Below are 61,873 nucleotides of genomic sequence, written 5' to 3'. Positions count from 1 at the left end.
TTGACTATTTTGCTCCTATTTATAGAAATTTTTTATCACTTTGACCCCTTTCAAAACTATATATTAATCCACCCTTGTTTGACTGGTTGACCAACACTTACTCGAGTAAATTGGGTCACTTACTCGAGTAAATGATCTCATTCACTCGAATAAGTATCGTGCAAGGGGTTATATTTCAAAACCCATCTTACTCGAGTATCGTCTACATTTATCCCGGTTGTTCTTTTATCCCTCCTCATCTGAAGTTTGAAAATTGCTTTACCAACCATAAAAAAGCTCCAAATCATTTGGCAAGGTTGATTTCCATCATCAATCCCTCACTTTCCTCTGGTTTTATAGCAAATTCAATGGGTATTTGTGTGAATTCCAAAATCCAAACCTTAACCCTCATTTAATCGATTTTTCAAATTTTGTACTCAATTTGGTATGTTTTTGTAGCTTTCCATTATTATTAATGACTGAATATTCCTCTCTAATGGTTGATAGAAGATCGCATAAATGTCCCGCCGAGAATAGACGTACTTAGAATCACCACGATGGGTCCAGTGATATATCATCTAGGTCGGTTCATCCTAACCCTGTGGATATGTGATACGAGTATTTGTTCCAGAATGATCAGAATTAGACATGTCAGTTTGTATCTGAGTATCTTCCCAGAGCATAGTCAAACTAAAGTCTTTGTATTTGACATTTTTATTACGAATGACATTGAATAGTCACCTTCTTGTTCCCTTGATGTGATCTGACTTAAAATTGGTGGAGGTGCACATGAATGGAAAAATCTATCTTCATGGCCATTATACAATTTTGTGTCCATATGCATAGATTGGATGAGTAAAAAAGACAGTTGATCATTGTCACTTCAACATATATCTCAATAAATTTTTGTGTAAACTGACCAAGATATGCATCGATCATACAACCCACATCTTCATTATCATTGATATTATTACCAAGGTAGCACCCATTAGAAGACTCATACTTGTTAAACCCTAAAAGCTTGAATTGACAAAGATCTTAAGTTTTGAAGATAACAAAGCACAAGCAAGCACAACCTGCAAGCACAATGAGGAGATCAGTGCTACAAGTCCCAAATGATGTAAGAAGACCATAGCAACCTCAAAATAAAAAAAAGAGGTCAAAGAGACAAAGTCAACTTTAAAGTCAAAGTTTCAAGTGATTTAATGATCCTAGAAGGTGAAAACTTGAAGCAGGAGAAATTAAAGCCAAGTCAAAATCTCAATAAGTTAGAAATGTTATATTAGGTATAGAAACCAAGGGGATGGAGTTTAGTAAGCTCTCTCACCAAGGAATCTATACTAACTTCAATAATATATGCATTTAAGGAACATAAATTGTCTAATTATGCATATATGATCACACACATGATAATATGCTATACAAAGGTTACATATATTCATTTATCTGTTAGAAGTCATTAGAAATTGTTTGTAGTTGAGTTGGATAAAAAGTTGCATAAATAAGCACTTATGTTATGTGTTACTCGAGTAACTCAGAAATAGTTATCTAAGTACATGACTTACTCCAGTAACCTATGTCACTTACTCGAGTAAATGCTCAAGAACAATTGTTCGAGTACATGTTGGATACTTACTTGAGTAACTTATAATAGAAAGCTAAAAACTAGGGATTTCGATTTCCAATGGCTATAAACAGATAGTATCTCCATTAGACTCCTATATAAACATGTATTAAAAGTTTCTAGGCACGAATTTCAAAGAGTTTACATCAGATTACATAGAATTCACATTGATAATCATTTAAAGGCTATTTTGCATACTTGATAAAGAAGGCTTCTCAAGTCTTCGTTATAAAAAAGGCTTCTCAATTCTTCGTTCTTCTTTGTTTTTATTAGATTGAGAAGTTGTTTTGATATGTTTTAGATAGGTTTGTTGTTGGAAGTGAAATTGAGTGATTGGAAAGATCCTATAGGTGTATAGGTTGAGAGAGTGACCAAGATTAGTCAAGATTCTTGTATATCTCCATTTTAACTTTATTTTTCAAACACTGGTTGGAAATTCTGAATTTAGTGGATATGCGACAACAGTCTGGACGTAGCCTTTGTGTGGTTTGAAGGTCAACCAAGGTAAATCATTGTGTTTAATCTTCTAACCCTTAAACTCCTTGATTTTCATTTTTGATTTTGTTATTGATGTGTTTTAGACTTGGATTCAATTTTCTTTAAGGGTATATAAGGTTTAGAATATGTTCTTGATTGAATTCCATTCACTCCTCATAATTTGGATTAAGTTTAATAGTACCTAATTGTCATACGAGAAATATATTGATTGCCTTGGAGCCCCAATTTTTCATGAACTCTCCTTTTGAAATTGTTATATCTTGTGCCACATTTTATTTGCATCATTTTTGTTTGACTTTCAAAAGTTAGACCATTGGACCTTGAATTTATTTACCATTGTGGTAGACAATCGCAACAAATATTTGGGAACTTGAACTCATATTTGCCTAGAATAGGGGTTTGGAGATGGGTTCAGATTTTTTCATAAAAATTCAAAAAAATAATGATAATAACAATGATTAGATTAGGGAAAAGATTTAGGGTGGTGGATGTGAGATTTAAAAATATTGGGTTGCAAAGAAGATGAAAAATGAGTAGTAGAAAGTGATAAAAATTGTAAGAAAAGAAGATGTGGGCGTCGCCCCTGTTAATAGCCTCTGACTGACATTTACTTAAGTAAATGAATGTCAAACATGGACAGATTGATATATAGTTTGAAAGTGGGGCACAAGTTTGTATATAATTTTGAAACGGGATAAAATGGTAATTTATTTATTTTTTTATGAACAAGGGCAAAATGATCAATTAGCCTATTTGTTAAGAGTTAATTCAACCAAAAGTTCCTTTACCAAAAAAAAAAAAAAAAAATTCAACCAAAAGTTTAAGCGCTTATGTGAATGCCACATTAATGATTTTCTATTGTATTTATCTAATATGCTCTCTCACATAAGAGCACATTGGACTTGAAAGGTGGACAATGCATAACCCTACTTACATGTGCTAAAAAATTCTATGATATTTAATATTTATTATTAAATGGGAGCGGACAAGGTCAAACTCGCAACCAAGCTTAAATACTATATGAAACAACCAATTTTCCCAAAAGTTTAAGGTCACATTAATATTTTTATATTATATATTTCTAACAATATTTAAGATTTTTATTATTGGTATGTCGTTGATTAGGGATTATATATATATATATATATATATATATATATATATATATATATATGCTTGGATTGACCATTAATTATTTATGACATTGAGCTAAACACAGATTTTGAATTGTAGGCCATTGTTCTACAGTTATTCCTTATTGAATGAGTATGTAAAATTCTGAACCTTTACTATATTATGCTTCTTTCTGCAAAATTTTATGGTCAAATGAAAAGCGTAGCTATACCAAATGAAAATTCTAAAGATATATGGACATATATTGGGTAATAACATAATTTGGTCGGAAGAACTCTTGGATTGGAGTCCATTTGAAGCTCTAAATTGATGATTGAACTTAAATCACAAGTTTTATTTATAAGAGGTATATAAGATAGTCAAACATGTCTATGTTATTTGATGGAAAACAAACTAGTCCAAGTGATCTAGATCCATATTAAGCAGGATGAAGGGTCTAGTCTAATAATAGCCCAAAAGGCCCAAAGACAAAAACTTAGTAAGTAAGGAAACCCATAGATTATGCGTACATGCAATCCCGCGAATGCACAACTGGATTGACAACAACTCAAGACTCATGAATCTCCTTAATAATCAATGGCTAAGGAACATACAAGAGATTCCATCTAAGCATACATATCATGGTTTGCCAAAGGCATCCCACGAACAAGATAGGCTAACAAAGCCATCACAATCCACCAATAAAAATATATGACGTCGTACTAAGGTGGCATAAGCAGATGGCATGCTGTTATTATGAAAGAGAGACTCAAAGCCCAATTATGATCATTTTCTTTTCTTTTAGTTAAGCTTATAACTCATATACTAACTTGAGTGTCAGTGTATATTGCAGGTACTCACTCCTATTTGTACTAGACAAATAAACTTCTCCAGCATCAAAGTCATTATCCTATGGATACCATCCCTCGTAGAAGAAGAACGGATCTCGTCGCAATTATCATTCAATCATCACTTGAACCAAGCTCAACTATGTATGATTAGGACCAATTCCTCTTGGACTGATGACCAAGTATGAGTATTTATTTGGGAAAGCTATTGTTTTAGATTTTGAATGTTTGAAAAGTTTGGGTTTAGTTTAGGTATCAACCATCCTCTTAGGATTTGAATTTTTGCTAAGATCTAATTTAGAACCCTAGTATTATACAAGAAATTTGTAGGAATTTGAAAAATCCCCAACTACTTAAATTTATTTTTGATTGACGATTCTAGTTAGCATATGGTCTGTTTCTTCGTCAATTTGAATGGTTTTCAAAAGTAAGTCGGTAAAGATAGTTTTGGGAAGAAACTTCATACATGAGGGTTAATATATGGTTTGTTAGTACTAGAAAGTTTGAGGTTTAGAAACCATTAGTAAGTACTAGGTCAAATGAATGGTTTAAGTTCAAATTGGAGTTATTATAATCTAAGTAGGAAGGTCAATGTCTTTATAGTGTACCTACTGCGTAATTTATCATATATTCAGTTTCAAAACTCATTCAGACTATTCTAATCGTAAATCATTGCCGGTTTGACCATTCAACCAGTTGAGTTCATAACGCTTTCATGCAAAACTTGTATGATTGTCTTAGCCACTTAAGGTCAGGCTAGATTATGGTCGAAAGATGTGCAACACAATGGTAGCATTGACTTTTGACTCATTCACATTTGCGTTGCATAATTAGTAATGTTTTATAGCAAAGTTTACTGTCTTTGCTAATGCATTAAGTAGATTAAATAAATTAAAAGCCCATGAAGGCATATTTTTTTTTTTTTTGGTGAATGCCATGAAGGCATACTTTATTATGGGGTGTAAATGTTATATTAAGTTATTTATGGGTTTTATAAGAGCTATATTGTAGGAAAAATGATTATATAATGTTATAAAGATTCGTTTAGCGTGCCATAGTTTTTTTTTTTTTTGCTTTAAAAACTGTGGACCCCACAGAATATTGTGTGTGTAGAAAAGTTTTTCGTGTCATGTTAAAGGACAAACTAAAACCCCTTTATTTGGGGCTTCGCCCCTTAATGTTATCAAAAAAAAAAAAAAAAAAAAAACCCTTTATTTAACCAAAAAATAGAAACGGAGTTTATGCTTGGGTTCTTCAATAATTAACAATTGCCTCCATTTAATTCACAAACTTTACTGATCAATTGGTGTGTTGATAGGTGGCAATTGCATTTTTTCCTTGGGTGTGATAATTTGGTTTGAAAAAATACAACCCAACATGAATTTAATACGAATACGAAATTTAAAAAAGATAAAACCTTCAACAAGATTAACATGAATAACTTATTAACTTCAAAATGTGTTTTGTATTGTACGGATTGACATAACCTATCAACTACAAAATATATTGCTTCTTATGCTTGTTGACACGACAAAAGAATATTAACAAGGTCAATTTTATATTTCCATGTTAACACACAACACGACACAAATTTTTTCATGTTAATTTTAACCAACACAAATACAACAAGCATTTAAAAATCAATCAACCCGAACACAAATTTTTTATATTATGTTCATAACTTCATATCGTGTTAGCGGATTGTGTTTAAAATTATCACCCCCTACTTTTCCTCAACTGAATATTTGGGTTCTGCAGAGCCACCGCATTGAAAAATATAACTGAAAATTAAGTATTCCAGAAAAACTGTCCCAACTTGTACTACACAAATCATAATAATAATAATAATAACAATAATGCATCTATTTCAAATTAACAAAAATCTTGTATTGCCGGACGAGTAAAATCAATAAAAATTTACAAACTTCAGAAGATATTGATAAATAAATTATAAAACTGAGTTTTTACAACAATGAAGGAGATACCAAACTTGGTCAAGGAGAAACTTCATACTGCATGGCTGTGTCTATATACTGAAGGTAGGATCCATTTCATACAGGTGAATAAGATGAACAACCCAAAAGCATATTCTCTAACTCAATAATCATTGGAAATGGATCCTCTAATGTGCCAAAAAAACATGATACGGTCATGTGGGAAGATCACAACCATACAAAGGTAAATCAACGGTTATAATTTCGTAACTACCTATTTTATCATTTTTTTCTCTCCTCCTTTTTTTACTATTGATCCACCTTTGTATGGTTATGATTCACATTACCTGTTCATGTGAATTTTCACATTAGAGGATCCAGATCCATAATCATTAGAGGTAAAAATCATGCTCAGAACATAAATGGGAGGATATTCCTTCATGAACTTCAAGGAATGCAGATCCAAGATAAAACTGGCAACGAAAAATGGAGCCCTTAGCTGAAATCCATATTATGGCAAGTGGGATTGCATGGATAAGGGCAGTCAATACGCTTTACCACTTCTCGGTCAAAGAACCAATCAGCAACAGATTCAGCAATTGTCTGCTCCAGAGGCAACAACAGTAAAGGATAGCTAAAAGAACAGTTAGGTATGAAAACTAGAATATAAACCAGACCGGGACTGGAATTTGCTGAAGCTATGTTGTTGTTTTTTTCTAAAAGTTCAAGTCACAACAAATACTTGACTGTAAGGATTTCATAAAAGTTACAGAGTTCATAAATGGAAACATAATCACCCTGAAGTGCTTCATTTCTCAATTACACATCCTTTCTAATGCACCAATATTATGTTTTCTCAACTATATGAATCTCAAGTGTCAAAATATATATTACAAAATCACTTGTGGATAATTGTAAGGAATAGTAAATAAGTCAAAATTCACTGCAATTAACAATCATTAGTAAAACGCCACAATAATTCAAACCAATCACAAAAGACTATGCATATAAACAATCTTGGGACTGCAATTTCATAGAACTTAATTATTTTTAGATGACTATTATGACTTATGAGGCAAACACAACTAAGAAATTGGGTGAATGCCATTACTTGAATAGTAGTTATATGATCTCTGCAGCATATATGAGAACTAAGAAGCCAAAACTATGGTTACCTTATCGTTTATTTTAGGAGAATTGGGTGAATGCCATGTCTCTCCCATCCAAGTCTGGCAATGGATAAAGCATGAATTTATAAACATTCCAATCTCCTTTCGTTGCTCAAATTCATTTACAGCCTTCAGCAAAGAACTACGGAAACCTGACCATGATAATTTAGCAAGTTATTCATGCATCACTAGTTCTCAGGTCAGATCATCATTATTATCCTACGCCACAGTTTAATCCAACATCTGTGGTACTCTGAATCTAAACCCATTGAAGGTTTACAAAAGTTAAAAAAAAAATAAAAAAAAAATAAAAAAAATAAAAAAAATTTAAAAAGAAAGTTTTTCTGTTTGAAGGTTGATATCAATATGATCAGGACTGCAACAACATATCAGAAACTATGTGGTAGCTATGGTGTTTACTTACGGTGAAGTATATCAATCAGGTTAGCATCACAATTGTGAATGTTCAACCTGCAGCTTTTCCAGTGACCGCGTGGATCTGATCCTTCAGGTACCAAAATATTGTGTATCTAAATATAGTTTAATTTGCATCAGTGTCATAGAAAATAACATTTTATGACAATGAATCATGCCTACTGAGTGAGCTTACCTGCCAGAAATCATAAGCTGGGTGAACAAGGAACACTGGAGTTTTTATGTTTTTAATAATTTCTGATGGAAAGAAACACTGCATTACAGATCAACAGTTGGTTGTTCTTAGCTGAAACATATGAACCAAATTTTACAGTTACAAATTATACCAATTGGTGTGGCGAGGAGTTTTGAGAAACTAAAAACCTGCCTTATATGGTTCCATTTTAGCAATGCACTCTTTTTGCAAGCTTTTTGCAACACCCTGACAACAATATATGTCAGAATTAGATAATTTAGTGGGAAAACCATATTTTTTCTGTTTTAGGTTTACATAACAGATAAATATAATTAGCTAACTCAATAGACAATGTTATATATAAGGCATAAGCAAGCACAGTATTACCTGAAGCTGGACAACATCATGATAGAAAGATCTCATTGTGCTATTTCCGAGAATATCCTTCCTGAAATTTATGAAATAAAGATTACACTAATTTATTATACTTGGTAACATATAGCAAATATGGTGAACATGCAACATACAGGTAGAAAGCAGAAGTTAATGCACCAGATGAACGGATTTTCAAATCCCAATAGCTGTTAATGAAACACAAATCTTCTAGTTACAAATATTTTATTTTTTTTTGTAAACTAGTTACAAATTTTTTTCTCAAGAAATACCATGCTAGGATCACCCATCATGTAATAAAATAAAACTACTTTTGGAAACATTCAGTTTAAATATTACTAGAAAATATCATGATAGGAAAAGGCAATTGTATGTTGAGAGAAACTTACTCATCTAGGAAGAAGCCTGCATCAGCAAGACACTTGACAGTTGCCTCCTTTGGAAGCACTTGTCGGAAGTCATCACAATGTACAAGAGTTGCCAACCCTCCAGCAGAGCATCCTGAAAGCAGAGCCTGCAAAAGTAGCCTTATATATCATCACATCTTAACAGGTTTTGGGTCAAGGCTAACGCTTCATAATTCATAAACAGTTGATTGTGTCAAAAAATATTCTGTAGATTTAATTACATTTGACCATTTAGAATTCACCTCATGTCAAACAGAAGATAAAATAACCAAAGTTATCAAATGCAGATTGCGGCATGTCACGGCCAACCCCGAAAAAAGTTATAGCGCTGTAGCGGATTGCGGTTGTGGAAATAACGGAATAGATATATAACATAAATAATGACAACAAGAAACAATTTTTAAAGGCAGAGATAGCAGAAGTGATAGAAAGAGACGCAGATAGACTAAAAAACCCTTAAAAATTTTCTGTTATACATTTAAATTTAGGACAAAACTGAAATTTTGCCTTATGACAGCAATATGGTCGCTATTTGGCGGCAAATGCGATTGTAATGGCCGCTACTGCGTTACGGTGTGGCGCGGTTTCTTGCGGCAAGGCACCACAACGCCCATATGGTGCAGCTCGCGGCGCTATTGCAGCGCAATTAACTACTATGATAGTAACTAATAAAATGCATTAATTTCATTCACCTGAAATTGCACTTGTTCAAATTCATAAACTAAACCTTTCATATTACCATATGTGGGACTGCATGTAAGGATAATTAGCTAGTCAAATTGTAAATTGATTTAAGAGAATAAAAATATGGAAAATATTTTTGCTTATTCTTCAAGTCGATATCACAAGGATAATGATGCAATTCGGCCGAAGATGTATAAGAGAGATAAGGCTAGGCAAATATGTAACCAAACCCAACAAGGCCCAAATGAAACAGAGGAGCATTCCTCAGACACTGCCACGTAACCAGTAGGAATTCCCAAAGTACCCCGTAACAGAATGGTGTGCGAAGTGGCATGAAGTTGGTTATATTCAGTTTGGGGGGGGGGGGGGGGGGGGGGGGGGGGGGGGAGATGACGGAGAGTGGAGTCCTTGGGAGAGCGTGAGACCTCTACAATTGTCTCACAATTATCTTTTCTTTTACTGCTTAGTCTTTTCCTTTCGGTTGAACTTGTGTAATTTCCCTTTCGTATGGATTATATTTCTGAGTTGTAATATCCATAATGAATATTAAATCAATGAAGTATTCCGATCTAATTTTCCCTGTCATTTGTTGTTAATTTTGGGATTCTCTGGTTGGATTGTAACAGATAACCACTCTCTTATCTTAAGCAATAATTAAAGTAAAGAAAAGTTCTTCCATTTTAAACTGATATAAAGATTAATAACAAAATATGACTTTCGCAATTTCAAGTGCATCATTACCTAAGGATAAAAAAGTGCAGAACAAATGAAATATACACCAAATTGGCCCATTCTTTTAATGTTCAAAATGCAAGTGATAAAATTTAAGTAGGGGGCTGACAGTCAAATATTATTGAATCTATTTTAATAAACATAATAATTATTATTATTTACTAGTAAAAATCTCAGAAAACATAAAAAGAAAAGACATGATGAATTGTGGTGAGTATAACCTGTTTTGCTTTAGACATGCCAATTGATAAGAGTTCATCCATAATGGTTTCCCATATGATCTGCCCTCTGAAGAACAATCCACTTCCTTTCTGCAGTGTATAATAATTAAGAAAAGAAAAACTCATCAAAATAAACCTAAAAGTGAAAAGGAAGAATTTATTATCTTAATATGCAGGACAAAGAGCAACTAACAACCAGTACCAAATAATCAACAAACTCCTATACTCAAAGTTGCAAAGGTAAAACCAAGCTTACCTCACTTTCTGGGTGACCAGCAAAAGATGCACCGTCACAATACCGTATCTTCACCTTGTTCCAGTTAAAGAAATCTGAATAAGTTTGACACATCCAGCTAAGTAACATCACTTATTCAACATACATATGTATACATATACTTTCATGCAGCACAAACCATGCCACTGCCAGATACGTAACTAAGGGTGAGCTCGAAACATATCTGGTCAGGTTTGAGTGAAAATCTTACCAGACCAATCGATATTACAAGAGTGGTAATCTAATATCACAATGTCATAACAAGAATACAGGTAAAAATATAATGACACGGTTTAGAACAGGGATTTAGCTCTGATCCTATGCCACTGTAAAAATTTTCACATCATTCCATTATAATGACATGGCATCACATTATTGGATGATATTATACAAATAAGATATTCAAAGATTTCTCTATCAGTACATGGATTAATTAATCGAATAATCTGATCGAGTCAGGCAAGACCAAAGGACTCGGCAAAGCTCTCACTACCAAATTTTTAACACAATTGCATATCCAAGACTCAAACTCGAGATCACTAGTTAAACATCGTGCTTGGTGGTTTAAAAATATTTTATATGGGTTCATCAAACTTAAACTCTTAAATAAAAATATTGCAAATTCCTACATTATAGACCAAGATATTGTTAACAAGGGTGGTAATATAAGTGTAACTACAACAATAATATAAGCATGTTGTAGATAACATACCGGGATTTTGAGAAGGGTCAGAGCTTAATATTCCTGAAAAAGGAACTGGTGTCTGCATATACTTTGATGACCCCAAAGCTGACATTTTTCGCTGAGAACACGAAGATATTGAATTGCACCACCCTCCTCCCTGGACCCACATTTTTAAATCATATCAATATTATTTAAACAAACCCAATTTCAACCCAAAATTAAAAAAAAAAAAAAAAAAATAGAATACCTCGACGTGAAGCAACCAATTGCGAGATCCGGATCCGAACCCCTTTTGAAAATGGTAGCCGGGGGAGCTCCCATCCAAGCAAACTGCACAGAAAAAATTGGAATGGCGTCACAAAGTGACAAACTTGCACGCGTTTTGAGCGATGGGTATTACGTACGCGCTCCTCTTTGGTTGGCGTTACGGAGAAGGGTTAAGGGAACGAGATGGGTATCGGAACGGGGTTGCAATTGGGAGATGAGAGCGAAAGAGAAGAGGATGATGAAGGCGAATGCGGCGATTGTGTAGTCCTTTGTGGTCCATTTTCTGAAGAAGGAGAGGAGAGTGCGAAGACGAGGATTCGTTACGGAGGAGGAAGACGATGGCATCGCGTGATGGGAAATGGTCCAAGTGAAACCGAGTTTGAGCAAGAGTCAACGCACAGGAACACAATATCTTTGTAAGAAAAATAATTATCTATGTTAGGTGAGAATGTGGGATAATTATCTAAGGGAGTGGATCCTCTCACCTAATTATCTCATGAGCTAATTAATTAACATGATCATGTCATATGGGTGAGTTAATTATCTCATGTATTAATTATTTCATGCATTCATATAAGGGAGGAGCGATAAAAATATAAGGATAAGAAGTTAGACGACCATGTTAAATTACACATGAGAGGATCCATTTCTATTATCTCATGTAACAGAGACAAAACAGTGGAGTTCACTATTTTTTATTTCTTATTTTTGAAAAAGTAGTGGACCTCACTATTTTGTCTCTGTTGCATGAGATATAAATTCCATTTTGTAATGCTCTAATAAATTATAAGGGATATGTTTTTCTCATGTTGCATGAGACAAATTATCTCATGCAACACACAAAAAATAAGTAGGATCCACTTTTTTCCTTTCTCTCTTCTTCTTCTTAGTGGATCTCATCCACTTTTTGTGTGTTGCATGTAGGGATGTGCATGGGTCGAACCGAACCGCTTTTTTTGAAAAACCGAACCGAATTGGTTTAAATGGTTCGGTTCGGAAGCGGTTCGGTTCGGAAGCAGTTCGGTTCAGTTCAAAACTGGTTCGTTTCAGAAGTGGTTCGGTTCAGTTCGGAACCGGTTCGGGTCGACCCTCTTTTGAAAAGAAAAAAATTAAAATTTTAAAAAATAAAGTTATAAAAATCAATTTGGTTCGGTTTGAAACGGTTCGGAAACGGTTTGGTTCGGTTCTTAAACTAGTTCTAAAAATCGGTTCGGTTCTTAAACTGGTTCTAAAAACCGATTCGGATCATGAACTGATTCTTTAAAAACCGGTTCGATTCATGAACTGGTTTTTAAAAATCGATTATTTTAAGGGGCGTTCGGTTCGGTTCGGTTCATGGTTCGGTTCTGTTTTTTGGTTATTTTGCACACCCCTAGTTGCATTAGACAATTTGTCTCATGCAACATAAGAAAAATATTTCCCAAATTATAAATACATAAAATCATTTATGCGTGTTTTTTTTTATCTATCACATATTATGGACTATCGATAATATATAGTATAATTTCTAAAAGTAACTCTATTGTAGGGAGATCCACTCCTTTTTTGGTGGGACCACTGCTTTTTTGTGAGAGTGGCATGGGGACTTTTTCTACATAAGCGGTAGAAAAGTAACCCCTTATAAATATGGAAAATGCATTTGTCATGTTACATGACAAATGAATAGTTGTTATGTTAAGAAAAAGATAAATTATATAATATCAAAAAAGTGAGAGGACGCATTATTCAATGAATTTATCTTGTCTTTTTCTTAACATAACAACTATTCATTTGTCATGTAACATGACAAATGCATTTCCTTATAAATATATAGGGAAAAATGTATTTCATATGATTTTGTATTCTTTTTAAGCTAAATTGATTATTGTTTGAAGGTCAAAAAGAGAAGTCTATTAGAGAGAGTTCAGAATAGACTCAATGGGTGGAAAAAGAATTATCTTTCATTTGCTGGTCGTGTCACACTTGCCAAGTCTGTCATTTTAGCAATTTTAATGTTCCACATGCAAAATGGCATTATTCCACTAGGATAGCTCACTTAGTAGCTTGGGAAAAGGTTTGCATGCCTGAGGATCTTGGGGGGCTAGGCATTCTGTCTTTATGTAAACAAAATGAGGCTTTCATGCACAAATTGGCATGGAATGTTTTGACCTCAACTGATGATCTTTGGTTCCAATTCCTCCGAGCAAAGTATGCGAAAGGTGTAGACCCGAGGATGGATATCATTGCCAAAGCCTATGATTTGAGCCTTTGGAAAAACCTCAGCCAAGTCTGACTTGAATTCTTGCAAAGTTTAAGGTGGGAGGTTGGAAATGGGCAAGTGGTTTGCTTCTGGACAGATTCTTGGATTGGGTCGCAAGGCATATTCCTTCAGTCTGTTATTCAGCCGTTGTCACAGGAGATGACAAATATGAAAGTGGCTGATTGTATTTCTAATGATGATACTTCTTGAAAAAAAAATTTGCAGGAATACCTTGATGGTAATATGATTAATAGGTTTACGGCTATCCTAACCCTTTCTATGGCTAACAAGAATGATCAATTAAATTAAAGGAATTAAAATGAATACAAATCCATAGTCAGCACTGCCTATAAGGCTATTATGTGATTCTCTAATCAAGACTCTTCCTTTTCCTGGTATGAAATTTGGAATTTGAATGGTCCAGAGAGGATCAAGACCTTCATTTGGTCTAGTGCTCATGGAAACTCCCTTACCAAGGATCATACGAGTAAATGAGGGAGTGACACTAATAGATGTCATGTGTGTTCTGATAAAGTGGAGTCCTTACTTCATGTGTTACGTGATTGCTTAGATGCAAGATCAATTTGGCAAACCGAGGAGATGCAACCCTTATGTTGGGCAAATGGCTTCTTACACAGGACGCTTACGGAACACCTAGAGGGGGGGTGAATAGGTGTTCTAAACTTTTTCAAAATCTTTTTGAATTCAGTAAACAATTACACAATTTTTCTTCAATCCCTAAATGCCCAAAATAGTTTTTTTTCGCAATGCTAAGAACAATGTAGTAATAGAAAGCGTACCTTAGCAATTATAGAGTATAAACGCAGCAATTATAATAGAACTAGTGTAACTGTCAGTCTCTAAACAAAATATTCAGAAATTAAATGAGAGACAAGAGACACACGATATATCCTGGTTCACACCCACTAAGCCTAAGTAGGGTGCTACGTCCAGACTGAAGTAGATGCAGATATTTTATTATTATTATTATTTTCCAAAAGTTAAACTCACGTAACATTTTTGAAACCTGTAACTTCTTCTCTCTCTTTTTATTGTTATATTTACGTAATCAAAACTTAAAACTCACGTGATACTATATGCTTTGTTTTAAAGTACTGAACCTGATTGTTTATCAAATTGTAAAATCTATTTTTCATTTTATTTTAAAAACTATTTTTAACAAAATATTAATCATTTGTATTTATTATAAAATTAGCATGATATGCAATGGAGCTTAGGAAGATATTATATGATATAATATTGTGTGTAACAAAATATCTAAAAATACCTAACCACTTGTATCTTCAAACTCCAACTTCAATTTGAGACTTTTTGTAAACCCTTTGTCATCATCAAAATATATATTCCATAATCCATTATGCATATGAGGTCTTCAATCTCCCCCTTTTTGATGATGACAATTTAAACTCAAATTGAAACAAGTAAGGGTTAGTAGCATAAGATATTTAAATCATGTAATCACATACTCCCCCTAAACATATGCATACTAAGAATTATTATGCTAATCAAAAGTAAGGCATACATATGTTCTCAAGACTTCTCTAAAAATCTCCCCCTCAAAATATGCATAAGCTCATAAGCTCAATTTGATGATATTCATATTTTCTCCCCCTTTGACATCATCAAAATCAATTATAGCATATAATAAGGATTAAAGATGGATAAGGTATATAGCAAACATATTAAATATCCAAAGATTAACCATTTCTTGTACCAAGTTTGATTCTTTGTAACTCTTTGGCTTAGTCTAAGAGGTTCTTCAATCTGCCAATTTCTTCAATGTGATCTTCATGTTTTCATTCATTTCCAATTTCTTTCAAATACCTACAACATCATCTTTCACACTTGCCTTTCTTGGCATATTAGCAAGATCAAGCATTTATCAAATAGTACAAGTATGAATAATAGGCATTATATGAAAGATAACTCATTCATGATTGCTAATAGGCATTATTTGTGAAAGATACATTGAAGTAGGCTTGCTGTCCTATTTTGATATAATTGAATATAAGAGTAAAATGATGGACTATTCAAGTACATAGGCATGTAGTGCATGAAGTAAGCTTTCTATCCACATATGGATCATTTATATTGAACATGTATAACATAAGATGAGTTAAAAATAGTTTATGCATGTCATATTAAACACCAAACAACAACTAGACATCATGTGCAAAAAGATTTATCAAATAAAATAGTCCATGGCACATGATACATACATGCTCACTAAGTTTTCTTAGGAACATATATCATGTTCTTAACCTTGGGGCTAAAGAACATGCTAGAGGTGTTAGGTTGAGGTCCATAAGATGTTGAAGCAATGTTGCTCACATTTATAGTCCTCTTAGGAACCCACTTAAGATTAGTTCCTTTTAGGCCATATTTCTTAATATTGCATTGATATACAAGATGACCACTCATGCAACAATATGTACATTTCTTAAATGGTAATTTAGACATGAATCTAGGAGGATATTGGTTTGTCTTTCTTGGTTGAGCAAAGGGAGGTTTTTGAAAACCAAGTCCATGTTTAGTAGTCTCAACCCTTTGTCTACCAAGGAGAACATTCAAGTTATCTCTCCCACTAGTCATTCTATCAACCATTACCTTCAAATATCCACTTCATTAGATAATTCAACACATTTAGTACATAAAATAGTGGAAGGGGGGTTCACATCATCACATGATCCAACAAGACAATTCATGAAAAGATTTTCATTTTTAAGATCTTCATTGTCTTTCATTAGATCATTTACAATGGTTGTCAAACTATCAACTTTGTCTTGCAAGCAATTTTTCTCATTTTTTATTTTCTTAACCTTAGAGGTTAATTTTTCATTTTCAACTTGCAAACATTTATAAGCATATAACAAATCATCATATGATGGACCAACCATAGAAGAAGTATCACAAGAGGAACTAGAATTACATATTGAATTAGAATCACATATCGAATCGGAATCCCACATAGAACTAGAAGAGTGGCTAGAATATACCTCAATTTGATCTTTTTCAATTTGTGTCATTAAGCAAAGGTTAGCTTGTTCACTTGATGAGGAGCTTGTAGAACTTGAAGTGTCATCCGAAAATGCCATGTAAGCTCTCTTCTTTTTGCTCTTACCTTTCTTGAACTTGCCATTATCATATTTATTCTTTTTGTTTGGGCAGTCCTTTTGGAAGTGACCTTCCTTTCCACACTCAAAACAAACATTGTTTGAGTTGCTTTCTTTTCTACTTGGGTTGTTGGCCCTTCTTCTCCTTTTGTTGAACTTCTTGTTGAAGAACTTGGTGAACGACTTGTTAAACTTTTTCACGAACATTGTCATTTCATCGTCTTCACCGGTGCTTGATTCACTTGAAGAAGTATTGGTACTTTTCTTACTTTGCTTGGATTGGGAAGAAGAAACTTTTAGAGCTATACTCTTTGAATTTTTCTTGCTAAGCTCACGGTTAGCCCTTCTATTTAATTCCAACTCGTACTCCTGAAGCTTTCCAAATAAGGTGGCAATTGACATTGTGGAGAGATCTTTAGCTTCATAGATAGCCGAAGCTTTTGCATCCCATTCCTTAGTAAGACATCTCAGAATTTTGTTAACTAACGGTTCATCATCATGAAAAATATTTAAAGCATTCATTGAAGTAACTATATGCATAAAACGTTTTTGCATGTCAAATATAGACTCACCCTCATACATCTCAAAGAGCTCAAACTCTCTAGATAATGCATTTTGTTTAGAACGCTTTACTTCACTAGTACCTTCATGGGTTGTTTCTAAAATAAGCCACATCTCACGTGCAGTCTTACATGAAGATACTCGGTAGTATTCATCCTTACCAAGTGCATTAACTATTAAGTTCTTTGCTTTTGAGTTGTATTGGGCACTATCTAATTCTGCTCTAGTAAACTCTGTGTAATTTTTAAGCACACTTTTACCATTGTCATCTAATCTAGTTGGAGGCTGATATCCTTCCTCTACATTATACCAAATTTTAAGATCTACCGACTCAAGGAAAATCTGCATCCTTGTTTTCCAGTAGGGATAGTCAATCCCATTGAAAAACGGAGGGCGATAGGTGGAACCACCCTCAAGAAGAATATCCTGATGGAAAGAAGCCATAGGATCTTTAACTTTTTGGTAATGGCCAATCACTCAGAGCACGAAGCTCTGATACCACTTGTTGGGCAAATGGCTTCTTACATAGGACGCTTACGGAACACCTAGAGGGGGGTGAATAGGTGTTCTAAACTTTTTCAAAATCTTTTTGAATTCAGTAAACAATTTCACAATTTTTCTTCAATCCCTAAATGCCCAAAATAGTTTTTTTCGCAATGCTAAGAACAATGTAGTAATAGAAAGCGTACCTTAGCAATTATAGAGTATAAACGCAGCAATTATAATAGAACTAGTGTAACTGTCAGTCTCTAAACAAAATATTCAGAAGTTAAATGAGAGACAAGAGACACACGATATATCCTGGTTCACACCCACTAAGCCTAAGTAGGGTGCTACGTCCAGACTGAAATAGATGCATATATTTTATTATTATTATTATTTTCCAAAAGTTAAACTCACGTAACATTTTTGAAACCTGTAACTTCTTCTCTCTCTTTTTATTGTTATATTTACGTAATCAAAACTTAAAACTCACGTGATACTATATGCTTTGTTTTAAAGTACTGAACCTGATTGTTTATCAAATTGTAAAATCTATTTTTCATTTTATTTTAAAAACTATTTTTAACAAAATATTAATCATTTGTATTTATTATAAAATTAGCATGATATGCAATGGAGCTTAGGAAGATATTATATGATATAATATTGTGTGTAACAAAATATCTAAAAATACCTAACCACTTGTATCTTCAAACTCCAACTTCAATTTGAGACTTTTTGTAAACCCTTTGTCATCATCAAAATATATATTCCATAATCCATTATGCATAGGAGGTCTTCACCTTACCTTTGGAGTTCTATTCCATTCATAATATAAAAACCTACCTTTCTTATAATCTGTGCGTGGACAAGACCTCTGGTGCTGTTTGGAAAACTCGTTTTTGTATTACAACATAATGCCTCTGGACTTGGAGAAATAATACTATTCATGACCTAGACCGAATGAATTTGCTACAACTTACCTTTCTAAACTGAATCATGATTTTCCTTCTAATTTCAGAGCTCTACAACTTGGTTGGGGCAAACCTCCACTGGGTTAGATGAAATTAATTATGGAAGGAGTTGTTTGAGCTAATTTAGATGGTTGCGGTGGTCTTATGAGAGATTGTGGTGGTGACTAGCAAGGGGGATTTCCCCACTTCAATTGCATTTGTAATCCCCTACAGGCAGAACTTTGGGCTATTCTAAAGGGGCTGAAATATGTATGGCAGATTGGTTGGAGGAATGTGATAGTGGAAAGTGATTCAAAACAGGCTCTTACCTTGCTTACCCCGGGGGGTAATGCTGCTCGTGAGCAAGCTGTGCTTGCTAAGATTCGAGCTCTCCTCAATTACAATTGGTCAATTCAGTTTGCACACACTGTCAGGGAAAACAACTCTTGTGCAGATTGGTTGGCAGGTGCAGTGATTCGTAGAAAATAGGGATCACATAACTTCCACTTTATGTCAGAAGAAATAAGATCCTTAATTGTTGATGATTGCATTTGAGCTGCAGACACCCCTCCTCCCTGCTAGAGGTGTTTGTTGATTTCTTTTTGCATTATTTGCTTTGTGCTTGTTTTTGTTTTTCTTTGCGTTGTTGGGGATTTTTCCTTTTGATTACCAAAAAAAAAATTTATATTTATGGAATAATTATAGAGATAACTAATAAGATACGGTCTACCATTTGTAGCCAAAAATCTAATAAGCAATAATCAAGAGTATGCATATCACCGATAGATCATGAATGTTTTGGATGATAGTATTAGCAAAGCTCAAAGTAGTAGATACTCATTTGGAGATGATCAATGCTTTGGACGATGGTATTAGCAAGGCTCAGAGTAGTAGATACTGATTTGGCACCCACTGGCCTGTGTTAAGCCTCTAGTGATTGTTATTAAGGTGGAAATCAGCCTAGAACTATAATCTTGCATGTGGTGAACAAGGGTGAGATAGTGTGTTCAGGAGATTCTGGGTCTACGTATCCCAGGTTGGTGGGCTCGGCAAGCTTATTACCTAACCAACAGGTGGTTTGGCTACCAGAGTAATACCTCGAGATCTCCGAGTTAAGTGGTCCTCAAGTCCAAGCTCGAAGGCTCTAACATCCTTACAGGAACAATTATATTAGATAGAAGGGTTAGGTTATATTTATAAATTTTTTATTTACAAACTACACTATGTATTTTCAGTAATACATTCATAGCCGAATCTATTCTCGGGAGTACATAGTTGATTTTTTAAATAAAAAATTTGTAAATATAACATTTTCTTATATAAAATTGAGTTTGTGATATAATGGCCAAGTAGAACCTCATATTCAATTCAACACAAGATAAATAAAAATTGGGTTTATGCATTTTTCACATTTCAAGCCCAATGGCTCTTATATAAGGGATTCTCTTAAATGTATTAATATGAAATTATTAATATAATCATCACTTATTTTGTGATCATTACTTATTGGAATAATGTTGTTATAGTTTTCCTCAAAATATCTTCGAAAAATTTAATCATATGACTTGAATCAAACATTTCCTTTAATAATTAAACAAATTTAATGCTAACAAAATAATATATATGCAATTTAATGATTATATTTTTTTAAGAAACATTATATGATATTTATTGTGCAACATACGCCATGTTGTTATTATGTATTGTAGAACATGATAAAAAGAACCAACCGTTAAATTATTTCATACAATAAATAAGATAGTAATAAAAAATGGTTTTCAATGAAACAGTTTCGCCACATCAGCCTTTGTAACGTGTCTTATAAAATGGTTTCTAAATTTATTGTCAACTGTTTGAAGAGATTCATGCCCGATCTTGTTGCTCCAAGTCAGTGCAGTTTTGTTCATGGAAGGAACAACTCTGATAATGTGATAATAGCACAGGAAATTATCCACTCAATGAGAAATAAATGTGGAGTGAAAGGATGGATGGCCATCAAAATTGATTTAGAGAAAGCCTATGATAGGCTTGAATGAAGTTTTGTGCATGATACTTTAAAGGATGTTGGATACTTGGATTACCCGATTCCCTTATAAAGCTTATTGATCACTGTGTGTCTTCCCCAACCATGAATCTTATATAGAATGGGCAAACCACTAAAACCTTTTTCCCCTCTCGTGGGATTAGACAAGGAGACCCCCTCTCCCCGTACTTGTTCGTTTTATGTATGGAGAGGATGGCCCACATGATCCAAACTGCTATTCAAGTAAAAGGGTGGAAACCGATCATTCTTCGCAGAAATGGATCCCCCATCTCACACCTTTTCTTTGCAGATGATATTCTGCTCTTTGCTGAGGCATCTCTTGACCAAGCTAGGCTGATTAATTAGGTCTTGAAGTCCTTTTGTCAAGCTTCTGGTCAGTTGGTTAGCCAGGAAAAAATGAAGGTCCTCTTTTCCAAGAATGTTAACCTCTCCAAGGCACTTGAAATCAACAACTGCATAGGCTTTTTTCTTACTGCGGACCTTGGGAATTACCTTGGGATCCCCCTCCATAGCAGGAGAGTTACCAGGAGCTCTTTCATGCATATCCTCCAACGAGTCAAGTCGCGTCTATCCAATTGGAACCAATCTTCTCTTTCTTTTGCAGGTAGAGTGGCCTTATCCCTGACGCAAGGCAGATGAAAACCTCCTCCAACCTTTGGAAGGGTATCATGAAAGCTTGGCCAAATACTCTGCAGGGGTTGCGTATTCAGTAGGGGAATGGTAAAAATACTCGATTCTGGTTGGACAAATGGATCCCTAAAATGGATAGACTGCTGGGCGTAGCTATAGAGTCTATCCCAGACTCGCAGTTGAATAACACGGTTGACATGTTTGTGATGTAGGATGGCTGCTGGGATTGGAAAAACTTAATAGCTTGCTCCCTCGGATGTCATCGCTTGGATTGCAGGCATGATTCCCCTTATAGCAGAGGATGGGGAAGACTGTGTTATCTGGGATTTGTCTAACGATGGGGCCTTTTCTGTTAATTCAGCCTATAGATTTCTCAACCCATACTTCCGTCTTTGAGTCTAGGAGGAATTAGCTTCTTGCTTGGGATTGGGATGATCCCCAGAGAATTAGGAACTTCCTTTGGCTCATTATTGGGGAGAATCTGCTCACCAACGAAGCTAGAAGGAGAAGGCACATGGGAGATGAAAGTTGTTGTCGCCGTTGCCAATTCCCTGTGGAGGATTGCTTACATATTTTTAGGAACTGTACCTGGTCTAAAGCTCTTTGGCTTGAATTGGTGGACGGGAATTTGAGGCCTCAGTTCTTTTCTTCTAATTTATGGACTGGTTGGAAGATAATCTTAGCAGGAGGAAGGGAAGACAGATTAATACTCACTGGATTACCCTTTTGGTGTCACTTGTTGGATGATATGGAAAGAGAGGAACAACTTCATATTTAATGGGCACAACAAAACCCAAGAGTATGTTTTAGCTAGAGCGAAATCCTTCACGGTAAATATAGGCTTGGCTGAGCAAACTTTGGCTACTGCAGGGATTAGTCCAAGTTGGAAACAAGAAATCTTTGTTAAATGGATTTTCCCTCTTGTAGGTTGGGTTAAGGTAAATACGGATGGGGCTTGCAAATGGAACACCAGGAAGATGGGTTGTGGTGGCGTCATTAGGGACTGTAGTGGCCACTGGATTTTGGGATTCTCCAAAAATCTGGGTAAAGGGAATTCTTTGGCTGCAGAATTATGGGGGGCTCTTATTGGCCTGGATTTTGCTTGGAGAAAAGGCTTCAAGTATGTTATTATAGAGGGGGACTCATATACCATGATGAACCTCATAAAGAGAGGTTGTGAGCCTCACATACCTTGCTTCAATTTGGTTCTGAAAATCCAGAACCTTATTAATCGATCCCGAAATGTCGTCATCTCCCACTATCTTAGAGAAAGTAATCCGGTTGCTAACTGGATGGAAAACAATTCTCTTGCCAAGGACTGGAATACTGTCATGTATGAAGACCTTCCCCAGGGATGTGCTTCTTTGGTGCATAATGATGTAATGGGTGTTTCTACACCTAGGCTTGTTAGCTTGTAATCGTAGTTCTTTTCCTAGATTTTTCAAAAAAAAAAGAGTGACATTGTCCAAAACAGTTCTCAATTCTATTCCGACGTATTCAATGCAAACCTCAGTCTTCCCCGTCACCCTTTGTAATGATATAGAAAAATGCACAAGGGGTTTTGTGTGGGGTACTACCAATTCTCAGAAGAAAATGCATTTGACCGGCTGGGATGTTGTTTGCAGAACGCACAAAGATGGTGGACTTGGCTTGAAGAACCTTCACACTTTCAACATCTCCATGATCATGAAATTAGGACATGACATTTTATCTAATCCTGACAACTTATGGGCGAGGGTACTAAGAAATAAATATAAAGTGGGTCATGATCTTATCCCCTCTAACAACGGTTCCGGCAATGGGTCAAACCTTTGGAAATGAGTGGTGAAACTTTGGGGAGAAGTTGAGAAGGGGTCAAGGATTCTGCTGGGGGAAGGAACTCTGACTAAGTTCTGGACAAATTGGTGGATTCCCCCTCCAAGTAACCTACTGAATTTTGTGGTAGGCCAAGTACTGATTGATGTTGTGGACTGCAAGGTGGCTGATTATGTTAATGAGGATGAGAGTTGGAGGTGGGAGCTCTTCCAACACCTTCTATCGGATGAATGGATTAACTACATTGCAGGCATACTCCCTCCTTCATCTCAGGGGGGTAGAGACGGACATTTGGAGCTATGAGAATGATGGTAGATTCTCTACCAAGTCCGCATATGGGAAGCTAACTACTCTTAATCACCAATCAAATACGGTGGATTGGAAATTGGTGTGGTCTTGGGAGGGCCCCAAAGGATCAGATCGTTCTTGTGGATCCTTTTGAGCCAAAAACTAATGACTAATAATACCAGATTCAGGAGGAATATGGGTATATCTCCTCTCTGCCAGAGATGCAATTCTCAGGTAGAGGATTCTTTGCACCTTCTACGGGATTGTCTTTGGTCCAAAGATGTGTGGTTCTTTTAAGTGCATGGTAGCGACCTCCTCAGCTTTTCTCAAAGAAATTTGGTGAATTGGCTTTCAACAAACCTTAGGAAAACCAACTTTGAAGCTTATCAGGTCAATTCTATTTGGGGTGCTTTGTTGGTTTATTTGGAAGGAAAGGAATAATGTGGTTTTCAACAACCTCACTGCAACTCCTTATAGAACTAGCATCAGTGCCTATCATTTTACCCTCAATGCTCATCAGGCCAATAATACTCTTGTCTAGGCGGGTCTGACAACGAGACCAATGAGAGAAATTCACATTAGGTGGATCTTCCCAGAAGCTGGTTAGGTTAAGATCAACATTGACGGTGCCTGTAGAGACCATGGTACAAAGTCTGGATGCGGAGGAGTCCTTAGAGGCAGCAATGGGGACTGGATATTTGGTTTCAACAAAAATATCGACTTCAATAACTCTTTCATGGCGGAACTTTAGGGTATTCTTTTAGGTTTGGAGCTGACTTGGGAGAAGGGGTTCAAAAAAGTTTGGTTGGAGTCAAACTCCCTCTCAGCAGTTGATGTCTTGAAAAAAGGGAGTACGAGCCATCAAGGTCTCACCAGTATGGCTGTCAAGATACTGAGAATTATCAGTACGAATTGGACAGTGAGAATCACTCATGCTCACAGGGAAGCAAATAGTGTAGCTAACTGGCTCGCATCTAACTTTGCCACAGATGATTGGGACATGAAGGTTTTTGATGTTCCACCACAGGAATGCAGTTATTTGTTGCGAAACGATAGGATGGGGACTTTGTACCGCAGATTTACTAGCAGCTAGGCTGTTGCGTTGTTTTTCTTTTTTACTTTCCTGATTCTATCCACACAAAAAAGTGCTTTTCAAATTTTGTCTTTGCTCACGCCCTTGGCCAAATTAATACTTGTACTTGAAACTCCGCTTATCGATTTTATGATTTAAACAACAAACCATTCGATATGTTAAGAGTTTGATTGGACTACTGATGGATTGAGTGTGTTTGGATGGGCTTTTGCATTTTGAAAAGCTACTTTTTTATTAAAAAAAGTGCTTTTGAAATTTTTGGATTGTTTGGATGTGGACTTCTAAAAAAAGCAAAAGCTAATAAAAAAAGTTAAAATTTAACTTTTTTCAAAAGCTAAAAATTTTAGCTTTTGAAAAAAAGAGAAGCAAGAGCCAAAAATTGAAACCTCGTGGACGCCCATTATCCCTTCTTCTCCTTCGTTACCATAAACGGAGTTGTTGATAGAAAGGAAAGATGAACAATGAAATCACTGCCTTGACAAAGCCAGAGTACCCTGTGATTGATCATAACCCTCCATTCACCAAAGTGGTCGCTAACTTCAACACCCTCGATTATCTCCGATTAGTGACCATCTCTGGCATTTATTGAATTTTTGAAAATTGGAAATTTTGTGTTGTTAGGGATTGAGCCTGGGATCAAGCGACCTACGATGGTGACCGGGGGTTTGGTTGGAGTCATGGGTAGCTTCATGTACGCTTACCAGAACTCCGCTAGTAGACTCATGGGTTTCTTCCGTAACAACAGTGAAGTAGCTTGCTTCAACAAGAAATGATCATTTTCTCAATCAAGTTTTCATCTTTGGAAAAAAAAACTCTTTTCAAAGAAGCTGAATTATCTCTTCAACTTTACTTTCTTTTGGATTTTCTCCAGAAAAAAGTTAAAAAAAAAAATCTCCCAAACACAGGAAAAGAAGATGAATGCATAAAGAGAAAAGGGTAGAACTGTCATTGTATATTTAAAAAGTGTTTTTTTATTTTAACATTCAAATGACATTTTTATTTAAAAGCACTTTTCAAATATTACATCCAAACTCAAAAAAAATTTGACTTTTAAAAAAAATTCTTTTAAGAAAAGCAACTCTTTAAAAGTTCTTTTTTTCTAAAGTACATCCAAACGAGTCCCTATAAACTCCTTTTGTTTTGGTCTAACCCAATTTTTGAATCCATGATCATATGGGTAGAAACTTTAGCTTATCATCCAATCTTGATTTGATTTGATTTTACTCCCCTTAGATAGTATTGACCTTAGATTTCCTTAGTTCAGTTTTTTAAAGAAAGATAAAATCAATTTCGTGTAAATTTCTAAATTCGTTCATAAGCAATTGTGTTGCGCGCACTAGTTCATGAGAATACGAAAATCTCACCCTGGTTTTTAAGAAAGTGCATATCTCTGCCATATTAGACCTTATTAGTAACTAACGTGTCCAATGTGTAAGGACTACTATGATTGATATTTGTGTTTCTTAGATGTAATAATAGAATTTTTTACATTATCAACAATGAATTTTGATGTTTCTTCATTAAATTTCTCAATAATAAGAAATGCCATTAAATTAATTCGTCAATTATATAAGTGACACCGATTTAGTTATTTAATCAGAGATTGAATTGATTATTTTATCATAGTTTATCTAAGAATAATTTTAATGACATCTTTATGATTAAAAAAATGATTAAACTAATGTTAACTTTATTTAAATGATGTTATTCAAAAAAAAAAAAAACTTTATTTAAATGATTAAACTGATTTCATCAACAATTTTAAGAACTAAAATAAGATAAGTATTTACCTCTCAAAAAGTACGTGAATTAACTTATCAGAAATTATTTCAACTTAATCAATCTTCTCGAATTCGAGTTCTAAATATACAATTGGTTAAAATTTAGTAGGAAAGATTTTGTTGTTCTTATGATCCTACTCGCCTCAAATTCAGTTGAATTAGTGCTTGTTGGGAACCGAAAATTGAATAAGTTATACCAAAAATAAAATAAAATAAATACTTAATTGTATTACGTCATTAAATAAGTAGAATAAAGTTTAAGCCTCAAACAAAGCTTATAAGTTACGAGGTGAGTCTATTTATTTATTTATCACTTACATATAATTAAAAATTTATAATACTTACATAATTTACTAATTATATATTAAAATTAGTATTTTACAAAAAAAAAAATTATTAGAGATTATATCTATTTTTTAATTAGAAAGCCTAAATTTTTTTAGATTATTTAAAGTCCTTCGTGTACTTTTTTAAACAAACTTTTAAGTGATGCTTAGCATTAATTTTTTTCAGCAAACAGCCAAGCCAATATCCAAAACTAAACGCTTATGAAAATGTCAAGGTTAGCAGTTATTGTTAAATATTTTTACAATAAAATATTGATTCGTCTACCCAAAAAAACATATTGATTCTAAGCATTTTAACCAAATACTAATCGAAGCAATTTTAGACTGAACAATACTCAGCTCTAGCAAAATTCAGCACGAGTAAAGACAAAAGTTCTTGTGTAATTAACTTTTTTTTTAACACATCTTGTTTAATTAACTTAAAGTCCCCCTAAACTTAAACAGAAAATATTAAAGGGAAAAGTTCAAATAATCCACGTGGGTTGCCTTTGAATCACTTATCCCATATGTTTTATTTTTTTTTTATCATTTTTCCCTCTATGTTTTTTTCCATTCAAGTCCCTCCTTAACAATGTTAGAATTTTTAATTATTATGACTATTCTACCTTTCTCACGAAAGTAAACTTCACCTCTCGTGTCATTTTCTTTTCCAAACTTTGCAAGGATTTTTTGCCATATAAAATTTATCCAATTTCAGATAAATTTGTGAAGTTCTTGTAACAAGGAATATATTTTCTTTTGAGGTTTTTAAAAAAGCAAGTAAAATTTAAAACTTTATTTTATTTTGAAAAACAATTGTAAAATGTTAACAAGATAAATAACATTAATACAAGACAAGATGTCAAAGTAGGTACTATAATTGTACTGATAAATTCTCAAGAGTAATTATTAGAATAATTTTTGTTAGGTATATATTTTATTCATGAATAATTTTTGCTAATTATACATCATGTGAATCCAAATTTATTATTTTACCTGCTTCTTAGAAACATCAAAAGAAAATTTATTCCCTTATTACATGAACTTCACAAATTTTATCTAAAACTAGATAAATTTTATATTATAAAAAACCCTTGCAAAGTTTGGAAAAGAAAACGACACAAGCGAGCTCAAGTGTGTTTTGTAAGAAGGATAGAGTAGTCATAATAATTAAAAACTCAAACACTGTTAAGGAGAGATTTGGATAGAAAAAAGCACAATGAGATAAATGATAAAAAATAAAGTATAGGGGGAATAAGTGCGTTAGAAATATATAAAACTAGTAATATAACCTCACTTAAAAGCTTAAACTTCTCACTTAAAAGCTTAAACTTTTTGGGTTAAATTGATTCTTTACATAATATCAAAGTCTCGATGTCACTGGTTCGATCCTTATTCATTAAGGAGATTTAAAATTTTACTCTAGTAACTGGTAGTAACCGCCTAAAAAGTGCAGTTAGGCTGTGTTACAATGTTGCATTTCTGATGAATTAAGTCACCATATAAACCTTTGAATTCCAGGCTCATGATCCCAGTGAAATGGCCGAAACAGAAAAATCATCATTGTAAAGATATTGACACCAATATATAGCGTCCCTGTGAGAAGTCAACTTTGATCATCCTTATTGTTATGGTGATGCATCATGATATAGAATGGTATGGTGTAGTATCTGAACCCGATACAAAGAGTTTGTTTCCCCATGACTAGAATTCGAGGCTTGGGAAAATAATCTTGGAAGAACTGTCCCTTATACGAGTCCAAAGGAGTTCAAACAGGATTAATTAGATAATCGATAACCCACCAAAAAAGTAAAAATAAAATAATGAAATATATCAATAAAATGCGTTTGGAAAAAATGAGCTTCAAATTTTACAGTATCTGATGAAAATGAGTCCATGAATTCACCAGAAGATGCATTTAGTTGTTGACAACCAAGATTCTGCTTGCTAGTCTAATTAGTGATCTGAGTCTGACCTAACCTGAAAAAGTGTACAGAGAGAAGGCCAACAATAGAAGCCAGGAAATCTGAAAGAAACGAAGGGGCCTACGTTCCCAAAACAATTGGAACAGGTCCACAGCCTGGGTGATAGTGAAATGCATGGGAGCCTGAGCCAATACAGAAAACAAACTAAAATAAAGTATCTGAGCAAAATGATCTAGAATAGTTTCCATAACTAATTCTCAGGCCGATGACCCATCACATTCCAATAGACAAATAAAAGAAAAGCCACCACAACCATGAGAAAGGGACTAAACGAAGTTAAAAGCTCCCACTTCATCTGCCATAATGTTAAAAGGATTGCAAAGATCCTTTTGAACTATGAACAGCTATGAAAATAACTGTAGGTCCATTACAAACTAAATTATGTATTACAAAATAAGTCTATAAAATTGTTCTTTTCTGCAATCAGGCAATGATAAGAAATTTATTAAGTAATATTTTGAACATATTGGGTCCTCCCTAATGATAAGAATACATTTTTTTCCTAGTTATAAGTACAAAGGATCATAGTGAGAAACAAACCAGGTCTTTGCCATAAATATGTTCAATACAAGAAAAAGTTATAACCGGTGGCCATCTATATATATAATCACTATGATACGACACCAAGGGAAGGGTTACTCAAAACATTGGGGAATATTCTAGATAACAGCACACATACCTGAAGGGTGCAAATCTGTTAGAAGGGAGAATATAATCATTGCTGATGTGGCATGGTGGTTAGGTTTGTTAAATAGAGCCAGAGACATTTGGAGATGGGGATTTTTGGACAGACTTGGGCTGGAAAACCAGACTTGGGAGAGATCTCGGGAGCCTCTCGAATAGCTCCAGAAAACCTGTATTTTCCTTTTTGCATATTTACCTTTTTTTGTATTTCTCAGTTTTTCACCATAACCTGTACTGCTGTTGCTGAATTTCCAGCATTCATCAATACACGCATTTCATATTTTTCTTTCATTTCTTATTTGTACAATTTGGTCCCTATCACCCTATGTTAAAAGACATAGGTTCAATTTTTCTAGAAGTGCCGCAGGAAATTAAAATTGAGCAACTTGGATAAAAATAACATATACATAAAAAAAACACTCATCAATTTAAATATATGTTTGCAACATAAAAAGTTTAAAAATACCTTACCAATGCCCTAAACCAGTAATTCTTCTTCAAACTTGCAAGATACATAGCCAGAACTGCAGTAACAGATGCAACATCTGTATAATAGAGAAAAAAAGTAAAGAACCAGTGAAGGGGGTACAAGGATGGGACTACTGCACGAAGCATCGCCTTTCTTTCGTCAAGTGTTGGCTTCAAGTGAGTAATTATGTCATATAAAACTACGCTGCATATGATTGCTAAGACACCATTAATTGATCGAAGAATTGCAGCAGAGCACATATCAGAAAATGATGAAGCAGCTTCCACAAAGTAAAAGCCTGGAAACAAAGAAGCAACATGGGCAAGTGAAAGATAGTACCCACAAAAGCCTTTATATTGCAAAGATCAACCTTGGTATTTCATACAACATTATACACTAGATAATTTATATTGAGTTGCTGATAGTATTTATCTAGGTAGAATTGTTTAAGATCGCTCAATCTCCAGATCTGAGAATTAAGCAGCATTTCAAATATTATCTTCTAGCAGAACCAGATAGTTACATTTTTTTAATTTTTTAATTATTCAAAGTGGCCTAATTGGTTTTTTACATAGTATCAAAGCCTCGGTGTCACGAGTTCGATTCTCACCGCCCCCATTTAATTAATAATTAATCAAATCTTATGGAGTTTTTCAACACAGGTAGGTGGGCTTGTCCATTGTCCGCCTTTCAAGCCCAGTGGCCTCTCGTGTGAGGAGGCATGTTAAAGATATATAAAACCATTAATGTAGTCTCACCTAACAAGGTTCTTTCCCATATATGTATTTAGTATTTACTCTTTCATTTAAATAGTAAAAGCATTGTGAAACCTTATGTTTGCTTCCATTAGTATGATTCTCATTTCTTAATCATACTAAGGTTAGATTAAACAGAACAAGGATCCAGATGTAAATTGCTATATCAGGAATTTCCAGTCACTTGAATACATGGTTAATGCTTCAAGAGTGCTTAATCATAATCATTAAGAACAACACCAAAAGCAACCCTTCTCAATATATCAGGTTCAGATTCCATAACCTATCTCATTCTTCAAGCACACCACATAACTACAAGATATTTATCCATTCCCTTTGTCCTAGGAATTAATACGCAGCCTTGGGCAGACAACAAGAAAAACCTACAACGCAATGCAAACAGCTGAATTGAAGATACCCATGCCATGATTCATAAATAGACAGTAGTAACTGAATAAATGACAGGGTACTCACTCACCTCACCATATTTGCATAATCAACCATCAATAAGTTGAAGGGGTTGATGATTAAATTTCGTAATGAGCAAACTTGGTGTTGGTGTTTGGCTATAATGGTCTTCCATTTTAATCAGACCAATTATGAACAAATTTCCAGCAAAGAAGTGGTTCCCAGTCAATTGGTTAACACTTTCAAGTTCACTAACCGGGGAGTATACAAGCTATACCTCCACATTGGATAAAAAGTTCCCCCAGTGTTCAATCACCATTTGTCATCGCCTAGAAATGATCAGATACAACATCATACCTTAAAAATGCTTACATTATCACACTGCATTCTCTATTAATATCCTATCAAGCTCAGCTGCATTTCCATCTAAATTACCCACAACATGTTTTAAGAAAAGATCCCACAAGTCACCATCAACTGCTTACATTATCACACTGCATTCTCTATTAATATCCTATCAAGCTCAGCTGCATTTCCATCTAAATTACCCACAACATGTTTTAAGAAAAGATCCCACAAGTCACCATCAACTCCAGTGGACACGGCCAGTGAAACTACCTTGTTGATTTCTTTTTTCATTCCTTCTGTAAGAGAAATCCCATCAATCAATATTGAGTAAGTTGATTTGTTGGGCAAACATCCATTTTCCACCATCTCCTCGAGAATTCTGATACCCTCCTTAGCATTGCCAACCTTACAAAATCCTTTAATCAACATGTTATACGTAAAAGCATTAGGAGAACGACCCTTTTCCACCATGTCATCCCACAGCCTAGCCGCCTCGCAAAGCTCTCCTCTCTCACACATTCCAGCTATCAACGTGTTATACGTCAAGAGACCAGCAACCGAGCCACTCTCAAATTCATCAAACACCTTCCTAGCTTCCATCACCTCCCCCTTCTTGCAAAGCCAATGTATAAGCGTGCCCGGGATGGCATCGTCAAGGCTACAATTCTTCCTCAAAACCATCCTCCACACCTCACAAGCTCTCTCAACATTCCCTTCCTCACACAACAGATCAACAACCTTACAACACAACCCCGAACTCGGTACATAACCCTTCACAAGCATATCCTCAAGCAAGTTAACTGCTTCCCCAGATTTCTTCCCCTTGCAATAAGCCTCAATCATAACACCATAAGTAACACCATTAGGCTCAACACCATTCTCCTCCATATCATCCATCACCTTAATAGCATCAACCAACATCCCTAACCTACAAAACCCATTCATCAAAACAGTGTAAGCATTCACATCAGGCACCCACCCTCTATCCAAAATCACACTAAAAACCCTCTTAGCATTACCCATATCACCTCTCCAAACATAACCACCCAAAACAGTGGTGTAACTCACCACATTTGGCACTACACCCATTTCAACCATCTCATCCAAAACCCTAACTGCAACATCAACCTCATTAATCTTACAAAGCGCCTTGAGCAAAATATTGCAACTAACCACATTAGGCGCAACACCAAACCGTGTTCTACCACTCTTAAACACCAAATGCGCTAAACGGTGACGTTTGTTCTGAACCAAAGCATTGAGCAAGGCGTTGAGGGACCTAACCGAGGGTCGAATCCCGAAGGATTCGATTCTCACGAAGGTCTTGAGGGCCTGCTCGGGCAGACCCGCGAGTCCGTAACCGCGGATAACGGTTACGAACAGTTCCTCGCTGCAGCGATCCCGCTGCGGCGAGTGGCGAAGGCGCGTGAGGAGGGACTCGATTTTGTGGAAGTGGCGAGCGCGTGATAGTTTGAGGATGATGGCTTGGTAGGTTTGGGGATCGTGGGAGAAGCCAGGGTGGTGGTTTTCAGCGTAATCGAAGATCTCGAGAGAGAGATTGGGGTTGTGTTGGCGTGAGATGAGGGATGCAACCAGCTTCGGGTGGAGGCGGTAAGGCCAGGGTTTGATTGGGGGCTGGACAGTGTAGGATTCCAGGTGGGTGGGCGCCGCTACGGTGGCGGCGGCGATGGCGGCGGAGGTGGCGGTGGAGAATGGGAGGAGGTGTTGTTGCCGGGTAAGGATGCTTCTAGTGCAGAACATGGTGGACTGGTGCACAGGCAACAACAGTGAAGGTAAATTTTATAGATTTAAATTTATTAAAGGAAAATGATACTGTAACAATAAATTAGTATTATTATTATTAATGTTAGTATCAATTAATTTTATTGTTAGGGATCTAATGATTATATTTATTTATTATGATTGTAATTTCTCATATTTAATATTTTATATTTATTTTTATCCGTCATAATTTTTCATGTTTAAAGGAAAAAAAAAATACAATTTTTGACCTAAAATTAATATTCATGTTTTAGGCTTACATAATAATGTGATGTGATAATTAATAATAGATTATGTGTTAGAACTCATAGTCTATGAATACATACCAAAAGCCACTTATCATGAATGGGTTTTGAGTTTAGTTTTTAAAATGTTATAGCATATAATTTTGGGTTTTATAAGAGTTATGTTGTAGAAAAAATAATTGTATAATGTTATAGAGATTCGTTTTGCGTGTCATAATTTTTTTTTTTTTCTTTTTCTTCAAAAAGTGTGGACTCCACAAAATATTGTGTGTGTAAGAAAATTTATTGTGTCATGTTAAATGACAAATACAAATTCCTATAACTTTATCTAATACATACACCTAAATTGTTAAAAGTGTGCAGAATTTATGTTTTCTTTTTCTCTCTTTTCTTTTTATATGATCTCATATGGTCCCACACACTTTTATGTGTGAATAAGAGACAAAATTATCTGCTACAATATAAGAAACATTAATCTCATTACTTGTTTATTGTTTTCCAGGTTATAGGAGATAAATTTATCTCCTACACACATAAACTGATAAAAGTATGTGAGACTCATATTTTCTCTTTCTCTCTGTTCTCCTCGCATGGGCCCTATATATTTTTTATTTTTTATAACATAAAATTTATTAAACCTTTAAATAAATGACTAAACTAATGTTAATATATTTGGGTTTAGTATTTCTCATGTTGCAAGGATAATTTTATCTCTTCTATCCACATAAAAATGTGTAGGATTCATGTTTTATTTTCTCTCTCTTCTATTTACATGGATCCCACATACTTTTATATGTTTGTAAGAGATAAAATTATCTCCTACAACATGAGAAATATTAATCTCATATATATATATATATATATATATATATATGAGTTCGCTTTTTCTACAGTCAGTGTAGATAACTTATCTACATTGAGTCTAAAACGACGTCGTTTTGAGGCGGAAATTAAAATATTTTTGTAATTATAAATTATTTCAGGATTATAATAGTCTTTTTCATAATAATTTTTTAATTTTTCATCCTAAAACGACGTCGTTTTGGGAGCGAATGTAGATAACTTATCTACATTCACTGTAGAAACATTAAAGCATATATATATATATATATATATATATATATATATATATATATATATATGGCAAGTTATTATTACACCAGCTTACAAATAAAGAGTATTACATATAATCTGGGTCATTGATTTATTTGTATCTAATGACTCTAATATTTAATAAATCAGAGTCGTTAGATAATAATAGGATCAACGACCAAGATTGAGAATGTAACTTATGTCAGTATAAAATGATCCTAACTCTCTCTCTCTCCCCCCTCTCTCTCTCTTTCCCCCTCTCTCTATATATAATATATATATAGGGATTTATATTTCTACAGCTGCTGTATGTGCAGTAATCAAATACTTGTCATATATATATTTGAAAGCATTAAATGCGAGAAATCATAACCATACAAAGAATGAAAACATTAAATGTGGGGAATCATAACCATACACATGTCGTTACTGTACATACAACGGCTGTAGAAATGATTTTACCATATATATATATATGTATATATATATATATATAGGGTGAGGATCATTTTACACCAGTGTAAGTTACACTCTTAATCTTGTCCATTGATCCCACTTATATCTAAGGGCTCTAATTTTTTAGTAATATGAGTCATTTGATACAAGTAGATCAATGGTCAAAATTGAGTGTAAAACTTCTAATTCTTACACCGGTGTAAGAATATCCTGCCTCATATATATATATATATATATATATATATATATATATATATGATGCAGGATCCTTTGACACCGGTGTCAAATTTGAAGTTTGACACCTCATCTGAGAGCTGTTAGATCAAAAAAGATCAACGACTTTGATTTGTGAGCATGTGACACCATTGATCTTTTTTGATCTAACGGCTCTCAGATGAGGTGTCAAACTTCAAATTTGACACCGGTATCAAAGGATTCTACCTCTATATATATATATATATATATATATATATATATATATATATATATATATAATGATAACCGCCAATCCTATCCCATGATATTATATATATATATATATATATATATATATATATATATATATATATGAGAACGGATCCATTTACCACCAGAAAAGTTTATCACTCTTACAACTAACTTAATCATCGTTAATTTCTGTCAATCTAACGGTTATAATTTATTGAAAATTAATAACATTTAATGAGTCACACTTATTATTTAATTATTAATTATCAATAAATTATAATCATTAGATTGACGAAAATCAACGGTGATTAAATTGGTTATAAAAGTGGTAAACTTGTTTGGCCGCAAGGGGATATATATATATATATATATATATATATATATATATATATATATATATATATAGGCTTTTTGACCCTATTGCCCTTCATTAATTAATTAATAATTACTTTGTCCCTTATTCAAAATTATCTACCAATCTGCCTCTCTTTAATAGATTAACTTAAAGATATTTAATCGATTAAATATGTTTTAATCGATTAAATCAATTAAGATGGATATTTAATCGATTAACTTGAAGATTTAATCGATTAAAGCTTCAAGTCAACTATTTTTGCCAGTTTTGATCATTTAATCGATTAAATATTCAAGTTAATCGATTAAAGAGAGACATATTAATATATCGTTTTGAATAAGGAGCAAAATAATTATTAATTAATTAATGAAAGACAAAAGGGTCAAAAAGCCCTACACACACACACACATATATATATATATATATATATATATGGGTTAGGATCATTTTACACCAGTGTAAGTTACACTCTTAATCTTGTCCACTGATCCCATTTATATCTAACGGCTCAAATTTTTTAGTAATGTGAGCCATTGGATACAAGTGGATCAATGGTCAAGATTGAGTGTAAGACTTCTAACTCTTACACCGGTGTAAGAGTATCTTGCCCATATATATATATATATCTATATATATATATATATATATATATATAAACCTTGAAGTTAGCTCTCCATTAAAATAAAGGGTGGATTAAAACAGAGATAAGATAAGAATAACCATCCACTTACGCTGAAAGTTGAAAGATTTCACGAATCGAATTTTGAGACTCAATCCTTTGAGTATACTCAGTTAAATAAATGTGTCATTTCTTAGTTTAAACTAAGGGAGATATGTCTCTCGTGTTCGATAAGATACTTTTATCTTATGCAAAAATAAAAAGTGAGTGAAATTCACTTTTTATTTTTCTTAGTGGTTTCACCTACTTTTTTTTGTGTTACATAAAATAAAATTATTTTGTACAACTTAAGAACATATTCCCCTTAAACTAATGTCAACTTCATTTAAATGATCAAACTAAAACGTAAACTAGAATAATCTAATCGCCTTAGACCTTAGTTTTATATAATTTCAAAAAAATTCAATACAAATTTCAAACAATTTCTTTTTAATATTTTAATTTAAAACATAATTCGGTAAAAAGAAATTAAAGAAATATAAAAAAAAAAACCAACCCATCTATGATAATGTTGAAAATTACATTTTAACCAAATGTTGTTCTATGCAATTTTAGCCTGAACAATACTCGGCTCTTGCAAAATTCGAACGAGTAAATACAAATCCTCTTGTAATCAACTTAAAATCCTCCCAATTACTTACACAGAAAATATTAAATGGAAGATGGTAACTATTAGATTTTGAAAATTAGTAAAGAGAAAAGTATTTCTCTAGTGGAGATAAAGTTATCTCTAGTGAGCTCAAAACGACATCATTTTAAGATTATAAGATTAAAAAATTATAATGATAAATATTAATATAATCCTGCAATATATTAAAATTACAAAAATATCTTGATTTCCGTCTCAAAACGACGTCATTTTAGATTCACCGGAGATAACTTATCTCTATTGACCGGAGAAATTCCTTACCCATTAATAAAACCTTTAATACTATTAAAAGATAATTATATTAACATGTGTTAATCCGAATGGGAAAAAAAAAAAGATCCTTTAAGCATATGGTCCTGATGTCAATTTCCCAATTCGTGTGTATGGAAAAAATACTATTAAAAGGGATCCCTGCTTTTAACACCTCTGAAAAATAAAAATAAAAAAATAAAAAAGATTATTATACTTATTCATTAAGGAGATTTAAAATTTTACTCTAGTAACTGGTAGTAACCGCCTAAAAAGTGCAGTTAGGCTGTGTTACAATGTTGCATTTCTGATGAATTAAGTCACCATATAAACCTTTGAATTCCAGGCTCATGATCCCAATGAAATGGCCGAAACAGAAAATTCATCATTGTAAAGATATTGACACCAATATATAGCATCCCTGTGAGAAGCCAACTTTGATCATCCCTATTGTTATAGTGAAGCATCATGATATAGAATGGTATGGTGTAGTATCTGAACTCTATTAGTGGAGTTGGTACAAGAACAGCTGCTGTAGCCAAGAAGTATGCCAATATCCATATTTTATTTCTACACTTTCCTATTTGACAAAAGATAATAGTTATAATCCCATAAGAAATTGAATATAACAAGAATGCTTAGAATGGCTATGTACTAACCCAACATATGGATGATGGAAAGCCATGAAAACACATAAATTGGGACCAGAATATATTTAATTGACCAGTGAGCCATGATAACTTTCCTCCACAGATAGAAAGGGTAATGCCGATTATCAGCAAGAAGGTACGGATGAGCTACACTGCAAAAATCAATTGAAAGACACAGTGAGCAAAAATATTGAGATTTAACAAGTCCTAGAATACTTCAGAAGTAATAAAAGCTGAGTTAATTTTCTTGTATTAGAGATTTAGAATCCGAGAAACTACTTTTTTGTGACCGAAAGGTCACAAGTTCAAATCCGGGAAACAATCTTTTTGCAAATACGAAAAAGTAAGATTGCGCGTAAGGATTACCCTCATTCTACCCTTGCTAGTCAGGGTTTAATGGGGAGTGGGAAGGCAAGGGTGGGATGAGGACAATCTTTGTATGCAGTTTTACCCTTACATATTTGTAAAGAGACTATTTCCCTGATTTGAACCCATGACCTTTCAGTCACAAAGGAGAAACTTCAAGACCTAGGCTCACCCTCTTTTTTTGTTGGAAAAACTGTATTAAGTGACAATGAATAATGGAAGATATTACCAATAACATTAGTTCAGGTGGCAAGGAGTTTGTTCTCTTCAACTGAGATCTCGAATTCAAGCATTGGGAATGGAAAAAATAGTCTTGGGAGAGCCGTCCCCATATAGGTCAGATTTCAAACTGAATTAGTTAAATAATTGATAAACCAGTGAAAAAATCTAAAAAAGTAAAAATAAAACAATGAAAGATATCAATAAAATACGTTTGGAAAAAAATAAGCCTCAAATTTTACAGCATCTGAGCAAAATGAGTTCTTGAATTCACCAGAACATGCATTTAATTGTTGACAACCAAGATACAGATTCTTCTTGCTAGTCTAATTAGTGATCTGAGTCTGACCTAACCTGAAAAAGTGTACAGAGAGAAGGCCAACAATAGAAGCCAGGAAAATCTGAAAGAAACGAAGGGGCCTACGTTTCCAAAACAATTCGAACAGGTCCACAGCCTGGGTGATAGTGAAATGCATGGGAGCCTGAGCCAATAGAGAAACCAAACTAAAATAAAGTATCTGAGCAAAATGTGGGGTAACAGCGTGTGCTTCTTTTGCACCTGCAGTGTCAGTAGGATATGTGAGAAAGAGGATCTCAGTGGCCCAAAAGATCACAAGGGATAATAACAAGAAAATGAATGTTACCAAGAACAACACTTCCATTCCAATAGACAAATGAAAGAAAGGCCACCACAACCATGAGAAAGGGGCTAAATGAAATCAAAAGCTCCCACTTCATATGCCATAATGTTAAAAGGATTGCCCAAATTTCATCTACCAAACCTGCAAAATAATAATATTATGTATTCTATGTAATGCACAAAATAGTGGAAGTGTGATGGGATTCACTTTTTGTTATAACTTTATAAAGTTATTTTATTTTGTTACGAGTACAAAATAGACCTTGTGGTTTTCTTAAACATGTAGAAGCAAACCTGAAGAAACGGAAGGAGAAGATGCATCTGTACCAGGCAATGAGTGTTCAACGGTATCCACAGATTTAACAAATTTTCGCTTTCTCAGATTTAAGCCCACTGTACTCGTACCAGTAGCATATGCCAAACCATCCTTGATAGAGACATCTGATTCAGCTGTTCTTGCATTACCCTTTCCATGCGTCAGAGAAATATCTATGATCCCAGTGCATGCAACAAAAAGCACCCATATAATATTTGTTTGACGAATAACAACTGCAAAGGCTCCAATCTATACAAATAATATTGGATACGTTACTGCCACTCTATACAATAGAATTACAGATAAAGTTATCTAAATATGGTGCTAAAAGTAAAGTTATCCACATATACAAAGAATCTATACATCTACTCATCAACATTTGTAAACTAGGGAAAGAAAAAGGGAAAATTGATTCAAAAGACCCCTCCCATCCCTCTATAAAGTTGTCAGCATAAACAATGATTTAATATCATTACAATCTCAATGCTAATGGTCCAGGAAGGAAAAATTCCTCCTTTGAGCTTCCTCATTTGGTAGATTCTGTCAGGATTTACAAGTTCCAAGAGTTGTACGAACCAGAAGCAAGCATACAAGAGAAAAAACAAAGATCGATTTCAACTAAGAATAGCTATGAAAATAATTGTAGGTCCATTACAAACTATTATACATATTACAAACTAATTCTATAATTTTTTTTCCTGCAATCAGACAATGATAAGGAATTGATTAATTGATATTTTGAACTTATTGGATCTTCCTATAATGATAAGAATATACTTTTTCCTAGTTATAAGTACAAAGGATCATAGTGAGAAACAAACCAGGTCTTTGCCGTAAATATGTTCAATAACAATAAAAACTTATAACCAGTGGGCATCTATATCTATAATCATTATGTTAAAAGACATCAGTTCAATTTTTCTAGAAGTGTAACAGAAAATTAAAATAGAGGAACATGGATAAAAGTAATATATACACACAAAAAAAAACATCAATTTAAATATATGTTTGCAACATAAAAAAGTCTAAAAATACCTTACCAATGCACTAAACCAGTAATTTTTCTTTAAACTTGCAAGATACATAGCCAGAACTGCTGTAACAGATGCAACATCTGTATAATAGAGAAAAGTGAAGAACCAGTGAAGGGGATACAAGGATAGGACTACTGCACGAAGCATCGCCTTTCTATCGTCAAGTGTTGGCTTCAAGTGAGAAATTATGTCATATAGAATTATGCTGCATATTATTGCTAAGACACCATTAATTGATCGAAGAATTGCAGCAGAGCACATATCAGAAAATGATGAAGCAGCTTCTACACAGGAAAAGCCTGGAAACAAAGAAGCAACATGGGCAAGTGAAAGATAGTACCTGCAAAAGTTTTTATATTGCAAAGATCAACCTTGGTATTTCATGCTACATTATACTCTAGATAATTTATATTGAGTTGCTGATAATATTTATCTAGGTAGAATTGTTTAAGTTTGCTCAATCTCCTGATCCTGAGATTTGAGCAGCACTACAAATATTTTCTTCTAGCAGAACGAGATAGTTACAATATTTAGTAAAATATACAATTTTTAATCATTCAAAGTGGCCCAGGTTCTTTCCCATATATGTATTTAGTATTTACTCATTCATTTAAATAGCAAAAGCATTGCAAAACCTTATGTTTTCTTCCATTAGTATGATTCTTATTTCTTAATCATACTACAGTTAGAGAAAACAAAACAAGGATCCAGTTGTAAATTGCTTTATTAGGAATTTTCAGTCACTTGAATACATGGTTAATGCTTCAAGAGTTCTTAATCATAATCGTTAAGAACAACACACAGAGCAACCCTTCTCATTATTATTGTCAATTGTCACCAACAGCAATTCCAGCTCAAGCACAGAAGCAGACCAAACAATTTATTGATGTGCCTAGAAAACAACAAAAATCCCATTTTTCTGGAAAATATCCATATTCCAGATCACATATTCCTACAAATGCTTCTCTGTCAAATGCACATGAAATATATTTGGCACACCACGACAAAAACTAATTACTATAGTACAACCATCATATTGGAAGTTTTGCATGCACCACAAATTGCTATCTAGTTAGCTATTTATGAATAAATTCATGCTTTCTGTTCTTCATCCGACAATATGTTATTTCCATTCACTTTTCATTTCATCACACATGCAGTTTTTTCTTTTTTTGGTTAACAAAAATTTAGGGAGAGAAGAGGCTGCCCCATTCCAAGGACAAGGCATGCCACATGCTTCAGCAAGGGTTTACAGCAATATTTACAAATCACCTACCAAAGGAGACTACTGGCAGTGGGAATTGAACCTTGCTTCGATCATTACCAACTGAACTAACCCCCATTACCATTAAATATAAGCTAACAGGATCAAACTTTTCATAAAGGTGTGGGGGAATGGGGGAGAGCAAAGAGATAAGAGAACATACAGGCCAGGAGGAGTGGTAATCATAGGGTCCCAATATCCAAAATTTCCCTTGCAGTACTGCTGAGCTTGTGGTATATGAAATATCTCGTCCTGCAAATCATGGATATTAGTCATATTGAATGAAGGGTAAATTTCTTCAGTATCATTTTAAGTATGAACAACTGTCCATCCTCCCAGTTTAAAAAACTTGTTCTTACCATATATGGCTCAGGAACTATGCGATTAACCATTATGGTGATAGGAACCACCCATGAGCTCACTATTGCTGCAAGAGCTATTTTCCCCATTTCCCCTTCTATCTTCAGTAATAACAGGACCAGGATGACAACTGCAATTCTAGGTGTCAAAATGCGTATTTCGATGTCATGTGTAACAGCTAAGACTCAGCATGCTCAAGCTTAATTGCCACACTAAAGCCTTTCCACAAACAACCAAACTGAAGAAGCTCAATGAACTGAATAACTAAAGTGAAAATCTTTTCTTCCGAATATAAAATTGCATTACCTAAACAGGGAATACTGGGAAGCAATTAATATATTCAACTATCACATGACAATAGACTCATAATAGAGCGCTTTATCTTGTCAAAACTAAATATTCATATTTCAGGGGTGAAAGAAATCAGCAAGATCCCTGCTAACAAATCTAGTTAATATGACTTTATTCCACTTGATGACAAACTTTCTTTGGAAGTTGTAATATGTATCTAACTCAGTTACAGTGACAATAAGAAAATTTAGGGAGGGAAAACAGTAGGGTCTAAGCTGGTTGAGTTACATGCATATAGCAGCTGATTTGAGTATTGAGGATAACAAAAAGTCCACAGACCAAAAAGCAGGTCTTAAATTTCATTTTAATATTCAAAACATCAATATCTTTGTATTTCGTCATTATCAGCAGAAACTTCACAATATGTAAATCTCGTAAACAACGGTGTGTTACTTAGCTGATTGCAACAGTTACAGAAAATTTAAACACAAACATAAAAAATGGAAGTCCGATAAACTTATGCAGAACCACATATCATATCAGATAATCCTTAATTCCTTTCACGTCCTCCAAAATCAAACAAGTTTTATTTTCTCTCTGAGAATCTTCAAACTATACCTCTTTATAGAATCACCATGCTTAATGATAACTATGTTTAACTTTCCTCAGAAATCACGTCAATCAATCCACAATTTGATGTTATTTCCTCAACAATGTCCTCAACAATGTCAATAATCCAAAAACCAATTCTTATAAATACTCACTTCTTACTGCATTTATAAGTCAATTAAGTATTTACATTCCTCATCTTCTCAACCAATTAAGCTAATAAAAGGTTTACTTCCTTAATCATAGGCTCTATAGTGAATTCCCTAAATAAATAAAAAAATTGCAACTTGACAATTTATTCGAGTACCCGTTTTCATTCTGAAGAAATACACATATCCAAACTTGCAGACAAATTTTGCTGTCAAAAACATAAATGTGAGTGACAAGAAGGTCATAAGAAAATGGAAAATCAAATCAATCTAAGCCATATCAAAAGGGTAATAAGCTAGTACATGTGCATTTGCAGAGAGAAACAGAAGATGCGTAAGCACACGCAGTGATCTACGACGAACGCCACTGGTTACAGAGAAACAGAAAAACAACCCCTTTGAGCTGTGTGTGTGTTTGACAAAATGTCCCAATAACACTGCAGTTTCAGCACAGTCCTTGGATTTGGGTCCTACTACCTTCTACACTATGTTTGATTTTATCATTTTTTTCGCTAAAGAAACCTAACATTACAATTAGGACTCTATTTTGAGAGTTTAATTTTAATTTTAATTTATATATGTCTTTTTTTGTCATTTAACTTTATTTATAAGAAAATAAAAAAAAAATTGATATTTGAAGAAAATAGAAAAAAAAAATTAAATTTTCTTGAGTTTTTTTATTTCCTTCATTATTACTAAACTGAAAAAGTACTAAATGTTATTTATAGCAATGTTATTAAAATCGACCCGGTCATTGATCCAGTTGAGATACTGGGTCACTGGTTACACCAGTGGGTCACTGGTTCAACCGCATGACCCGGTAATTATATGTAATTTTATAACTTATATTAAAAAATTATAAACATACTCAAATATCTAAAAAAGAATGATAAAAATTTCAAATATTTTAATATAAATAATAATAAATGACATATTATACTCCAAAAAAAGATCTAACAAATATATAATGAACGTGATACGTGACTTTAGGTTAAGAAAACGACATCTCTAATTATAAATCAAATCGAAATTTTTTGCATAGTGCATAATTGAGAAAATATTAGTATTGTAGTTACATAACTTATGTAAGTCAATAAGCAAAAAAATATTCAAATATGTCCATTATGAATTTTTTTTTTGGGACCGGACCGGGTCACCGGTTAACCGACCGAGTCATCGGTTTTCATGAAAACCGGCCGGGTCGCACCGGTTCTGATGCATAACCGGTCTGTTGCTGCAACCGGACCAGTTATATGACCAGTTTACCGGTTCCCGGGTCGACCCGGTCGGTAAGGCTGTGCGTGGGTCAGGTCAGGTCAGGTTTTTGTCCGACTCGACCCAACTTAGTTTTTATAGGCCAGGTATTTTGACCCGACCCGCTTTCATTTGATCCAAGCCAGGTCTGACTTGGTTTGGATTTTGTTGAACTAGTTCAGAACTGAATCGGATCTGACCTGACTTGGTTTATGAAGTGGGTCAAATCTGACTGACCCGTTTTTGACTTGGTTTCCTCACAAAATTTCGTCGAAATTTCTACATTGCAAATGACGAGAATTTTGTCACAAAATTATTTTTTCATCGGAATACTTTTTGTCGAAAAGCAACGAAATTTTTTCTCTTATGAAAATTTTTACAAAAATAAATTTTTTATCGAAATTTTGTTTCCGTCAAAAGTTTTGACGAAAGTGATTTCTTCCATCAAATGTTTTAAACGAAAAAAAAAATTCTATCAAAAATTTTGACGGAATATTTTTCGTTCAAAATTTTGATAGGAATGTGTTCTGACGAAAATTTCAACGGAAATTGTTTCGAGAAAAATGTTTCCTTCGAAACTTTTGACGAAATTTAGATTCTCTAAAGAATTTTGACAGAATATTTTTTCCGTCAAAATTTTTTACTGATATTTTTTTTTACAGAAATGTGTTTCGTAGAAATTTTTGATGGAAATATTTTTTATCAAAAAACTTGACGAAAATATTTTGTTGAAAATTTTCGATGGAAATGTGTTTCGCTAAAAATTCCGACTAAATTTTTTTTTGTCAAAAAGTTTATCGAAGATTTTTCCGTCGAAAACTTTCGCCGAAATTTGAAATCTGTAAAGAATTTTGATGAAATTTTTTTCCGTCAAAATTTTTTGATGGAAATGTGTTTCGTCCAAATTTTCGAGGGAAATTGTTTTGAGGGAAATGTTTCATTCGGAACTTTCGACGAAATTTAGATTCTCTAAAGAATTTAACAGAATATTTTTTCCGTCAAAATTTTTATCGAAATATTTTTTGTCAAAAATTTTTACGAAATTATTTTACAGAAATGTGTTCTGCTGAAAATTTTGATGGAAATATTTTTTATCAAAAAACTTGACAAAATATCTAGTCGAAAATTTTCGATAGAAATGTGTTTCGCTCAAAATTTCAACGAAATTTTTTTTGTCAAAAAGTTTAATGAAAATGTTTCCGTCGAAAACTTTCGCCGAAATTCGAAATCTGTAAAGAATTTTGATGAAATTTTTTTCCGTCAAAATTTTTTGATGGTAATGTGTTTCGTTGAAATTTTTGATGAATATATATTTTTGTTAAATATTTTGACGAAATTTAGATTCCGTAAATTTTTTTTGACAAAAACACTATTCCGTCAAATTTCTTTACATAAATGTTTTTAGTCACAAATTTTGATGAAAATATTTTTCGTCAAAAAATTTTGCGAAAATTCTTTTATGAAAATATTTTTCGTAAAAATTTTTGACGTAATTGTTTTACGTTAAAGCTTTTCTTTTAATGTAATTGTGATTTTTTTTTCACATAATGGGTATGGGTCAAGTTTGGGGTCAATGTTAAAACAAGTCAGGTCTAAAACTGACCCAAATAAAAGTGGGTCAGTATTTAAACCAGTTCAAAAAATGTAGGTATTTATGGGTCAGGTCAAGGTCGGGTCAAGGGCAGGGCAAGTGAACCAGTTTTTTTGCACACCCCTACCGGCCGGGTCGGTCCGGGTTTCATAACACTGATTTATAGACAAATCAGCTATATATATATATATATATATATATATATATATATATATATATGAAAAAAACATTTCTCAAGCAGCTTGAGATAAGTTTATCTCCGGCTACTCCAAAACTAAGTCGTTTTATTTATTTATTTCCTTATATTAATTGATTCACCTTTAAATGGTTATGATTCTCTTTTTCTCTCTCTTCTTTTATCACCATTGATCCATTTTTGTACGGTTATGATTTACTAGCCGGAGATAAGATTATCTCAAGCAGCTTCAGAAACGATAATCTCTCTTTCTCTCTCTCTCTCTATATATATATATATATATATATATATATATATATATATATATATATATATATATATGGTAAAATCATTTTTACAGCGGCTTGACGTTCAATAATAATAGGTGTATGATTATAGTTTCTCACATTTAATGTTGTGACCTATATATATGGTAAATAATTGACTGTTGGACATCAAACTCTTGAAGAAATATAAACTCATGTTTAAATCATGTATATATATATATATATATATATATATATATATATATATATATATATATACAGAAAAAGATTTCTGCAGTTAATGCAGAAAAGTTATCTGCATTTACTTCCAAAGCGACGTCGTTTTGGGATTGAAAGATTAGAAAATTATAATTATAAAAACTATAATAACCCTGAAATAAATTAAAATTACAAAAATACCGCGCGCGCGCGCGCGCGCGCGCGCGCGCGCGCGCGCGCGCGCGCGCGCGCGCGCGCGCGCGCGCGCGCGCGCGCGCGCGCGCGCGCGCGCGCGCGCGCGCGCGCGCGCGCGCGCGCGCGCGCGCGCGCGCGCGCGCGCGCGCGCGCGCGCGCGCGCGCGCGCGCGCGCGCGCGCGCGTGATTTCTGCCCCAAAATGACGTCGTATTGGGCTTACTGCAGATAATTTATCTGCAGTAACTGCAAAAAAAGTGAACTCATATTTATATACATATATATATACTATGCTGCACCGACACCGACACGGGATACAGGATACGACACGACACTCCGACACATTAATTCTAAAAAATGTTGAATTTTGACATTTTAGGACACGTTTTGATATTATAGAATATTTTAATTTATGTAGTGTATATTATATTTAGTATTCAATAATTTAATAAAAAAAATCTAAACTTATAATACTCTTCAATTTTGCAAAGAAACATAAAATATCCCAAATGTTTATATTAAACTCAATAAAATCGTAATCGTAATCTAATGAATCTAATAGGTGGAACTCAAAATGCAACGCAAGGTAACCTTTGAACCTCTTTTGAGTATTTGCAACGAGTATTGGAGTGTCTTCTATTGAATCGAGAGATAGGTTTGATTGTCCATTTATTTGGATAGAATATATATAAGGTATCCTCCGGATAATTCAAATCGAACCAATTGGATGTACGACTCGAGCCTATATGACATGACCGATCAATAAAAATACTCTAACACTCGGGAAGTGACAAAGTGTCGGTGAGTGTCGGGAAGTGTCAGACACGACACATCAGGATTTTTGAAGTGTCGATGCTGCATAGTATATATATATATATATATATATATATATATATATATATATATAATAGAGAGAGAGAGAGAGAGAAATATTTCTCAAGCAGCATAAGATATATTTATCTCCGTATATCCCAAAACTACGTCGTTTTATTTATTTATTTTCTTATATTAATTGATTCACCTTTGAATGGTTATGATTCCCTTCTTCCCTCTCTTCTTTTATCATCATTGATCCATCTTTGTACAGTTATGATTTTGTAGCCGGAGATAAAGTTATCTCAAGCAACTTGAGAATTGATAAGCCCAAACTATTTAGTGTGAAATCGACACACGCACATTTACAAACACGAATCGCAAAACAGAAAAGAGGAAAAGGAAGAGAAAATATTCACACAATGATTTACCATGGTTCATCCAATGTAGGCTACGTCCAGCTTGACTGTACTATATTCACCTCACTGCCACTCATTACAAGTCACTCGGTTTACAAGGAGAATATAAATAGGATTAGAAAATCGTAACAACAGCTATTCATAGGCCCAAGCTCAAACTACTAAAAAAAATCATAATAAATCAGAGGCCCACAATAGTACCCCGCCAAGATGGCTCCCCCGGATCCCTGTCCACTCACCTGGGAGCGGGACCACAGTTGCCTTTCTACTAATCCCGCCAACAATGACCCTTATCAGCATGTGAAGTATGAGTCATACCCAACACTTTTAACTATGTACTACGGGTAGTACATAATTATAAGATTAAAGTTACTTTTTTTTTTCTCTCTCTCCACGTCAGCAGACAAGTATTAAAAAGTGACAGAAGAGAAAAAAAAATAACTTTAACGTTATAACTATGTACAACTCGTAGTACATAGTTAAAAGTGATAGCTTGAGATAAGTTTATCTCAAGTGGTAGAGAAATGTCAACCCCCTATATATATGAGTTAACTGTTTGTCCTTTTAAAGGATATAAGGTTATGTCATTTTAAGTGAAAGAAAGACACAAACAATAGAAATAATGGGAGAGAAAGCAGGTGATCTTTTTTTAAATTTAATTTTTAAATAAAAAATACTAAATTGTGTTTTTCTGTCTCTTAAAATGACACAACTATATGTTTTTAAAAGGACAAATATTTTTTCATATAATATATATATATATATATATATATATATATATATATATATATATATATAGGTTGAGTGTATCTCCAGTCAACGGATATAACTTATCTCCAGTGAGCCCAAAATGACGTCATTTTGAGTTTGGAAAAAATGTATTTTTGTAATTCTAATTTGTTTCAGCGTTATATTTGTCTTTATCATTTTAATTTGTATTTGGGAAATTTATATATATATATATATATATATATATATATACTATTTATTTCTTGTTATATGAATTTTATAAAAAATACTCTTGATTAATTCTCCTAACTCCCAAAACGATATAATTTTGGGATTGATGCAGATTATCTTATCTCATGTTGATGAAGAAACGATAAATTATATATATATATATATATATATATATATATATATATATATATATATATATAACTTACAACGGTATAAGAGTAATAACTCTTACTCTTAATCTCAACCATTGATTTTCGTTCATCAAACGACTGTAATTAATTAGATTATTCTCATTAATTAATTATAACCGTTACATATGCAAAAATAAATGGTTAAGATATAGTGTAAGAGTAATAACTCTTACACCGGTGTAAGAAGATCCTACCCCTCTCTCTATATATATGATTTTTTTTCTACAGTGAATGTAGATAAGTTACCTGTATTGAGCTCAAAACAACGTCGTTTTGAAGCGCAAATCAATGTGTTTTTGTAATTATAATTTATTTCAAGGTTATAATAGTTTTTAACTTTTTATCATTATAATTTTTTAATCCTTCGAACCTAAAGAACACCGTTTTAAGAGTGAATGTAGATATCTTATCTATATTCATTGTAAAAACATTAAAACCATATATATATGGGAAATACTTTCTCATGTCACTCATACATTATTTTTCGTGCTTTTTTTTATTATTTCTTGATGGTGGGACCCACTTGAAATATGTGTGTGTAGAAAAATTTCTCCTCTTATGTGAAAGAAGAAAAACAAAGCCTATATATATATATATATATATATATATATATATATATATATATATATATATATATATATATATATATATATGGATGTAAATGAGTTAAGCCGGTCTACAGGGGTCAAGAGCTTATGGCCTAGCCTATATTAGGCCAGACTTGCCCTATTATAAATAGTCAAATAGAACAAGTCTAGGTTTTAAAAAAAAAATATTTATAAAGCAGGCCATAGACTTTTTTTGTACATGTCGGGCCTATAAGTGTACAGGCCGGCCTATATCACATTATTTATTTTAAATAAAATAAATAAAATTATTATTTTAATAATTTTGAATAAAAAGTAATATTATTTTAGTTATTTTTTAATTATTGCATGTTTAATAGGCTTAAAAAGGCTAACAGTCTAGGCTAATATTTTTATTTTTTAAATATAAGTCAGGTCAGACTTGTAACATGGGGCCAATACAGGTTAACAGGCCAGGTCAGGCCAGACCTAAAGTTTTTTTTTTCTTTTACACAGGCTTAGCCTATTTAAGCCAAAGCCTAACCTATTTACACTCCTATATATAGGAAAAAACTACTCTCATGTGGGGCTTCGCCCCTTAATGTTATCAAAAAAAAAAAAAAAAAAACTACTCTCATGTTGTTATCAAAAAAAAAAAAAACTACTCTCATGTTGTTGGACAATAATTATCTTTCCTACACACCCATCGATTTCTATGTAGCTTAATTTTATTTATTTTTATTTTTTTAAGTGAGTGGGTCCACCCATAATTGTGTCTATGGTAGGAGAGAACTACTCTTCTACAACATGAGATTAATAAAGCCCATATTAAATAATCTGAGTATATTTTATTTGTGATGAGTATAGGGGTTGTCTATGCCACTATTAAATAATCTGTCTATTTGTTGACTTGAGTATTTGTATTGTAGGACCATGAGTTATGGATGCTTCTGAATTGTTATTTATGAGTACGAGGTATTTCATATTTTATTTTAGCGCTGCAATTACATAAAGATTGTTATTAAAAGGTAAAGTTAATCCACCATGAGGAGTAGCCTTGTTTATTTATATAAAATAGTATATTGCTTCCGCGATTAATTATTGCAAGTTGCGCTTTAAATACCATTTGTATGTTAATACACCGGCTGCAGATGGGGTGTTACAACCACCATGTCATCACCACCGCCACAACCATCATCGCCACCATTACCACCGCCGCCGCTGCCACCACCACCACAACATATAAAAAGGAAAATGATGATCTAAAATTTTTTATGTTTAATAGAAATTATTTTTTATTATATTATTTATTGTCTAATCAAACACAATTCTCATTCTCGGAATAAAAATGGAACATGTTATCAAACACATTTTTTTTTATCATAAACTGTTCCAATGCACAGAAATAGAAAAGAATTGTTTCTCTTCAGAAACAGTACCAAAGGAATAGAATGGTTGTCATGCACATCCTTAATATCATTCGCATAGAACTAAATTCAAGCGTCTAATCTAAGCCAATATAACTATTGAAAGTTAATTTTCATACTTTTTTAGTGTAAAATATTTATATTTATATGTAATAATTTATTTTTATATCATTTAATAAATTTGTCATATTACATAGTTATTAATAAAGTCAAGTCTATTAAATAAAATATTGATACAATATTAGAAATATTAATATCAATCTTAAATAAAAAATAGATTATATTTTAATTGTATAATTTTTATTTACTTGAATTTTTATTCATAAAATTATTTATTTTATATTAGTATCTATATTTGATTATTTTCTCTTATTAGATTTTAATCCATTATTATTAATGCATTAGTCCTTATATTTTTATTTATTTATTTAAAATTTAATTTAGATATTTTTATTCTTTACAATAATAGTTATTATTACATAATTCTTATTTATTAAGACATAAATCTAAAAATTAAACTAAATAAAAAATATAATAATAAATATAAAGTATAAACGAACTATAAATTATAAATACAAAAACCTTGTGCAAAACCAATTGAAAAAAGAGGGTACATAAAATACACATTAAAATGAGAAAAATATTTTGCTAAAAAATATATAAAATTATTAATTCACCCCTTACCTAAGAGATTAAAATTTTGTTTTGAATTGATTCTAAACATGATGTAACACATTCTACCACAGGCCCACAGCTGATCAATAAGTTGGTAGGGTCCTCGTCGAAGGCTCTGGGGGGCTTAGTGGGTAGAGAACTAGCTGAGGGCTCTAAAGGGCTCATAACGAGCATATGCATATGTTTAGCCAAAGGCTCTGGGGGTAGCGAAGAATCTAATATAATATAGGTGTAGGTACAACATGTTAGAAATATTAAGAGTCAATTATAATATTAAAAAGATTTTATTATAATTATAATATTAAGGCTCTTAATATTACCCATTAAACGTTATATAGCCCAATTAATTACTGATGCATTTAATCTCAACCATTGATTTGGTATATGATGGACATACCAAATTATAAGTTATGGAATATATATATTAGGGATGGTCCTCTCTCCCCTTCAACCCTAATGTCATTCTCTCCATTAGAATACATATCAAGAAAAGAAGGCTTAGAGAGATAAACTACCCCAACATAATTGTTCACAAGACGACTGTTGTTAAACCCTCATCATCGTATAAATAATGTGAAAATCATGTATTCCCAAGATCCTTTATTATGTTCCTATTTTATGATTTATGAACATGATACATTATGTGCAAACTAACATGTGATATCAGAGCATGGTTTAGGAATTCATGATTTTCCTTGGATGGTAGTTGAGGTATTGATGAAGACAAAATAAATTTTGAATATGTTCTTGAAGATTAAAATAAAAATAAAATTAGGGTTTATCTAATTTCAAGTTTTTCGCTGCATAATGTTTTGATTTTGAATAATGGATTTTGTAATTGAAACCGTGGATTTCAATTTAAATGGATGGAAATATCGTGGAAGTTTTATTGATTTCAATTTGTCTTTGAATAAAATTGAATGACTTAAAAACTAAATTGTGTTGAAGGTCGATTATGGAACAATTTTGTTTTTGAAAATTTTGAAGCAATGATTTATAAGTTATTTTTGTCTATTAATGTTTTGGTATTTTCTTATGATGAGTATATTGTAGTATCTATCCAAAGTAGTGCTACTTTGTGCTTGTATGATTTTATTTGAATCGCATTTATGATTATTCATGAGCTTTTTTGTATGTTATTTCAATTGCAGCTTTTTTCATGAATTCACAAGCTTCATCTGTTACTATGTTTGTAGTGAGAATTTCTCAAAATGGCATGAACAAGTCAATTTTCACTTAGGTGTTATGGATCTTAACTTGGCACTCCTTGAGAATGAACCCATTGCTATTACTGAAACCAGTAGTGAGGAAGAGAAATCTCACCATAAGGCATGGAATCGAAGTAACAGGTTGAGCCTTATGTTCATTAAGATGACTGTTGCCAACAACAATAAGTCAACCATTCCACAAACAGAAAGTGCAAAAGAATATATGAAGTTTGTGAAAGAACGCTTCCGTTTAGCAGACAAGTCACTTGCTGGTACTCTTATGGCACAGCTCCCGACCTTGAAGTTTGATGGGTCGCGAACTATGCAAGAGCACATTATTGAGATGACTAATTTAGCAAGAAAACTTAAGATCTTGGGACTTACTGTTGATGACTCATTCTAAGTTCAATTTATTTTGAACTCGCTGCCTTCTGAATATGGGCTATTTCAAATTAACTATAATACTATTAAGGACAAGTGGAATGTTACTGAATTGGCCAGTATGCTTGTTCAGGAAAAAGGGCATTTAAAGAACCATACGAGTCACTATGTTAATCTCATGGGTCAGAAAGCTGGGAAATGATTGAAAGCAAGATCAAGACACTTCAAGAAAAAGAAAGCACCTGTGCAAGATGGGCAGGAGAAAGAAAAGAAGGAACTAAAGGACATTAGGTGCCACTTCTGTAAGAAGTCTGGGCACTATCAAGTTGAATGTCCCAAACGTATAGCTTGGTTCGAAAAGAAGGGTAAGTATCAATCTTTCATAAGTTTCGAGTCAAATTTAATTGAAGTTCCTAATAATACTTGGTGGCTTGATTCAGGTGCTACAACTCATGTTTCCAACAATTTGCAGGGATTCATTATGATCCAAACTATAAATCCAAATGAAGATCGTTTTCTCTTTATGGGAAACAGAAAGAAATATTTGATTGAAGGCATAGGGACTTATCGTCCGGTCTTAGATAGTGGCTATCATTTAGACCTATTACGCACCTTTTATGTACCTTCATTATCTAGGAACCTTATTTCGGTTTCTATATTAGATGTTAATGGTTTTAAACTTATGTTTGGATCTGGTTATTTCAATTTATATAAGAATACTAATGTTGTTGGTTATGGTATTTTGATTGATGGTTTATATAGATTGAAATCGAACGAGTCTCATGCTGAATCACTGCTTAGTGTTGCTTATAATGTTGGATTTAAGCGTAACATGAAGAATGAGAATTCTGCTTTCCTGTGGCATAGAAGATTGGGTCATGTATCCAAAGAAAGAATAATCAGATTAGTGAAGAATGATATTTTGCCAAATTTAAATTTTACTGATCTTGAATTATGTGTAGATTGCATTAAGGGAAAGCAAACCAAACATAAAAAGAAAGATGCCACAAGAAGCACCTAGCTTCTAGAGATCATACACACTGATATTTGTGGACCTATGGACACTCCAGCTTTTAATGGAGAAAAATATTTCATTACCTTTATTGATGATTTTTCACGTTATGGTTACATCTATTTGCTTCATGAAAAATCTTAATCAGTAAATGTCTTAGAGACATTCATTAAGGAGGTTGAGAGGCAGTTAGATAAAAAGATGAAAATCGTAAGGTCAGATAGAGGTGATGAATATTACGGTAAGTATAATGAATCAGAACAATGTCTAGGTCCATTTGCAAAATTCCTCGAAGAGCATGGCATACGTGCACAATATACTATGCCAAGCTCACCACAACAAAATGGTATGGCAGAAAGGCATAACCTGACATTAATGGATATGGTCAGGAGCATGATGAGTAACTTTTCATTACCCAAAAATTTGTGGACTTTTGCGCTTAAAACTGCGACCTACTTGCTGAATAAGATTCCTAGTAAGGCAGTTCAAAAGACTCCTTTTGAATTGTGGATAGGAAGGAAACCTAGCTTAAGGCACCCTTCATGTTTGGGGTTGCCCAGCTGAAGCAAGAATTTATAATCCACATAAACCAAAGTTAGACTCTCGAATGATTAATGTATACTTTATTGATTATCCTGAGAAGTCCAAAGGGTATGTATTTTATTGTCCGAACCATAGTCCGAGAATTATGAAAACTGGTAATGCAAGATTCATTGAGAATGACGAAGTTAGTGGGAGTTCTAAAAGGGAAATTGTGAAAATAAAGGACACTGGGGTAAATGTTTCATTGCCTATAATTATTACTCCATCTACTAAATTTCCTAATGTTGTTCCAGTTATTATAGAATAAGATGACAACACTGAACACCATTTAAATGAAGAAGTATTCCCAACAGATGCTAACTTGCAGAATGCTAATGCATAAGAACCACATGAAATAGAATTAAGAAGATCCCAAAGAGAACGTAGGCCAGTTATTTCGAATGATTATGTGGTTTACCTACAGGAGTCAGATTATGACATTAGAATCAATAAAGATCCAGTTTCATTTTCATAAGCCATAAAAAGTATAGAATCTAATAAATGGATTAAAGCTATGCAAGAAGAGCTAAAATCCATGGATCAGAATGATGTCTGGGATCTAGTCGAATTATCTAAAGGTTCCAAAATAGTTGGTTGTAAGTGGGTCTTTAAGACAAAACACGACTCTAATGGTATTATCGAACGATATAAAGCTAGACTTGTTGCCAAGGGATATACTTAGAAAGATGACATTGATTATAAAGAGATATTTTCACTATCTCGAAAAAAGATTCATTAAGGATAATTATGGCATTGGTGGCTCATTTTGATTTAGATCTACATCAAATGGATGTGAAAACAACCTTTCTTAATGGTGACCTTGAGGGGGAAATTTATATGGATCAACTTGAAGGTTTTTCCATGAAAAGTGAAAGAAAATTAGTGTGTGAACTCAAGAGGTCAATATATGGACTTGAGCAAGCATCCCGACAATGGTATATCAAGTTCAATACCATTATTACATCTTTTGGATTTGAGAAAAACACTGTTGATTGGTGTATTTACCAGAAGATCAGTGGGAGTAAGTTTGTTTTCTTAGTTCTTTATGTTGACGACATCTTACTTGCTGCAAATGATTTGAGTATATTGCGTGAGACTAAAGATTTTCTCTCAAAGAATTTTGAAATGAAAGATATAGGAAATGCGTCCTATGTGATTGGAATAGAAATATTCAGTGATCTATGACAAAGATTGTTGGGATTATCTCAAAAAGGATATATTGAGAAAATTCTAGAGAGATTTAACATGAGTAAATGCTCACCTGGAGTTGTTCCTATACAGAAAGGTGATAAATTTAGTCTCATGCAATGTCCAAAGAATGATGTTGAATAGAAATAGATGAAATCAATTCCATATGCCTCTGTTGTGGGCAGCTTTATGTATACTCAAACCTGTACATTGGAAAGTTGTAAAGAAAGTTTTAAGATACCTTCAAGGCACGAAGGATCACATGCTCATGTACAAAAGGTCCAATGAATTAGAAGTAATTGGATATACTAATTTAGATTTTGGTGGATGTCTTGATAGTAGAAAGTCAACCTTTGGCTACTTGTTTATGTTTGCCAAAGGAGTCATATCATGGAAAAGTTCAAAACAGACTATCGTTGCTTTATCCACTATGGAGGCAGAATTTGTGGCTTGTTTTGAAGCCACAACTCATGCATTATGGCTGCGGAACTTTATTTCAAGGCTTGCGGTTGTCGACACCATTTGCAGGCCGCTGAAAATTTACCGTGATAATCTGCAGCAGTATTCTTCTTTAAAGGATCCAAACATATAGAGTTAAAGTGTTTTTCCGTTAAAAAGGAGGTTCAGAATCAGAGAGTGTCAATTACGCACATCAGAACTGAACAAATGATGGTAGACCCTTTGACGAAAGGGTTACAACCAAAGCTATTTAAAGAACAAGTTGAAAGTATGGGCCTTGGTTGTATTAAAGATTATTGATGTGTGACACTCTGAGCTCACCTATGTGTTTCTGACATACATTATGTTTCTTTGTTATTTTATGGCTGTATACACATTATGAATTTTGACAAGGAAGTTTTTGTAAGACATTATGTGGACCATTATGTTTCCTATATTATGAATTTTATATGATAGATTGTTGGTGTTGTAGTATATGGAAGGGAATGTACTGAATTAATAGCGCACTACTGCCATAACTTACACTTGACAATTTATCTTTTATGATGACTAACATTAGAGATGAACATGTATATTGTGATTAATCGGGCCAAGTGGGAGAATGTTAGAAATATTAAGAGTCAATTATAATATTAAAAGGATTTTATTATAATTATAATATTAAGACTCTTAATATTACCCATTAAACATTATATCACTTAATTAATTACTGATGCATTTAATCTCAATCATTGATTTGGTATATGATGGACGTACCAGATTATAAGTTATTAAATATATATATTAGTGATGGTCCGATCTCCCCTTTAACCCTAATGTCATTCTCTCCATTTAGACCGGTGAACCCTCTCTCTTTTTTGTAAAACTTTTTCTTAAATATTTTTTTTTGGTTGTTATGAATTCTTGAATTAAATCATGTTCATATTTTGTGGTAAATATGATTAAAAAGTAAGGTGAAAATAAGAAGGTATTTTGATTAGTGCAGTTCGTTTATGTAATTTAGTTGTATCTTATAATGATCTAAAGAGGTTAGGTGAGAATAAACACTGATAGTCTTATCTCAATGATAGAAACTTTCTCCTTAGTGTATATTTCATGTCTACTATTTGTTATCATGATTTAGTTTATTTGTGTTATGTTAAGGCACAAAAGGTGCATTTAGCTTACATTGCAATTTTAATCCAATGTTAGGATATGGTCTAGAGCTAGAAGCCTAGAAGTATATAATATTTGCTATCATTGAGAACTAATTTATTTTTTGAAGCTCATTGGTAGTTTTCTTATGTGAATTTTTAATATAAGTAATATATTTATATTTTTTTAATATGTGAACAGTAAATCCAGTTGAACCAATGACCCAGTACTTCAACCGAGTCGATGACCGATCTGAGTTTCAAAACGGGCTCATGAGTAGAGGCCTCAGAATAAATGTATTAAAAAATAATATTAAGTTATTGATATAACAGTTTGATTTAAATAATTACTCTACAAGCAATATCAAAATGTACATAAAACCATGTTTCAAATGTCATTGAGCAAACTTAAAAAAATACTACAAATGAGATACGTATGGACAAGTACAAACTTGTATAAAATAATTTTCAAAGTTGATCCAATATTTAATGCCCCACGTTGATTTATTATAAATCTTTTAAGTTTATAAAGCAATAATACTGTATAACTTCAGTAAAAATTAAAAAAAAACATTGACATTTCATAACATCAAAGGACAAGAAGCACTGTCGCACGTAACGAAATACGTAACAACATGAGGGCCTAAGGAAGATGAGATGACCATAAAATATATGGTAGGAGATTTGTGGTTGACTAATCTAGAATTTGATGACGTGAGTGAATCACAAAATGAACGGTTGAGATGATAAGGAATGTTTATAGAGATGACAAGTCCCCTTAATGAGACCAAAAAAAAGACAAGGCATTGGACACTCTGCTACATGCATTTATGGACACTAACTGTTCGATGCTTGCGTTTTCAAAAATGTCAGCGAAGCATGCAAATAGCCAGAGACCCCACCTGTGACTGTGGAATGACTTGCCATTTTGCCAAGTATCACCTTTGGTACCGTTGTCTATAACATTGTCTTCATACGGAAATATTTCACCACTATGCTTGCAATAATGGGGACTTACTTATAAAATCCCAATATTTAATATATGGCATTCTTTTAGTACATGTCTTTCAAGTGAGTTAAATTGGTGAAGTTTACAATTAGGAACATGCAAAACATGATATAAAAGTCTTTACCTAACTGAAAAGGTTTTGAATGAGTTACTTTATGATATGGTTTAGAGTTTTTACTATCAAGTGAGTTAAGAATTCGATCCTTGAACATGTATTATTCAAATGTCATGTCTAAAAGCTGTTGCATGAGAAGGGACTATTCATACATTCATGACTATTATCTTAAAATTTTAGGAGAGTTGATTGATAAAAAAAAAAAAACCCTTTGATGGAAGAAAAATATTATCCAAGAGTTGTTAGTATAATTGCATCCCACCTGGATCTCAGAGGATAATAGGTAGAATGATCAACAATAAAGCTATTTCTTTGTGACCGAAAGGATATGGGGTTTGAGTCTTGGAAAACAGACTTTTTTTAATTATATATAGGTAAGGTTGCCTACAACAATTTTCAGTGGTGAAGCTAAAAAAATTGGAAAGCTGGTGCCAAAAATTAGCCAACCATGGAGGAAGTTAGTGCCAAAACCAGTAACTATGGAGGAAGCAAATCATTTACAATCACTGAAAATCAAAAAAAGCTTCTGATTTTGGAAACCAGCCAGTGCCAAGCACTTGTTGGTTCCAATGTGGTTACGCCGTTGACAATTGCCCTCATCCCTACCTTGGATTTAATGAGAAATGATTTTCTTTTTTAATTTTTGTTGTTGTTGTGTGTCTTTATATATATATATTTTTCTTATTATTACATTAGATGATCAAATATGATAAAAACACGGGCAATTGTCACTGATTATTAGTTTAAGATTACATAAATAGTATTGCTCTTGTGATAACCAATTCCAAAATAGTTTAGTAATATAAACATCAAATAGAATTTATGGAGACAATAATAATATATAGGTGATTGGATGTGTCATGATATAAAAAAATTAGAGGAGTAGAAGATTAATCTTTTATTTTTATAAGACAGTTAAATTTGATTGAAATGTTTTGTCAACAGCAACACTGTGGGATGTGGGAACAAGTTAGAGGTACATAATTATGAGGGGAGAGCAAGGGCTATTTGTCCTAGTTAAGGGTATCTGGTACTGAATTAGACACATTTGGAGAGTATCTGATTGATTCTGTTAAGAAAAGTTAATAATAAGGTCATCATGAGTCATACACCCCACAATCAGTTCTCTTCATTCACTCATCTCATTTCAGATTCTCTCTTTCTCTCTCTCTGTCATGAACTGAAACCTCACTTGAATGCTCCTCCGAAAGGAACATCAGCATGAGGCTAGTACTTTTTACCTATCTAATTCACCACACCCTTTTTATGCCTGCTCAATCTCTTTCCTTTTTGTCTCTTCCTCTCTACTTTACTGTATCTTTCTCTCTGTCCCTTCTATTTATACATCCATTTCATCCCCTTCTTGTCTCAAGAACTCACCCCACAATCTAAAGAGAGAAATGTCCCCAGCAGGGTCATCAAGATGGAGTCCTACTACAGAACAGCTCATGGTCTTGGAGGAACTGTACAGAAGTGGGATTAGAACTCCTAGTGCTTCTCAAATTCAGCAAATAACAACACACCTTTCTTTCTATGGAAGAATAGAAGGAAAGAATGTGTTCTATTGGTTTCAGAACCATAAGGCTAGGGATAGACAGAAGCTAAGGAGGAAACTCAACAAGCAACTGCAGCTACAGCAACAACTCCAAGTTCATCATTGCCAACTGAATCAGGATATCACTAACCATTTTGTTGGTAGCTTTGGTTATCCTCCTGCTTCTACTAGCCAAGAATTTTCCTTTTATAACTCACCTAGCTTGCTTTTTCAGGTAATCTTCCTTTTCAACCATGCATGTAGATGTTTCTTTTCTGTTTCTTGTCCCTTATTTTTTGCTTATTCTTCTCTATATTGTAACTCTTGGATGCATGGGGTTTGTTAACTTAACATCCTGAGTAGTGGTCCTAAAATAATGGTTTAAAGTAAGTGATGTAAATGCACATAATGCCACTTCATTCCAAAAGGCATGATTTCAGTTTGAGCTATGAAGTCAGGGAAAAATTGAAGCATGTTTTCTTTTTTCTACTTTTGTTCATTTCATATGTTCAGGGAGGAGCTACAAGCACTTCAGAAAGGGCAATGAACTGCAAATGGAATGTGTATAACAAGCAAAGTTTGGTGGAGAAGAAAGACAAGACACTCTGCAACTATGGTTTGACACTTGAGGATGTTAATCAAGCATCTTTATGTTGCACTAGACCTCTCAAGACACTTGATCTCTTTCCACTCACAACAACTAGAATCAAAGAAGACTGCACCACATTGCCCAAGTAGCTCTAGCATCCCATGATCATGAACTATAAAACCCAAAACTCTCTTGACATTTTATGTTAATAGTTTATTATTTAAGGAAATTAATCTCTGTATACGGTGCTTCTTAGGAAATCATGCTGGAATGTACCAACTAACAAGAGTACCAAGTCTTGTACGTAGGACCTTTGGTTGCACCATGTGAAAGCATTGATAAAAGTTCAATACTTTCTGGTACAAATCCTGGGGTTACTTTAGTGTATCAAAAAAGTATGATAACAAGATTATTTTGTCCCAGAAGACCATATAATGAACCTATCACTTATTTTATTTCTAAGTGTTTTCTGCCACTGCTGAGTTACTGTCTTCACTATCATTAGTTTAATTATCAGATTAATACTCTGGCTATTATGCTCAATTTATATGGATCGGAAATGTCAAACCCGTAAATTGTGTATTGATACTATATGGTCCCATCCTGTTATATCTTTTATGTCTATTTA

The 61,873-nt window shown here is 33.5% G+C and overlaps 5 protein-coding genes and 1 pseudogene across 10 annotated transcripts; 2 read left to right on the top strand and 4 right to left on the bottom strand.

Moving 5' to 3' along the window:
* Window positions 1-5,960: 5,960 nt before the first annotated feature.
* On the bottom strand, window positions 5,961-11,827 carry LOC133312129 (pectin acetylesterase 5-like). 2 transcript variants are annotated; one of them, XM_061513287.1, is made up of 12 exons: window positions 11,576-11,827; window positions 11,419-11,501; window positions 11,199-11,328; window positions 10,460-10,542; window positions 10,213-10,302; window positions 8,558-8,682; window positions 8,163-8,223; window positions 7,968-8,021; window positions 7,776-7,853; window positions 7,590-7,695; window positions 7,172-7,317; window positions 5,961-6,599 (listed from the first exon to the last, which is right to left on the bottom strand). In XM_061513287.1, exons 1-12 carry the CDS (start codon window positions 11,781-11,783, stop codon window positions 6,492-6,494), a joined length of 1,272 nt encoding a protein of 423 aa, XP_061369271.1. In that variant the 5' UTR covers window positions 11,784-11,827; the 3' UTR covers window positions 5,961-6,491. The 2 variants fall into 2 exon arrangements, with proteins under 2 accessions (XP_061369271.1, XP_061369270.1); XM_061513286.1 differs by having other exon boundaries at window positions 10,469-10,542.
* A 13,298-nt stretch (window positions 11,828-25,125) lies between these two features.
* On the top strand, window positions 25,126-25,560 carry LOC133312118 (uncharacterized; annotated as a pseudogene).
* A 2,847-nt stretch (window positions 25,561-28,407) lies between these two features.
* Window positions 28,408-33,196, bottom strand: LOC133312128 (pentatricopeptide repeat-containing protein At5g16420, mitochondrial). Of its 4 annotated transcripts, none has more exons than XM_061513283.1 (2): window positions 31,157-33,196; window positions 28,408-31,061 (listed from the first exon to the last, which is right to left on the bottom strand). In XM_061513283.1, exon 1 carries the CDS (start codon window positions 33,193-33,195, stop codon window positions 31,576-31,578), a length of 1,620 nt encoding a protein of 539 aa, XP_061369267.1. In that variant the 5' UTR covers window position 33,196; the 3' UTR covers window positions 28,408-31,061; window positions 31,157-31,575. The 4 variants fall into 4 exon arrangements, with proteins under 4 accessions (XP_061369267.1, XP_061369266.1, XP_061369268.1 ...); XM_061513282.1 differs by having other exon boundaries at window positions 28,408-30,221; XM_061513284.1 differs by having other exon boundaries at window positions 31,162-33,196.
* On the bottom strand, window positions 28,414-30,183 carry LOC133312131 (dol-P-Glc:Glc(2)Man(9)GlcNAc(2)-PP-Dol alpha-1,2-glucosyltransferase-like). Its single transcript, XM_061513288.1, has 3 exons — window positions 29,926-30,183; window positions 28,766-28,892; window positions 28,414-28,532 (listed from the first exon to the last, which is right to left on the bottom strand). The coding sequence occupies exons 1-3, from the start codon at window positions 30,181-30,183 to the stop codon at window positions 28,414-28,416; spliced, it is 504 nt and encodes a 167-aa protein (XP_061369272.1).
* Window positions 33,197-37,623: 4,427 nt separating the features above from the next.
* LOC133312135 (dol-P-Glc:Glc(2)Man(9)GlcNAc(2)-PP-Dol alpha-1,2-glucosyltransferase-like) lies at window positions 37,624-42,348 on the bottom strand. Of its 2 annotated transcripts, none has more exons than XM_061513294.1 (8): window positions 42,237-42,348; window positions 42,041-42,129; window positions 40,620-40,953; window positions 39,558-39,828; window positions 39,268-39,405; window positions 38,978-39,182; window positions 38,048-38,190; window positions 37,624-37,968 (listed from the first exon to the last, which is right to left on the bottom strand). In XM_061513294.1, the coding sequence occupies exons 1-8, from the start codon at window positions 42,324-42,326 to the stop codon at window positions 37,709-37,711; spliced, it is 1,530 nt and encodes a 509-aa protein (XP_061369278.1). In that variant the 5' UTR covers window positions 42,327-42,348; the 3' UTR covers window positions 37,624-37,708. The 2 variants fall into 2 exon arrangements, with proteins under 2 accessions (XP_061369278.1, XP_061369279.1); XM_061513295.1 differs by having other exon boundaries at window positions 40,620-40,912; window positions 42,237-42,278.
* Window positions 42,349-60,522: 18,174 nt separating this feature from the next.
* Window positions 60,523-61,394, top strand: LOC133312117 (WUSCHEL-related homeobox 3). Its single transcript, XM_061513270.1, has 2 exons — window positions 60,523-60,891; window positions 61,170-61,394. The coding sequence occupies exons 1-2, from the start codon at window positions 60,523-60,525 to the stop codon at window positions 61,392-61,394; spliced, it is 594 nt and encodes a 197-aa protein (XP_061369254.1).
* The last annotated feature ends 479 nt before the right edge of the window (window positions 61,395-61,873 follow it).

This window comes from Gastrolobium bilobum, unplaced genomic scaffold, assembly GCF_033153095.1.
Source record: "Gastrolobium bilobum isolate Gb01-03AN ecotype WA unplaced genomic scaffold, APGP_CSIRO_Gbil_v1 utg11508, whole genome shotgun sequence".
Taxonomy (NCBI): domain Eukaryota; kingdom Viridiplantae; phylum Streptophyta; class Magnoliopsida; order Fabales; family Fabaceae; genus Gastrolobium; species Gastrolobium bilobum.
The sequence above is the reverse complement of the archived record's forward strand: the minus strand, read 5'-3'. Positions and strand labels throughout refer to the sequence as shown.

What these genes read in the sequence shown, in the direction of transcription:
- LOC133312129 (XM_061513287.1), bottom strand. Translation starts at nt 11,783, where the DNA reads ATGCCATCGTCTTCCTCCTCCGTAACGAATCCTCGTCTTCGCACTCTC. An exon ending in CTAAAATGGAACCATATAAG is followed by an intron (nt 7,854 to 7,967) that starts GCAGGTTTTTAG and finishes TCTGTAATGCAG; the next exon opens with TGTTTCTTTCCATCAGAAAT. An exon ending in CCTGATTGATATACTTCACC is followed by an intron (nt 7,318 to 7,589) that starts GTAAGTAAACAC and finishes TATCATGGTCAG; the next exon opens with GTTTCCGTAGTTCTTTGCTG.
- LOC133312131 (XM_061513288.1), bottom strand. Translation starts at nt 30,183, where the DNA reads ATGTGCTCTGCTGCAATTCTTCGATCAATTAATGGTGTCTTAGCAATC. An exon ending in ATTACTGGTTTAGGGCATTG is followed by an intron (nt 28,893 to 29,925) that starts GTAAGGTATTTT and finishes GTATTGGCTCAG; the next exon opens with GCTCCCATGCATTTCACTAT. An exon ending in CTCTCTGTACACTTTTTCAG is followed by an intron (nt 28,533 to 28,765) that starts GTTAGGTCAGAC and finishes GACTCGTATAAG; the next exon opens with GGACAGTTCTTCCAAGATTA.
- LOC133312128 (XM_061513283.1), bottom strand. Translation starts at nt 33,195, where the DNA reads ATGTTCTGCACTAGAAGCATCCTTACCCGGCAACAACACCTCCTCCCA.
- LOC133312135 (XM_061513294.1), bottom strand. Translation starts at nt 42,326, where the DNA reads ATGGGGAAAATAGCTCTTGCAGCAATAGTGAGCTCATGGGTGGTTCCT. An exon ending in TAGTTCCTGAGCCATATATG is followed by an intron (nt 42,130 to 42,236) that starts GTAAGAACAAGT and finishes CATGATTTGCAG; the next exon opens with GACGAGATATTTCATATACC. An exon ending in CTCTCTGTACACTTTTTCAG is followed by an intron (nt 38,191 to 38,977) that starts GTTAGGTCAGAC and finishes TGATTTTTGCAG; the next exon opens with TGTAGCTCATCCGTACCTTC.
- LOC133312117 (XM_061513270.1), top strand. Translation starts at nt 60,523, where the DNA reads ATGTCCCCAGCAGGGTCATCAAGATGGAGTCCTACTACAGAACAGCTC. An exon ending in CACCTAGCTTGCTTTTTCAG is followed by an intron (nt 60,892 to 61,169) that starts GTAATCTTCCTT and finishes TCATATGTTCAG; the next exon opens with GGAGGAGCTACAAGCACTTC.